The sequence below is a fragment of the Staurois parvus genome, unplaced genomic scaffold (assembly GCF_062004578.1).
Source record: "Staurois parvus isolate SC_StPar_1 unplaced genomic scaffold, SC_StPar_1.0 ptg000389l, whole genome shotgun sequence".
NCBI lineage: Eukaryota > Metazoa > Chordata > Amphibia > Anura > Ranidae > Staurois > Staurois parvus.
The window spans coordinates 9,685,843-9,757,931 of NW_028318185.1; positions in this window are offsets into that span (position 1 = coordinate 9,685,843).

Below are 72,089 nucleotides of genomic sequence, written 5' to 3' on the forward strand. Positions count from 1 at the left end.
TAGTGTAAGTAAACACGAAAGGTCTATAAAAATATATACACACATATATATACACATACACATACATATATATATATACACACATATATATATATATATATATATATATATATATATATATATATATACATACGTGTACAAATAAAACCATTGAAACTAGTGACAATCATAAAATCATATGAACCATAAGAAGTGTGCACAGTGAAAAATAAATAAATGGAAAGTTACACATATATATAAAAAATAAATAAAAATCCTTCCCTGGTGATGCACTGCACTGTTCGCCTTTAAATAAATGGATGGATGGATGAGCAACGCTACAAAGCTGTCTAGTGCTCTGCTTGCCATAGACAACCATGGGACATGGATTTAATATAGAGAGTAGATCTGAAACCCAGCAGAGACACTTATTAATTCATAGAGATGCAGCCTACAGGGTGTGTGCTTATCATTCTAGTATAGTCATATGATGTAACGTAGGCATGTGTGGCAATGTAGTGCACCATGGATGGATATGCATATGCAATACTATATACAAGGACAAAGGAGATAAATCACTAGTAAAACATAAATGTTGATATAAAACGTTACAAAAAACTTCTTAATATGGTTCACAAAGTTTAAATAAAATTAAATTAAAGAAGTATTGTTACAATATAGTATAATATCTGGTAAAATTGGTATAGTGTATGGTATACGTGTGTATGCACAGACATGGAAACATAAGAAATATAAATATATAGGAAATTAAAGAGAAAAAAAAAATTTATAAAAATTAATAATTATATAAAAAATGTATAAAAGATGTGTATGTGTGTTATATATAGGAATTATATAAAAATGTCAAAGGCGTAATGGAACAAGCACTTGCAGGATGAGAAAGCAGTGCTTGAGAGCTCACTGGACAACATGCGTGCACACATGTGTGTGTAACACGTCCACATGAGTAACTGATTTTTAGTAAAAAACATGTCTTTGGTTTAACTAGTAGTGAGCATATAAAAGAGGGAGCAGACATTTGGTCAGTTGGCTCTGAGGAAGAGGCAAGTCCTCGAAACGCGTCAGTTTGGATGTCTAAACTCCCTATTGCGGACTGTTACTTAGCGCGGTGTTGACCCAGCTGTTCTTTTATGATGTGCCTTGACTATATTGTCGTTTGTGAGTACAACACCTACTTTATTTTTATTTTTTATTAAACATATTTTATGGTAATGCACTAGGCCTGTGCGCCCTCTCTTTGTTCTTTCCCCATTCAGTATATTTGGATTCCCCCGGTCCATCTGAGGGCAGCAAGGTGTGCATGTTCCAGGACATTCTTAATGTGGTTGTAGCCTGCATCGAGTCCATCCCCAAGCGCAGGAGCATTTGTGTTTGCTGGTTATATGTGGAGGGACCAATGGTTGTGCCATTGATCTCAATGGTAAAGTCATGGGGAGGGGATCGGGGAGGAGGAAATATTACAAGCCTAATTTTAGAAAGACTGAGTTTGAGGAGTGGTGTCACATCCATACTGATATGTGACTCAGTAAATTTGTGACATGTGAGGAGATTAAGGGGGTGAGTTGAGGAGTCGAGGGATAGATCTGGGTGTCATCAGCATAGAGGTGGTATTCGAAGTCATGGAGGATTGTCAACTGGCCCAGGGATAAAGAGAGACTAGGAGGTGCCCAAGAACAGATCCTTGGGGTATCCCAACAGAAAAAGGAAGAGGAGTGGAGGAGATGGAGTTGCATGTGACACTGAAAGTGCGCTGTGTCAAAGGCAGCAGAAAGATCTAAGAGTATGAGTATGGAATACAGACCATTGTTTTTAGCAGTTAGTAGGTCATTGGTGAGTTTTATCAGGGCAGTTTCTGTGGAATGTTGAGGGTAGAAGCAGGACTGTAGGGGATTGAGAAGTGTCAGGGCTCTCGGGTATGACCAGAGGTGTGTGACTGACGCAGGGAAACGCAGACTTCAGATATGTGATAAACAATATAATTTATTAACACTAACAATACAAACATAAACGCAGTGCAATACTAAACATAATACAGTGCAAACAAACCAAACCAACCACCCACAGATAACAGTACATACAAGCAAGCGTCGTCAGGCAGGCCGGGTCAATATCAATAGGGCAGGTAGGTACAGGGGGAGCAAGCGGAGATTGGTCGGGGTCACAGGCCAGGTTCAGCAGGTAGCAAGCAGCGTAGTACAGAGGGTCAGGCAGAGGGATGGTCAGGGTCACAAGCCAGGGATCAGAACAGGTAGCAAGCAGCGTGGTACAGAGGGTCAGGCAGAGGGATGGTCAGGAGCGAGCCGGGATCAGAGCAGGAGAAGTCAGCAGCGGTTCAGATCAGGCAGGGTCAGCAAAGGAACAGAAACAGGATGCAGGACAGATACAGGGCCCAGGACAAACACAACACCAAGGCAGAGTCTGCAGATCTGGCCATCCCTTAAGTACACCAGTATAATCAGTTCCAGGTGTTAGCTGGCTGAAAGGTTGAGTCTCTGATTGCTGGGAGCACCCGCTGGCCAGCCCTGGTACTGCAGATCAAAAGGCAGGTGAGTCCCACCATTGCTGGCCAGTCCATTCCTGACAAGAAGTTTGTTGTCAGTGAGGTAGCAACTCATCCGATTGTGGACAAGGCATTCAAGAAGCTTGGAGGCAAATGGATGCAGGGAGATGGGTCTTACGTTATTCAAACAGATGGGGTCAGTGAGAATTTTTTAAGTATGGGGTTAACCAGTGCATGTTTGAGTGGGGAGGGAAAGGTGCCGGAGGAGAGGAAAAGGTTGAAGATGTGGGTTAGAAAGTTTAAGGTAGAGCAGGAAGGTGGTTGCAGCTATGAGGGGACAGGGCCCAGGGGACAGGTGGAGAGGAGGGCCGTGGAAAGGTGTTTGGCAACTTCCTCAGTGGTGACAGGGTTGAAGGAGGAAAGTGTTAAGTGTGTTGTTGAACCTGGTGTGTTGATTGGGGAAGAAAGCTGGATACTGGATATCTCATCACAAATTTAATCGATTTTGTTTTTTAAATGATTGGCCATATCCTGGGCAATAAGCAAGTTGGTGGGTGGAGGCAGTTGGGGTTGAAGTAAGGAATTAAGTAAGGAAGGTCGGTGTTAGGGCAGGAGCTGAGGAACGGACAGACAGGCCTAATAACAATGTAACGCACTGGCTGGCGACAACCACCACCCACAGACCGAAGTCCCCCAGGGCGCGGAGTCTAAGTCCCAGGCTTAGTGGGGTGGGGATGGACTTGACGCAGCCAGGAACCAGGTCGCGGCCCCCGAGACACCTCAGTTGTGGTAATGGCCGCCACCAAAGGCGTGTAGCTATTGGAAAAGACAATAGAGTAGTCGGGCAGGCCGGGTCGACAACAACGGGACAAAGCGGTACAGGACAGCAGACGAGAATCACGGGTCACGGGCGGAGTTCAGCAACGGAGGGTCAGATCAAAGGAGAACACAAAGAATGGTCAGGTCACAAGCCGAGTCAGATTCCAGGAGAGTCACGAGAGTCAGAACAGAGTTATAGCGACACAAAGACACAAGACACAAGTGCAAAGGGCATGTGCGGACCACTGGCTTATATGTAATCAGTCACACCCCTCTGGGGGATGGACCTCAGAGACCAGAAGGCATAAAAGATTCCCACCATGCTCTGCAGAAATCCAACATGGATGCCAGCACATAGAGAAACATAACCTCTGGGAAAAGGTAGGACCTTGACAGTCGGAAAGAGTTGACAAGGTTTGGATGAGAGGGTTTTGATGAGAGTTGTGTAGTTGGTTTGTTAAGCAGTGTGGAGGGAGGATTTGTATTTGAGAAGGGCAGATTTGTAGAGGGAGAAGTCTTGCAGAGATTTAGTTTTACGCCATGCTTGCTCAAGAGCGTGACTGCATCTCTTGAGGCTGCTGATGTTGTCTGTTTGCCAGGGTTGTAGCAGATGGGGCCTAGTTCTGCATGTAGAGAAAGGAGCAATTGTGTCCAGGGAGGAAGACTATATGCTGTTGTAGACAGAACTGGCCAAGTCTGGGCAGGGCATCGGTGTGATTTTATCATATAGGCAGTCAGTAGCAGGATGAAGAAGGGAAGGGTTGAGGAGGCGAAGGTTCATGTGGGTAACTGTTTGCAGATTGGAGGCATGGCAGGTCGGAGACAAGGAGAGTGTGAAACTGATAAAGTTGTGATTGGAGAGAGGAAAAGGGGTGTTAGAAAGGTTGCAAGACTTGCAGAGGTGGGAGAACACAAGGTCGAGGGTGTTAGGTTAAAGGAGGAGGTTAACTTGGGTAGTTGAGCAGTGGCTGAGGTGTTAACATTGATTGGAATGTTAATGTCAACGAGGAGGATGGCAGGTACTTCAAGCGATTCTAAAGGGTTTTTTTTTTGTTTGTTTGTTTGTTTTTTTAAATAACAAACATGTATATACTTACCTGGTGTGTGCAGTAGTTTTCCTCCTCTGCTCCAGTCCACTGCAGGCTCTCCTGGCCCCTCCCTCCTGTTGGGTGCCACCACAGTAAGCAGCTTGCTATGGGGGCACACGCTGCTCCGTGTGACTATTCACATCCGATCTGTGTCTTGGCCCCGCCCCCTTTCTCTCCTCATTGGCGGACTGGCTGTGAATGACAGCAGAAGGAGTCAATGGCTCCTGCTTGCTGTCTTAGCCAATGAGGAGGCAGAGACTCGGGACAGCCGAGGCTGTCATTCACATTGCTGGATTGCAATGAGGCTCAGGTATGTATTGAGGGGGCTGGGGGCGCTGCTGCACACAGAAGGTTTTGTACCTTCATGCATAGAATGCATGAAGGTAAAAAACCTTCAGCTTTTACAACCACTTTCAGAGTAGTAGGGTAGCCGTGCAGAGAAATCATTGAGAAAGTGTGACACAGGGTTCAGAGGGTGGTAAATTACTGCAATCCTCAGACAAACTGGAGAAAAAAAGATGAATGCAGTACACTTCAAAATAAACGAGGGAAAGAGAGGGAGGTGTACGAAGAACCTAGAAGGTGCTTTGTGGGGAGAGGAAAAGTCCAACGCCGCCTCCTTTTTGTCTGCTGGGTCTCGGTGAGTGAGCCCAGAGGGCGCCACCATGGAGGAGGGCAGTTGGAGAGGCAGTGTCAGATTCCTGGAGCCACTGACACGCGGGGGAACGGGAATTGAGATAAGAGAGTGAGGGTTATGTCTGCTGCCAGAGAAGATAAACTTCCAGTTATGGGGGGTGAAAGGTAGCTGGAGGAGAGCCAGGGTTTGGGGGGATATCCCCAGAAGTTAGGAGTAGTAGTAGGGTGAGGGTGGTGAGGTGGGAGCGGGATTTATACGAGGGCAGGTGCTGCAGTGAATTGGAAGTGGTGACATTGTGTGGGCTCAGAAAGAGCAGGAGGTAATAGGTGCAGTAATATTGAGAGGGCAGAAGTGAGGGAGACGTGTACAGGTTGTAGGATGGAGAGGGAAGATAAAGAAATCAGAGTTTGTGGAGGGAGTGTGTTATTGCATAGCAGAAGAAGATTATTATGAGCATGTTGGATGGTGGAGAGAGGGGAAAAAGAAGGCTGACAGAGAGTGAAAAGGTGAAAGGGAACTTCTAGACAAAATGGCATGGAACAATAATATTTGTACTTGCTTCTGTAGAGGTGCCTTAGTTACTGTAAAGTGCCATGTTAAAAGTGCCAGGTACTTAATCGCAGAAAGGACACTTCACGCAAGAAGGGTAAGTCTACCTTGGCAAGCCGCTCCAGTTGCAAACTGGCTTAATGTTGCAGAGAGCTCTGGAAATTCTACCAGTACCATTGGAAGTACTGGCTTGGAATAGACCCCTGATGCCTTAATAAAGATAAATTGCATCACATAGGGAAAGTTTTGTCCCATATGTGATGAAAAAAATTTGAGTAAAGAAAAAAAGTTTAAAAAAAATATAGTTACATCCTAGCACTTAAAGTCAACCCCTCCCCCCCAAAAAAAGTTTGAGCCGCCCCACCACCACATAGATGCATGTATGAATGTAAATGCTCTCATCGAGGTGCCTACGCATGTAATGTATCAGCACACACGCCGGAGTGAGAGCAATAATTCTAGACCCATTATTCAGCAGTTACTGTAGTTCTAAACTGATAACTTGTGGATGCTTTTAATGCATCACTTATGAAAAATATTGGGCACCGAAGTTTGTCAAAGTTTCACAGGTATACACAATTCCACAGCTTGACATGTTGAGTAGGGGCGGACTGACAACTCATGGGGCCCCCGGGCAATAGGGGATCATGGGGCCCCTGTGTCCTTGCCCAAACTCAAAAAAGCCTATGAAAAAGGTACCAGAGGCATCTCATGGGGCCCCCTACTGACCCCGGGCCCTCGGGCAACTCCCGAGTTTCCAAATGGTCAGTCCCCCCCTGATGTTGAGTAATTATTTACTCAGTGCAATTTTATCTTTTATATTTTCCAAAAAATGGGATATTACTTTGCGTTAAAGTGTCCTAAAATTAATTTTAGTGTATTTTTTAATTAAATTTTGCTTTTCATAAACCATTGCACTAATATCATGTGACACAAAAATGGAACTATGATTTTTTTTCATTCCCTAGCATGTCTGCTTTCAGAAAATATAATGTTTTGGGGGTTTTATGTAATCTTCAGATCGAACATTATATTTTAAAGATGTGTGCAAAAGCAGCACGGGTAGCGAGAGGGCTAGGCAAAGAAGATATTTCACTTGATTAGGGTATAAAAGATCATTTGTAATTCCAAACAGAGGTAGGGTGCTACAACCTGCTCATATATTTGCCTAAAACATATGACCTCAAAGTCCAGCTGCAATTTCTCCTGCGCTCTAGGGCCCAGACTGGTGGCAAATAGATGGAACCAACACCAGAGCAAGCGACCACCAGTATATTTCAAGGTTGTGCAGCTCCAAAACAGGGCTGAGCTCTGAGGAAGAAGGCATAGCCTTCGAAACGCTTCAGCTATACTGAGTGTCTACCCCAATGATGGGATTCGCGCTGGCTTCTTATATTTGAAGTCCCCTTGAGGACTACATGCCTGATTTTATTCGCTGTTTGTGAGTACCTATCTTCTATTAATAAATTCTGTTACTGAGGTAATGCGCAAGGTTGGTGCGCTTCTTGTTTTTTGTTTCACATTTCTATATGACCTCAAAATGCCTGACCATGCAGTCTCCATGTGCTCGCATATACTGTAAGTGTCCAATTCAAAAGAGCATCGGAAACAGGTAAATGCAGAAAAATCTTCCATGGCACAGTTAGTGCAAATGTGTTTCATTCCAAAAAAACAGACCTTATTCATAGCATAGCGTTAACTGTGCCATGGAACATTTTTACTTCTTTATGCAATAAAGAAGATTTTTCTACATTCACCTGTTGCTGACACTACTTTGAATTGGACTCTTAAAAGATCATTTGTCCCTATGACTACTGGACCAACACTCCCCATCCCCTACCCCCTTACCTTGCTCAAGTAGCACACATGACACCAAACTGGAGTTTAATGACCAGGGGCACTGACAGCTCATGGGGCCCCCAGGCAATAGGCGATCATGGGGCCCCTGTGTCCTTGCCCAAACTCAAAAAAGCCTATGAAAAAGGTACCAGGGGCATCTCGTTGGGCCCCCTATTGACCCCGGTCCCTCGGGCAGTGCCCGAGTTTCCAAATGGTCAGTCCGCCCCTGTTAATGACCAAAGCAGCCTTTTATTGACCACATTGTATAAATGTCATATACTAAAACATACACAGTCAGTACAGTCTGATAGCCTCAAGGTCCTTGTAGATATCACTACATCAGGTTCCTGCTTAGGCAAAAATTAGGCTTCCAACCGCAAAACACCGACTCAGAGACATCATCAATACTAACCCAAACAAACTAGTGGCAGCCGTACCCACTATACTAAAACATACACAGTCAGTACAGTCTGATAGCCCCAAGGTCCTTGTAGATATCACTACATCAGGTTCCTGCTTAACCAAAAATTAGGCTTCCAACCGCAAAACACCGACTCGGAGACATCATCAATACTAACCCAAACAAACTAGTGGCAGCCGTACCCAAGACAGGTCCCTACCAATAACGTACATACAAGGACTTTATACCCAGCCAGCTACCAAGACAAACCATGCCAATGGAACAGGCCTAAGAAATGCCCAAAAACTGAACACCAAAAAGGGGGAGGGAGGGTGAAAATTTGACCCAACACAGTTCTTCTCTTAAGTGAAGACCTCAGCAGGATCCTCCTACCGATCATCCCCTGCAGCCTCACCCATTCCCTCCAATCCACCAATTTGGTAAGTGCCCATTTACCATATTTATTTTAGCCTACCTAAAATTCCTCCCAATCCAAACCCCTTTTAACCCTGTCATGTTGGCCCTATGTCTAGGTTTCTCTTCCTTACTCTGGGCCAATTTCTTTTTTTTGTTAAATGATTTACAGATTATGCTTCCACTTTAGCATTATGTACAACTTTGTGAAGATCATTGGCATAAAATTCCAATTAAATCAATTCCAATTCCAGGATATAACACTACAAATTTAGAAAAGGTCCAAAGAGGTGAATACGTATATGGCAACGTATTTTCATTTGCAGTAACATTTTAAAATTGCAAGTACCATTTCTGTGTCAGAGGTTCTTTTTCATTTCCTTCTGTGGGGAATTATAATTTTTTTCACAATTTTTTACTCTTGATTCGGTTTTTCCATTTTATCAAATGAAAAAAATTTGTATCCAAATCCATTTTCATATGTGTTAGGTGTTGCCCTTGCCCGTCACCTTCTCACTTATTAACTATCACACCTAGCAATGTGCTATTCTTATTCTTGGCATTTTAACTGCAGACTCTGATTAAAAACAGCAGGCATTATAGTATATCATAACTCGGATTCTTCCACTGCTAGATACGTTAGGATATTTTTTTTTTCTCCTACCAAATCTACGGACTGGAAAAATAATATAACACAGAGTAACAAAAAAAAAAAAAATCAAGATATCATATTACCTTCAATGGGGGTCAAATGTCACCGAGATGCGATAATATAATTAATTTCTGTGACACGATTGTGGTTGGTTATCATGAGTCTAATGGAATGTTAACGATGCATGGGCTTTGTAATAAAAATCAAACACTTTAAACATCATGTTAATAATAAAAATTAAAGGTCAGTGTGAGAATAGAATAGAGCTGAAATATCACTGACGTTTCAATTTGATATATCTAGCATGCAGGGTAATTTAAATTGCGTATTAAAACGTGCATCACTTACAAAGCCTGTGCAATTGTAAGGCTTGCTTTATATTAGCTCTTTTTTCTAGGAACGTTGAGTCTCTTGTTGGGCTTCTGATCTGTAAGGGAAAAACGTCTTCACAATGAAGACAAGAGACACTTTGGGGGGAAAAAAAAACATTTGCTGTATTCAGAGAACAAAACAGGATGTTGTTACAGGATTTAAATGATAATGTTAATTTCAAATGCTTTTGGATATTTTTTTAAAGCAGTAAATGTGAATGTCACTAGGAATATGGGGATATGATCTCCATGTATAATACATAAGGGGGGGTATGATCTCCATGTATAATACATAAGGGGGATATGATCTCCATGTATAATACATAAGGGGGGATATGATCTCCATGTATAATACATAAGGGGGGGTATGATCTCCATGTATAATACATAAGGGGGATATGATCTCCATGTATAATACATAAGGGGGGATATGATCTCCATGTATAATACATAAGGGGGGATATGATCTCCATGTATAATACATAAGGGGGGATATGATCTCCATGTATAATACATAAGGGGGGATATGATCTCCATGTATAATACATAAGGGGGATATGATCTCCATGTATAATACATAAGGGGGGGTATGATCTCCATGTATAATACATAAAGGGGGAGATGATCAACATGTATAATACATAAGGGGGATATGATCTCCATGTATAATACATAAGGGGGGGTATGATCATCATGTATAATACATAAGGGGGGGGGTATGATCATCATGTATAATACATAAGGGGGGATATGATCTCCATGTATAATACATAAGGGGGATATGATCTCCATGTATAATACATAAGGGGGGATATGATCTCCATGTATAATACATAAGGGGGGATATGATCACCATGTATAATACATAAGGGGGATATGATCTCCATGTATAATACATAAGGGGGATATGATCACCATGTATAATACATAAGGGGGGATATGATCTCCATGTATAATACATAAGGGGGGGATATGATCTCCAAGTATAATACATAAGGGGGATATGATCACCATGTATAATACATAAGGGGGGATATGATCTCCATGTATAATACATAAGGGGGGATATGATCTCCATGTATAATACATAAGGGGGGATATGATCTCCATGTATAATACATAAGGGGGATATGATCTCCATATATAATACATAGGGGGGGATATGATCTCCATGTATAATACATAAGGGGGGATATGATCTCCATGTATAATACATAAGGGGGGATATGATCTTCATGTATAATACATAAGGGGGATATGATCTCCATATATAATACATAAGGGGGGATATGATCTCCATGTATAATACATAAGGGGGGATATGATCTTCATGTATAATACATAAGGGGGATATGATCTCCATATATAATACATAAGGGGGATATGATCTTCATGTATAATACATAAGGGGGATATGATCTCCATATATAATACATAAGGGGGGATATGATCTTCATGTATAATACATAAGGGGGGATATGATCTCCATGTACAATACATAAGGGGGTATGATCTCCATGTATAATACATAAGGGGGGATATGATCTCCATGTACAATACATAAGGGGGGATATGATCTCCATGTATAATACATAAGGGGGATATGATCTCCATGTATAATGCATAAGGGGGGATATGATCTCCATGTATAATACATAAGGGGGGACATGATATCCATGTATAATACATAAGGGGGATATGATCTCCATGTATAATACATAAGGGGGATATGATCTCCATATATAATACATAAGGGGGGATATGATCTCCATGTATAATACATAAGGGGGGATATGATCATCATGTATAATACATAAGGGGGGATATGATCTTTATGTATAATACATAAGGGGGGATATGATCTCCATGTATAATACATAAGGGGGGGTATGATCTCCATGTACAATACATAAGGGGGGATATGATCTCCATGTATAATACATAAGGGGGGATATGATCTCCATGTATAATACATAAGGGGGGTATGATCATCATGTATAATACATAAGGGGGGATATGATCTCCATGTATAATACATAAGGGGGATATGATCACCATGTATAATACATAAGGGGGATATGATCTCCATGTATAATACATAAGGGGGGATATGATCTCCATGTATAATGCATAAGGGGGGATATGATCTCCATGTATAATACATAAGGGGGGATATGATCACCATGTATAATACATAAGGGGGATATGATCTCCATATATAATACATAGGGGGGATATGATCTCCATGTATAATACATAAGGGGAGATATGATCTCCATGTATAATACATAAGGGGGAAATATGATCTCCATATATAATACATAAGGGGGGATATGATCTTCATGTATAATACATAAGGGGGATATGATCTCCATATATAATACATAAGGGGGGATATGATCTTCATGTATAATACATAAGGGGGGATATGATCTCCATGTATAATACATAAGGGGGGGTATGATCTCCATGTACAATACATAAGGGGGGGTATGATCTCCATGTATAATACATAAGGGGGATATGATCTCCATGTACAATACATAAGGGGGGATATGATCTCCCTGTATAATACATAAGGGGGGATATGATCTCCATGTATAATACATAAGGGGGGATATGATCTCCATGTATAATACATAAGGGGAGATATGATCTCCATGTATAATACATAAGGGGGATATGATCTCCATGTATAATACATAAGGGGGGATATGATCTCCATGTATATTACATAAGGAAGGATATGATCACCATGTATAATACATAAGGGGAATATGATCTCCATGTATAATACATAAGGGGGGTATGATCTCCATGTATAATACACAAGGGGGGATATGATCTCCATGTATAATACATAAGGGGGATATGATCTCCATGTATAATACATAAGGGGGATATGATCTCCATGTATATTACATAAGGGGGATATGACCTCCATGTATAATACATAAGGGGGGATATGATCTCCATGTATAATACACAAGGGGGGATATGATCTCCATGTATAATACATAAGGGGGGATATGATCTCCATGTATAATACATAAGGGGGATATGATCTCCATGTATATTACATAAGGGGGATATGACCTCCATGTATAATACATAAGGGGGGATATGATCCCCATGTATAATACATAAGGGGGGATATGATCTCCATGTATAATACATAAGGGGGGATATGATCTCCATGTATAATACATAAGTGGGGATATGATCTCCATGTATAATACATAAGGGGGGGTATGATGTCCATGTGTAATACATAAGGGGGGATATGATCTCCATGTATAATACATGAATGAGGTGAACGTACCTGGATTCAGTTCCAGGCAGGTTTGCAAAATATTACTAAATTTTGGGTGCTGAATCTAGATCACATTTCAGATGTTAAAAATTAGGCTCATAGGCAAAGGATTGTCAATAAAATGGCATAGAGGTGGGCACTGCTCTGTGGGATATGCACTAAAGCAAAAATAATTTTTAAAAATGAATTTTGGTGGGGAACGGTGTTTTTAATAATGCCCCAAGGATAACAATACAAATACAAAATTCATTTCTAAATAACATTTGGGGGATGCCCTTAGCCTGCCTGTGAGGTGGTACATCTGTATGTAGTACCCACCTATATTAAGATGCTAGGTACATTTATTTTTTTGACTCCTCTGTTATCATTGGAGCAGCTGTTGATTTATTTGGGTTAAAATGAATAACAGTATAGTGTAGCACAACAAACTAATATCTCATATAAAAATCAAGCAAAAACAATAATTAGAAACCCATGAAAAAATCTCTTATAACACCACTGTGCAATCTGTATAAAATAAATCTCTCTTCTACAGTGCCAACTGTGCAACCACCATTTGGTGAAAAACCTGCTCACCTCACTTTATGGCCTCATCAATAGGTCATTGTGCACTCAACATATGGACAGACTTGTTTATACCCTCTGTGGTCTTCCTCCAGATCTTCTCCCAGCACTGCCACAGTATACACTCCTCCAGCTGACGCTCTCATATAAAGTGTATTATGGAAAGCAAAAAAGTCGAAACATAGTGCTCTCTATTTATAAAACAATTTAGTAGCACCCAGAAAACACAAGATGTAAGAATCAAGCCAGCATATACTGTAATGTATATTTCGTTACATGGCTCCCCACTCCACTCTCCAGGATGGTCATCAATTCAAACCATCTAGGGCTCAGCTCCTTCCACCTATACGCATTACGCCTCAGATTCGAGCTTCCTCAGTAGGTATCCCTTCTCCCTACCCCCAGAAATGACATGACTTCCTGGCCATCTTGGGACACCTCCGGACCTGGAAGTGGGGAAAACCAGATCCCTCAAAACTGGGGACACACTAAAAAATGAAAGAAGGTGGAAAAGAATATATGTAATATATATGTCCCCAGCTTTGAGGGATCAGGTTTTCCCCACTTTCGGGTATGGGGGTGTCCCAAGATGGCCAACGACGTCACTTCTGGGTTCGGAGGTGATTCAAAATGGCCGATGACATCACTTCTGGGTTCGGAGATGATCCAAGATGGCCGATGGCATCACTTCCTAAGGTCAGGAAGTCATGTCATTTCTGGGGATAGGAGAAGGGATACAATGGTTATTTAAGGGCTCCACATTTGTTTGCTCCCTGTCTACCGAGGAAGCCTGAATCTGGGGAGTAATGCGTATAGGTGGAAGTTGAGCTCTAGACGGTTTGAATTGATGACCATCCAGGAGAGCAGGGTGGTGAACCATGTAACAAAATATACATTATATGCTGCTTGCTTCTTACAACTTGTAAGTGTTTTTAATCTGGGTGCTAATAAATCGTTTTATAAATAGAGAGCACTTTGGTTTGACTTTTCTGTTTTCCGTAATACATATTATATGAGAGCAGCAGCTAGAGCGGTGTATACTGTGGTGGTGCTGGGAGAGGAGCTGGAGGAAGACCACAGAGGGTGCACAGAAGTATATCCATATGTTGAGCGCATAATGACCTATTGATGAGGTCATAAAGCGAGGAGAGCAGGTTTTTCACCTAATGGTGGTGGCAAGGTTGGTACTGAAGAAGAGAGACGATGTATTTTATACACATTGCACAGTGGTGTTATAAGAGACTTATCTTTACTACTGACCAAAGCTCAAGACCAGGGGCGGACTGACAACTCATGGGGCCCCCGGGCAATAGGGGATCATGGGGCCCCTGTGTCCTTGCTTAACTTAAAAAAAAAGCCTATGAAAAAGGTACCAGGGGCATCTCATGGGGCCCCCTACTGACCCCGGGCCCTCGGGCAGTGCCCGAGTTTCCAAATGGTCAGTCCGCCCCTGCTCAAGACTTAGCCTGGGGTGCCAGCTGTAGCTCATTCTGAGAATGCTTCTATAGGGTCTCAGCTCTGATATTCCCCGTTATTGCTGGCTTAAAGACTGTTCAAAGAAGTCTCCCCTAGTGAAGTTTTTCCTCCTGTTACAAGTCAGCATTTTTGGAATATCCCATACCACCCCAATACCTCTTCCATTACCAGTTCTGCATGCAATAAATCTTAAAAAAACATCCCCTAGACTGTTTATGGAGCCAGAGTGAATGGACAGCTGCCTGTGTGTTTGGTAGCCTCTGCACTGGCTTGGAAAGAACCAATTAAATCAGCGGCCCCTTTTTTTGTAAAACAGAAAATTCCCATTTCGAAAATGTATCTAAATCCTAATAATTAAAGTTGAAGTCTGGTCTTAATAAATCAAAGTGTAGCACTACCCTTGTATGGGCCGCTGGATTTGATAAACAGTCCTTGCACACTGGAGTCAACAAACAGTCCATGAGCTTGGTTTTGTGGTTTTAACTGAGGGGTTAAACTTGGATGGAGTCTAGGGGTACATGTGATGACCGAGGAACTGTAGAATTTGAGGACAACTCCTGAGCAACTATGTACAGTGATCTGGATTAGCAACAGTCTTTTCTTGAAGGGCACCAAAGGCTCATAGGTGTACCTCCTCAGACCCTGGATGATTCCTCCTCTTCACCCAGATGCCTGAAGGTGTTCCTGAGCAAAGGGGACCATGAGCTGTTAGTTTAGAACAGATCCAGATGAGAAGCTTGGGGAGTTGATGGCTACTTTCAGGCCTACGCTGGGCTGGCTCCTTCCCTGATACACAGGCTTTCCTCCCCAGAAGATGTTGAGGCAGTGGAGATCCTCTTTTCCAGCAACCTGCCTGTAGGTGGGCTCCCCTCCCTAGGGTCCCCTCCCAGGCTCCACACTACAGAATTTCCTCAACCCATCTTCCATTTGACACTGCACACCTCACCCTAGGCTCTGCCACATAGAGGGTAACCATGTCCAGCCTCCTGCCAAAGGATTGGCCAAAGTCCCTCAAAAATGCAGATCTAGGCCTCCTCCCCTCCTTCACCCCTCTTCCAGAAAGCTTTCAGGTTTCTGGTAAGGTGGGAGAGCTCCAGAAGCCATGACCTGTTAGTGCATCCCAGCCAGTCCTGAGGTAATCTCATTACCTCCCTCCCCAGGCTGGCTTATCCCCAGGCTGCTACTCAGCCTCTATCCAACAAAAAGCAATTTTTTTTAACCTGGAGGGTGTTACATCAGCTTGCCTAATCTAAGGACAATTAATTCTGGTCACATGATCTTCACAGCAGCCAGCTTCAGTGTAGAGGAGAGAACAGCTGTAACGGCTGTGATGCCTGGGTGGTGATGTCACATATAGACTTACTATGGGACATCCATTTTCAGCTGTCCCTCCTGTCCTCTGAAGCTTGGAACTTGGACCCGATCCTGTATAGATATCTTTCTTTTACTGGGTAGTTGGCATTGAGCTTAGAATGGAGGTAGTAGTAGATTTAAGATTAAGCTAATAGGTTTGGACTGCACTTCCACTTTTACTTTTTTTCCCTTTTTGGATCTGGTATAGAAAGTGCTTTGTTGAATCTGCTCGATAAGTGCAAAAAAAGTTAAAAAAAAAATGCCTGTTAGTCCTGTCAGAAATAATGTGAACTGGTAACTTTCTGTATTTTCTGTAAAAAAGTAGTGCAGCGCTCAAAACAACTACAACTCAAGAATAATACAAATGACAAAAAAATCAACAGTGATATATATTAGTGCCAACCCTTAAAAAATAAAAAATTAAGTGCCAAACCATGACCATAAACATAATGTGCATACATTTAATAAATATTGCTTCAAAAAAATTGTCCAATAAGGAAAAAAACTTTAGCAGTGCTCACAAAGTGCCACACAAATAAAACCACATATGTGTATAAATAAAGAACAATGTCCTTTCGGTGAAAAGAAAAATATATATATTCATGCGGCGTGCAGCTGTGATAATGAATAAAACCGTGACTGTGCCAAACTCCTTCCGTAAATGGCTAAATTGCCCCCTCACCTCCTCCTACTGACCCCGAAGGGCCAACAGGCTTGCAGGATCACCTGGATCCTTATTTTGTCAAGGCCAGCAGCTTCCTTCCTTCCCTGGATCTCTTCAGCAGGGTTCCAAAGAGCCCCTATTCAGTCAGGGCAGTCCTGAAGAGTAATAGCTCACCAATCCAGTGAGCCAAAGAAATACTCTCTAAGTGTAGTATTAAATCCACTTGTTTTATTTTCAAAGAGTAAAAAAGGATAACACTCACATTGCAGACAATCTTCCCTCCTCACTGATGTGTGGGTGTACTGCATGCGAATGGGACCTCTTGGGTGTAGCAAGATGGCGTCTCACGCCGGAAATGCGTCACCACGCACCGGAACTATGGACTCGCGTACCTACGCGTTACGTCACCGTCTGCTCGTGACTTCATCTGGGTAACACCCTACGAGCGCAGTTCCTCCCTTTATACTGGACCCGATGTAACAACATCGCTGGAGGCCCGCCTCCCATGCACTCCACCGTACCCACGCCATTTTCCCGACTACCTCTCCCATTTACAACGGGGGGCTCTTTGGAACCCTGCTGAGGAGATCCAGGGAAGGAAGGAAGCTGCTGGCCTTGACAAAATAAGGATCCAGGTGATCCTGCAAGCCTGTTGGCCCTTCGGGGTCAGTAGGAGGAGGTGAGGGGGCAATTTAGCCATTTACGGAAGGAGTTTGGCACAGTCACGGTTTTATTCATTATCACAGCTGCACGCCGCATGAATATATATATTTTTCTTTTCACCGAAAGGACATTGTTCTTTATTTATACACATATGTGGTTTTATTTGTGTGGCACTTTGTGAGCACTGCTAAAGTTTTTTTCCTTATTGGACAATTTTTTTGAAGCAATATTTATTAAATGTATGCACATTATGTTTATGGTCATGGTTTGGCACTTAATTTTTTATTTTTTAAGGGTTGGCACTAATATATATCACTGTTGATTTTTTTGTCATTTGTATTATTCTTGAGTTGTAGTTGTTTTGAGCGCTGCACTACTTTTTTACAATTTATTCACACTGCTTTTGGTATCAGTTTTGAGTGCTGGCAGCTAGAGAAGAGGTTTAGTAGTTCCATTTGTATAGCGCAGGAGGATTTCGGATTACTTTCTGTATTTTCTGTCCTTGCTGCACTGTTCACAATCTTTTATAGTCCCATCCTAGCATGAGCTTTGTATTCGGGTTGACTCTGAGCTTGACCTGAACCCAACTGAAGTTCAATGAACTAAATTGACAGTGTTTGCTAGTTCATCAGCTCACCTGCCAGACCCTCTTGCTTCTATCATTTATGTCTTCGCATGGTAATCAAGCTGGTGGGGATTGTGGGTGACATCATTGAGTAAATATGGTCATGACCAGGGGCGGACTGACCATTTGGAAGCTCGGGCACTGCCCGAGGGCCCGGAGTCATAGGGGGGCCCCATGAGATGCCCCTGGTACCTTTTTCATAGGCTTTTTTGAGTTTGGGCAAGGACACAGGGGCCCCATGATCACCTATTGCCCGGGGGCCCCATGAGTTGTCAGTCCGCCCCTGGTCATGACCATTTGTGGTCAAGAGCATCAATCCAGTTCCTCAGTGCTGTGTTTGGAAGCTGTGAGTTGTGAAGGGAGTAGCACCTGGAAATGGTATCATGGCAGAGGTCTTCCTGTCAGCGAGTTGATGGGGTGTCATTATTATTGATGTTGGATCCCCTCATCCCCACATTGCTAGGGGAGAATGTGGGAGTCCATGAGGGAGCACTTATTAGAATCTGGAAGCCCACTTTAAAAAAGGGGCTCCTAAGATATTATCTCTTCCTCTAATGTGAAACACCTCCCCACAGCTTGGTATTCTCTCAGAGATGAGGACATGGAGCTTGTTATAGTTCATAAAGGGGGGGTTTGCATGCATGCTGCTCCTCCCCTTTCTTGCCAGGCAGGCTGCATGCCTGGGTAATGGTCTGGTTTGGATTGGGGAGGGGGGCTGAGCGGGCAATTTTATTTCTATAAACCCATACCAAACCTTTATTAAAAATAGCTGTCTGGTATGGATTTTGAAGAGGACCCCCACACCATTTTTTAACATGAAAGTATATGTTTTTTTGTGAAAAGTGTGCACTGTCCCTTTAAGAAAAATAAAGATGGGTCCCCCCACAAAACCCATAGCAGACCCTTATCCAGTGGATAGGGGTCTGGTATGTATTTTAGTGGGCTACATTGCCATTTTTTACAAACAGAACTAAGTCATTTAGCAGCAATAGCTTTTTCCTAAATGTCAGTTTTGTCGGTGTGTATCCTACTGGTGCACAACTTCATGGGCAGGTTTAGGCCAAGGATGTTATTTAAATGAATGTTTAATGCTGACCTTGCTGCTCCCTGCTTAATAGTATTTATTTACTTATTTTATTTTTATTATGTCCTCCATGGCAGTGTAATACTGGGTTCAGCAAACATCTAGTGAACCAAAATTTGCTTGATTCGCTCATCTCCAGTGACAATGCTGCTCCTTCTCCAAGGATAGAGTATGGTGAGAAAAAAGTTGTCACCCAACAAAAAAAGTGTTTTCCCTTAGTTCCGCTTTACATTTCTTTTTTTTTTTAATTGCTTTTTTGTTTTTTAAACTTGAAAACTTTCGGAACAGTTTGCTTATGTTTTGTCGACTCATAATCTTATATGAAATTGCTATTAGGACATGAAAGAGCTTCACTTATATCATATTTTTTCATGAGCTCAGCCTTTCCGAAAATCCACTAATAGCTTCTGCATGGATTTAATTACCAAACAACTGTGTTAACTATCGAAAATGTCATCACTGACCAATAATTTGAAACTATTAAACTCGTTATTCGTCATACAAATGTCTTATTACCTTGCTACAGTCTTTGTTCATAATTTGGAATGCTGATATCCAGTTTTACGCGGACGTCGATAAATTGTCCGAGGGAAAAAAAAAAATTCTCAATCACTGATGGAAAAACAGTCCATTAAAAATTACAAGCGCTCCCCGAGGACTAATTAATATTGGGAACAGTAGCCAAGTCTAAGCATTCGTTTGCTGTGGTTTACGGAGGAGCAAACGGTGCCGCATTAATATGTCTTATAAATATTGTAAAAATGTCAGTGTAAAATGAAGTGGTTCAATACCAGTTTTGAGCTGAACAGAGTTTCTAAAAAATGAATTAATGTGTTAGAGCAGCGCTGGAAAGTATCATTGTATTGACTGTGGAAGTGTTAACTTTAGTCCATTACAAAGAAGGCTTCTGAACTCAATGCCAGGTGGGCTTACAGACTCCATCTCCATTGTGTAAGTTGCTGCTGATTATTGTCAGGGCTCCCGGTAAGACCAGAGGTGTGTGGACCGACACAGGGAAACACAGACTTCAGGTATAGCGTGTAAATAAGATCATTTATTAAGGACAACACAAACAAAAACGCAGTGCAACAAACCAAACCCAAAACTAATACAAATACATACAACAAGGTGAAACAAACCCAAACCTAAACTGATATATATATGTATATATATATGGAGCACAACGTAGTCAGGCGGCCGGGTCGGTAGCTAACGTGCAAACAGGGTACCAGGAGCGAGCGGAAGAGTGGTCAGGAATAGCCGAGGTCAGGACAAGCGGAGTTCATTCAGAGTCAGGATCAAAGCAGGAAGCAGACAGGATGCAGGTACAGGGGCTCATGGGAAACATACACCAAGGCACTGATCACAGGCCTGGTCCTGCTTAAATACACCTCCTGCAATCAGCCTCGGGTGATGGCCTGATTGCAGGAGTAAGATTCTGGCTGCTGAGAGCACCCGCTGGCCAGCCTTGGTACTGCAGCTCACAAGGCAGGTGAGTCCCATCACCATTGGTGAGTCCATTCCCGACAGTTATGTTGGGACTTTGTGGCCTAAACCTAAAATAAAGACTTTTGTTTGTAAGAAATTGTCTGTTTGTTGCCCAATGTGACAAATAAAGGCCAGGTTATTTAACTTCAAGTACAATATCCCCAGCCCACACATTTCTGAAGTTGACTGTGTAAGACCTCATGCACACAGGGCATTTTTGCAGCCACTTTTAGGGGCATCAGGCGTTTTTTTATTACTGTTTCCAAACCCCCCCAACATATTATCCGATGTGTCCATGCACACATAGACTTTTAGACGCTTTTAGTGGCAGGGGTATTTACCAGCAGGAAGAAAAATCCAGGGCCAGTGTATCCAGAAGCAGTAGCTCTTTGGCAGAATAAATGCTTGACTTGCGTAAACACGTCTAAGTGCACCTCAACACACGTTAACGCTAGGCTCATTGAGTGTTAATTCATTGAAATGCCCAGAATAAATTATTATTCTGGCCAAATAAATTAATAAACGCCCAAGTGCTTGACGCCTGCAAACGGGCCTAAGTGATTGTAAAAGCGTTTTTTACAACCTTCAGGTGTTTTATTCTGCCAAAGTGCTGCTGACAAGAGGAGGAACATTTTTTTATAACATCCTGTGTGCATGAGGCCTAATGTGAATGGGTGCTGCAGCAACCACCTGGCTGGAAACCGAAGAGTTTCAAGACAAGCAGTATGTCACCAGCACACCAAAGATCTCCATAATGGGTCCAAAGCTTTATTCAGAGATCACAACATGTGATCAGCAATGTTTCTGAGCCACACAGGACCCCTTCATCAGGCATGTGTTGTATGCCTGATGAAGGTTATTCAGCTTAATACCTGGTTCCAACTGTCTTCTGCAGAATGAAATGAAAACGAGAAGAGCACCAACCTTGCGCATTACCTCAGTAACCAAAATTTATTAATTGTAAAAAATATACTCACAAACAGCGAATGAAATCAGGCATGTAAGTCCTCACAGGGACTTGAAGATAGCGTCAGTCCCATCAAGGGAATGGGTGTTCAGTATAGCTGACACGTTTCGAAGGGGGTCCCTTCTTCATCAGAGCTAACTGAACTGTGAGGGCTCTCTCCTATATATACTTCTGGACTGAACAAATACATTTTGGTTACTGAGGTAATGCGCAAGGTTGGTGCGCTTCTCGTTTTCATTTCATTCTGCAGTATTGATCGGGCTTCACCAGCCTTGTTTTGGAGCCGCACAGCCCTTTATGCATTGGTGGACGATTTCTCCAGGCCTGGTTCCATCTATTCGCCACCTGTCTGAGTCCTAGAGCGCAGGAAAATTTGTCTTTGTCCAACTGTCTTCTGGCTGGTCCAATGACATCATGGATCCTTCCTCTTCTTTTAGGGCAGTGATGGTGGGTGGTCTTTCTTGGAATGATCAGACCTCACGTAATGACATGTGAAAATTATTCAGAGTAGTAGTACTTGACTGGCATGATGGCATGTCCTTGACTACCTGGGCTCTGAGGAAGTGGGTAAAATGATGCTGGCCACTTATATGAACCTTTATTCATTAGGTTAAAGCTGATGGCAAAATAGGTATGGCAATTTTTTACATAGTTACATAGGTCCAACTTGGGCCAATGTAACTATGTATTGATGGGCAGCACAGTGGCTAAATGGTTAGCACTTCCGCCTGGCAGTACTAGGGTCGTTGGTTTGAATCCCAGCCATGGCACCACCTGCCTGGAGTTTGCATGTTCTCCCTGTGCCTGCATGGGTTTCCTCCCACACTCCAAAGACATGCTGGTAGGTTAATTGGATCCTGTCTAAATTGTCCCTAGTATGTGTATGTATGAATGTGAGTTAGGGACCTTAGATTGTGCACCCCTTGAGGGTTAGAGACTGATGTGAATGTACAATATATATATGTGTAAAGCACTGTGCAAATTGACAGTGCTATATAAGTACCTGAAATAAATAAATAAATCCACAATACGTCTACAATAATTTCTGCTAGCTTTGGGGTTCCGTGCCGAGCAGCTACTTACTAAGCATAAAAGGGTGCCCACTGGGCTTGGGCACCAATCAAAGGACACTTTTCATTTTCTCAATGAATGCATAGTGTGCTCTGACTGAAGTAGGTGGAGATTGTGACATTAATACCCCGTCTCTTCACCTCGTTCAATCAGACAACACTTTTCTTTGATTGAGGAAATGCAAAAATTTCCCTGAATGGTTCCCTTACCCAGCAAACAAACTTCTGTGTTCACAATGCTGCAGAACAGTCAATCAGCAGGGGATCCAAAATCTATTGGAGATGGCTGTAGTAGCAGTGTCTACTACAGTGGTTTCCAACTTCTACAGCAGCCATTCTCAACCAGCATCCCTGGGAACCCTAAGTTTCCACCAGAGGTTGCTAGGGGTTCTTTGATCTGGGACCGATTGGCTGACTGATCTAATGATACCTGCATAGTTCCAGGTCCAATGCCACCTGAAAGAGCCAGCAGTATCACATCAATGATTTGCTAGCTGTCTCTAAGGGTGGCATTATGATCAAATGTAGGGGACAAATTTTCCCACTGGCCACCAACAAGGATATTCTTCCTACTGACCCCAATTAAATAATTTTAGCTGGAGTTCCTCAAGACCTGAAATTTATTTGCGGTAAAAAAAAGTTGAAAAATGTGTTCTAGAGGGATCCCACAGGTATGGTACAGTACATTCATAGCTACGTTGGTCCAAACTGGTAAAAAAAAAGTTACCTGGAATCAGGGGTGGACTGACAACTCATGGGGCCCCCAGGCAATAGGGGATCATGGGGCCCCTGTGTCCTTGTCCGTGTCCTTGACCCCAAGCCCTCGGGCAGAGCCCAAGTTCCCAAATGGTCAGTCCGCCCCTGGTGAAAGGTGTTAACAGGGGAGGGGGGGGGGGTAATTCAATGAGAGGCATTCAAAATAAAGATATACATCTAGAGTCTTGAAGCCAGGGATTCCAAGTTTGGAGACATTTCGGTGTGGTTAGGTGATCTTCTGCACACAGGAATTCATACAGAAGATGGTCATTTAAGATTTGTATGACCTCAAGTAAAAATGGAGGAGTTCAGTTTTTCCAGCACCTGGTTAAAGCCAAACGTGCTGCAATGAAAACATGCGTCAGGAACGTTTGAAATTGGGGAAGGCCATTGGTCAGTTCCAATATTTAAAAAGGCTAATTTATGATCTGGTATGGAGGAAATATGGGTAACAAAATGTAACAATATGTAATAAAACAAAAAATGTGTCCCCAGAACCGCATAATTTGAGGACATTGCCACCAAATATGTAGTAAGGACCCTAATTGCCTATAATTATGCCAGAAAGTTGGTGAGGAGGTTGGGAAGATAGCTGCAAGCAGGGGCAGACTGACAACTCATGGGGCCCCCAGGCAATAGGGGATCATGGGGCCCCTGTGTCCTTGCTCAAACTCAAAAAAGCATATGAAAAAGGTACCAGGGGCATCTCATGGGCCCCCCTACTGACCCCGGGCCCTCGGGCAGTGCCCGAGTTTCCAAATGGTCAGTCCGCCCCTGCCTGGAATTCTTCTTTAACAGTTTTGAGTCACCAGCCAAAAAACTTCATGTGGTGGGTTTGCATTGCAAAGTATTTTGTATTAGTTTGTTTTTCGCTTTTCTAGAGAGATTCTAATAACTGACTTCAGGCACTGCTTTATGGGATGTCAATGAAAATAACCTATTTCTCTAATCTTCAGGTTCTGACTGGTTGGTACGCAGGAAACAAGATTTTAACAGAGAACCAGAAACTTCAAGCAAAACAGCTTTAATCTAAGAGCTGCACTTTTAGAAATCTCTAGGATTATATATATTACACTTTTTGCAACTTTCAATATAAAACTGTCAATAAAGTGGATTGGACAGTGGATCAAATCTACAAACCAGGTTTTGAGTATAAATCAAGCACATCACCGGTGAAGCTAATTTTTAAATGACAGCTTTTCTCTAATCCGGAACATAGTCGGAAAACACTCATCCCCCCTCCCCCGTCCCATTGTATGATGTTATTGCATTCTACTGACTCAAATCTAGTTTCTTCCCAGCCTGTTTTGCTATGTTTCATTTAAAATTATTTTACTCCCACCCACCCCCTTTTTTATTTTTCTGTACAGGCATTATTATTAGCAAAAATGATTTTAAAAAATTATAAAAAATGATCCAAACAGCAAAAAGGCCTTCCTCAGACTATTGCCATAAGGTTGAAAGTACCCAATTCTCTAAAAATTTTTTGTATGCATTAGAATTAGGGATGAGTTGAACTGCCTTGGGTTCATTTCAAGCAGGTTTCAGTTTTGATGCCGAAATCAAACCCCTTTGAAATCAATGGGAGCCAAATCTTTCAAGAGAAAACAGCCCATTTTCTTTACTAATAGTCAAGGGGGTGTCAAAAAATAGTCATAGTGGTAGGTGCTGCTCTGGGGAACATGAGCATGAAAAAAAAAACAAAAGTTGAAAAAATGCCCAATTTCTTAAAATAACATACCTTGGGGGTGCCCTAATTCTGCCTGTGTATGGGGTACATCTCTAGTAAAGTACATCAGAAAGTACATCAGCAGCACTAGAAAAGTAAGAAAGTGTTTAAACTTGCCAGCAAATGATATTTAATTCCCAGCTTCTTAAAAAGTACACACACCCCCAGGGGTGGACTGACCATTTGGAAACTCGGGCACTGCTCGAGGGCCCGGGGTAAGTAGGGGGCCCCATGGGATGCCCCTGGTACCTTTTTCATAGTCTTTTTTGAGTTTGGGCAAGGACACAGGGGCCCCATGATCCCCTATTGCCCGGGGGCCCCATGAGTTGTCAGTCCGCCCCTGCACACGCCTCCAAGGCTTGCTATGTATTTTGAGGGACGTATGATGGGGTCTGTGTGCTGTTTTTTTCCTGTAAATATCACTTTTACTATAGCAGATCTTACAGCAAGAATAAAAAAATGCTTAAAGTCCCCCCAAAATATATCATTTACATCTGGTATGGATTTTAGGATGGATCGCTGTGCAAATAAAAAATAAAAAGTACAAGAATCTCCTATAGATCCGTACCAGGCCTCAAATCTGAGCAGGCAGTCTGGTTGGTCAGGAAGGGGGGGGGGCAAGCATGTACCACGTGCCCTCAATATGGGGGGAGTGCCATGGTCCATCCTAGTAAAGTACCTTGTCCCAATATTGAGGGCCTCTTCCTCACAACATTGGTTGCTGTTAGTGGAAGTCTGAGATTGGGAGCTTGTTGGAAACTGGAAGCTCCCTTCAGTACTAAGGAAGCCCCCAGATATCACCCCCTCTCCCCATGTGAATGAGTATGGGGTACATTGTACCCCTACTCATTCATAAAAGAAAGATGGGACTAGAATAGACACCCAAACATTTGACAAGCCCTTAACCTCCCTAAAGGTCTGATTATGTCCATATTTCTGTGCTCAAATCGGTACATTTGTTTGCATGGAAATATGTATTTTTTTATTGTAGGCTGTAATTTTTAGGAATAACTCACTGAAATCTGTCCGAACAAGAGTCTAGTAAACATCCCGGGTAGGATAAAACTTGAAACACAAAATCATAAATTATAATTTAATAAATAATCATAAAAATAAAAATATAATAATAATAAATTGAATTCAATAATATAATCAAACTAAAAACACTGAAATTTAAAATATAGCGCCAAGTTCGCACATCACTGAGCAAAGTCACAAAATCGTTTTCAGTGTCTGATGACGAATTTCCCCCACGAATCATTATCACTCAATTCTGCAAGTGGTTCTGATTTACTATCGCTGTTCTCTAGCCGGTCTAAAACCAATTGGACTTTTCTAAGATTCCAGGCAGAAAGAACAGTAAAAATGCAAGCAGGGCGCTGGACAAATCACTGTGAAATGGTTTGATACAGTAATGTTATACTATGTCAAATTCATTTATTAGAAAATGACATTTTCTAAAAATGTTTAAATTTGCCGCTGTTCCAGCCCCCGTACGTCGCGATGCTCGCAGGGACCGGAACACAGAAGCCGGATGCCGGCATCGGCCGGAGGAGATGGCCGGGGACACTGCAGGGGACACATCGTGGGAGCGAAGGACAAGGTAAGTGCTGCAAGGAATCCCTGAGCAACGCCGCATGGTAAGCCTGAGTGTAGCTCGGGACTACCGCTTTTGGTACTGAAACTTTACCCCGAGCTACACTCGGGAATACCGCCAGGGAGGTTAAACAAAAATCCAAAAAGTTCCTTATTGTAAATCCTTCATCAGTCATGATGCTTATCTCCCACTGTAATGAAAAACCCAACAACTTGACCTGTCTACAGCTTTATTAGGGAAGGAGCAGGGATAGTGGTGACATCAATACCCATATACTGTATGATCAGGGGCGGACTGACCATTTGGAAACTCGGGCCCCATGATCCCCTAATGCCCGGGGGCCCCATGAGTTGTCAGTCCGCCCCTGTGTATGACCATGGCCATATTTAATGAATGGTGTAACCCCTCCAGTTCCTGCCCATTTGCTAACATGGCTAAGCATTCCTGGCCATGTAAATTAATGGGCTGGGCAATGTCAGTGGTTGGTAAGGAAACAAACACAGACTGATTCCTTAGCTACCATTAAACAGCCAGACACTGTCACATTCGTTGTTCAGATGAACACCAAGCCCATCCCTAATTAGGATTAACAGTGCCTTTTATTGGAAACACCTGAACTCATTCATTTGCTGGGGTGTCCAAATGTCTTTGGCCATATAATCATTTGCCCCCCCCCCCCATCCCCAGTCAGCCAGGCTCCCTCTCCCATCCTCAGCCAGCACCCTCCACTTCACTGTCCCTGGATCTCCACACAGACAAAGGGCAGAGCCAAGCTCCAACCACCCCCATGCAGCACCCACTGATCAGTGGAGGCTCCGTCCTCATCCGGCCGCTCGGCTCCTCCTCTATACAGTCTCTGGCCTGTGTGTGCCTAGCAGATCTGGCAGCCACTGCCCTCTTGCTGCAAGCAAGAATGCAAGCCTACAAACATAAAAGCTCCTGTGTGCCACTACCAGGGGGTAGTGCCGCCCCCCTGAAAAATGCCACCCAAGGCAAATGCCTTGTTTACCTTCCAGTAAATACACCCCCTGTGTATAGAAGGTATAATAGTCAGGTGTTTACAAACTTTTGGTCATATAATGTGCATCTGATGTGACATGCTATTGGGGTAATTATGATTATTATACAGTATTTATAAAGCGCCAATAGTTCTCTCAGCGGGTAATTGGGTTTATCTATAGAGAGATGAAAAAAAAAACAGCAGTTTTTGCTTTTGTAAACTATTCACTCATTTTTCATTTTTTGTTTTTATTTAAAGTTGTAAAATTAGTATGTATTGTTGTATTTAGAAGCATAATAATCAAATGGATACTTAAATAATAAAATAATTTGTTCCTTGGCCCCATGCAATTCTCCATGAGTATATGGAGGAAATGTAAAACTAGGTTTGCATTGGCCTCCGATTGCTCCCCACTGATTAATATCCTTTTTAACCCCAATCTTCCAGACAGTTTGGCAGTACCCCGATTGTCCCCTTGGGTCATGGCCAGGCTCTTCCAACTACGTCACCTAACACATCCTGTTACCCGGAAGCTGCAGCCATTCTCGTATCTCCAGAAAAAAGATCTGCCTTCTCACCATTTTTATATTTATCTCCAGATACGTCACTTTTTCTCCACTATATATCTCCCACGTTGACTCATGGGAAACCTACCCCCTTTGAGCGTCTCTGTATACAAGGTCCGCATCAAAAGGGTATAGTTTCTAATATATATAAACTTCTTATGGATGCTGCTCCCCTCGCTAACGACACTCATCATTACATGCACAAGTGGTCCCAGTTTCTGCAGTGTGACATTGACCTTACACAATGGAAGAAAATTTGGGACAACACATCTAAATCTTCTGTCTGTGTGGTTTATAAAGAAAACACATATAAAATTTTAATGTTATGGTATAAAACTCCCGAGGTTGTCCATGCCTTTAATTTGAATGTTTCTTCCGCTTGCTGGCGTTGTGGGAAAGATATTGGCTCCCTCTTCCATATTTTTTGGACTTGTGGATCCATTGTCCCTTTTTGGGAAGAGGTTTTGTCTTTTTTACAATTGTTATTGCAGACCTCTCTCCCATTTGAGCCTCTGTATTTTTTACTGAGCCTGCCATTCCCAGGTCTTCCCAGAATGGCCAGGAAACTCTCCACACATATTCTGACTGCGGCCAGAAGAAGCATTCCGATCTGTTGGCTATCTTCTCTACCTCCTTCGATGTCAACGCTGTTTAAAATTATTGCTGATGTATGACAGATGGAGTACCTGACGGCTGTGCAAGCCTGTTCGCTTGCTTTGTTTGAGGCAGTTTGGCACCCATGGGGCAATTTCTCTTCCTTCCGCCTTTCTGCAGATTTATAGTTCTGACGGCCACCCCATTGTAACTGTATGACATTCTTATGTTAGTAACTATGCAGATCTCACCATCGATGTGCTCCTTTATTCTCCTGTGATGTTTTTTGTATACATATATATATGTGAAAATCAATAAAATTTGTTAATATAAAAAAATAAATAAATAAAATAATCAAAGGGATACTTTTAAAGGTGACTGTGAAACGTTCAGTTTTCATTTTTGGAGTGCCTCCTTTAAAGTTTATATAGTGATTTTAGCTTCATTAAATAATGGAGAACATCCAATAAGGAGATAAAAAGAAACGTCTACAATTTTTACAGTACCAAAAACTATACAGTATTTGGATATGCATAAGTGACTTCTTAGTGTGATTAGCATTACCTTAGATTACGTTTGCTTTTTTTGACGAAAGTACAATTGTGGATCAATGAGACACGAAAAGGGACCGTACTAGAATTTGGAAAGGACATTTGTTTTCCCAAGTTCATCTATCTCTATTATCAATACAGAGTAAAGATATTTGGTGTAAACAACATAAAAGCATAGCATGGATCCATCCTGCCTTGTATCAACAGTTCTGGCTGGTGGTGGTGGTGGATATTTCTTGGCACACCTTTGGCCCTTTAGTACCAACTGAGCATCATTTAAACTCCATGGCCTACCTGAGTATTGTTGCTGACCATGTCCATCCCTTTATGACTCCAGTGTCCCCACCTTCTGATGGCTCCTTCCAGCAGGATAATGCACCATACCACAAAACTCAGGTCATCTTAAACTGGTTTCTTGAACATGACAATGAGTTCACTGTACTCCAATGGCCTCCACAGTCGCCAGATCTCCATCCAATAGAGCACCTTTGAGATGTGGTGGAACAAGAGATTCACATCATGGATGTGTAGCCGGCAAATCTGCAGCAACTGTGTGATGCTATCATGTCAATATGGACGAAAATCTCTGAGGAATGTTTCCAACACCTTGTTGGATCTATGCCATGAAGAATTAAGGCAGTTTTGAAAGCAAAATGGGTCCAACCTGGCACTAGCAAGGTGATTCGAATAAAGAGGCCGGTGAGTGTATATCTTCCTCTACATTACCTGTTCTCAACCACAAGATTTCTTCAGTGTTTTGGGTTGAATGATGCCCAACATCACTAAAGACCAAAGACAGACTGAGAGTGCAGATTGTAATAGACCCGCCCCTGAGGGGGCATCACCGTGACTCCCTGAACTTTAAGTATATTGTAGCACCGATGTCATCATGTGCATTATGCTATTCCTTGTATTATCAAGGATGACCCATTATCAGAAAAAGATAAAAGAGTAACCAGCCCATCACCTGACAAGTCAGAAGACATCAGAAGAAGGTAAGTAAAAAATAAAAAGAAGCTGGGAGGATGGCTCAAAGTTAGAGTGAAGCAAGTAGCCATTTCATTGGTCTTAAGCTCTATCCCTACAACTTTTGTATGTCATGCGTTGGCAACAGTGGCAGGCAGAATCCCCTGTGCACTCGACCACCCATGGTATAACACCTTCCCCCCTTCCTTACACACACACTGGCCTCTTGTCATGTTTGCAAGGCTCCACTGCCCACCTGCAGACCTGGGATCAGCATGGCAGGTACTGCTGAGAAGAGAGGGTGTAGATCAGCATGATATGCCCTCTATTAACCACTTCCATACCGGGCACTTTTACCCCCTTCCCGCACAGGCCAATTTTCAGGTTTCAGCTCTCTCACACTTTGAATGACAATTGCGCGGTCATACAACATTGTACCCAAACTAAAATTGTATAATTTTCTTCACCCAACTAGAGCTTTTGGTGGTATTTAATCACCGCCAGGGATTTTATTTTTTGCTAAATTAACAAAAAAAGACCAAAGATTTTGAAAACAAAACACGTGTTTCTTTGTTTCTGTTATAAAAGTTTACAAATAAATAATTGTTCTTCATAAATTTAGGCCGAGATGTATTCTGCTACATGTCTTTGGTGAAAATAACCCAAATTAGGATGTATTATTTAGTTTGTAGGAAAGTTATAGAGTTCACAAACTATGGGATATATCTGAAAATTGATCAATCCTGAAGTACTGATCTAATTTCTTGAGGTCCAAGAATGTCAGGACAGTACAGATATCCCCCAAATGTCAGAACAGTACAGATATCCCCCAAATGTCAGAACAGTACAGATATCCCCCAAATGTCAGAACAGTACAGATATCCCCCAAATTACCCCTTTTTGCAAAGTAGACAGTCCGACGTACTTCATAAGAGGCATGGCGAGTTTTTTGAAGTTGTAATTTTTTTGTCACAATTTTTCGGAAATTAAGAAATTAAAAAAATGATTTTCACTATTTTTTTTTTTTACATACTGTCACCAGTGCAGTACAGAGTCATCATATAACTGGCATGGCGGTGATCAGGGACACTAACTAGTGACAGTACCAAAAAAAAAAATGGATAATTTTTTTTTAATTATTACTTTACATTTTTATCACTTTTTTCTCTTTTTTTCAGATTTTTTTTTTTTTTATATTTCACTATGACCAAAGTAGTACAATGTTACCATAGTAAAATTGTACTACTTTGGGGAAGTGATCAGTATTTTGTTTTGTTTTGTTTTTTTTTACACAAGAATTACTTTGCTATAAGCAAGCATTTACCTGAATGAAATCGATTCATTCAGGGTTTTTTTTGTGCTGAGCTGTGATTGGCCCAGCTTGTGCATGTGATCGTTGTGACCAATCACAGCTAGACACACTAGTATACAATGGATGGCATGAAAGGAAGCCATCCATTGTATACAACTGTCATGTGACCTGCTGTGATTGGTCACAGCAGGTCACATGGTACTGGCAACGGGGCCGGTACACAGATCTATCATCAGCAATGTCTGAGGTACACGGCCGGTGACAGATCGTGCCGAAGCGTGGCCCTGCGGTCATGCGCAATGCGCATGCCTAAAAGGACGCCATATGGCATCCACCCAGAGGGACGAGCTGTTCGCCATCTGGCTATAGGCCGGGCGGCAACTGGTTAATGTCAATGGAGGGCAGGGGAGACATCGGGGGTTTAAAAAACTAAATAGAACTTGTCACAACAAAATAGTATCATATTGGGGACTTATAGTCCCCATGTGATAAAAAAATAAAGTTTAGTAAAAAAAAATATTTAAAAAATAAAGTTACATCCAAGCACTTAAAACTCCCCTCCAAAAAATGTTTACCCCTCACCTTGACATACATGCACATACGAATGTAGTAATCACATTACACTGGAATTTCACTGCCTCTTAGCACCACAAACCAAAAACACAATTTAGTTCATTTTCAATACTCACAGCAAACTCACCCATCCATCTATTTCTCCATTCTTTATTTTGCTGAGAAATCACCTTGAAAAACATCCCCTAGCATTGCTGGCTGTGGCCATCTTGAGTAAGGGCAGAAAATCAATGTAGCATTTACTTTCTGTAATCCATCTTACCTTAGCTCAGGCATGCAGGCAGGAGGGTGCAATTATCTGGGAAAGCCCCTCCTCCCCTTCTGAAGACTCCTGGGATGTATGGCATCATTTGCCTCGGCATAGAAACCAGGAACTAACAGAAGAAGTGTAAGACAAAAAGTTTAAAACAAGTAAATATGATATACTTTCCTATCTATTTATGAATGCTAGCTGCATAAGGATTAAGAATAGGCATTGTTGACTGAGAGGGTGAATTTCCACTTTAATGAGGCCTAGGTGCAAAAACATCAGTTGTACTACACGTTATATATCGCCGTGCACAGCAGTAATTCTATGTGCATTATTCAAGGTTTAAAGTGTTACTAAACCCCGGACCCCGCAGTCACTATATCTGGTCTCCCCGGACCCTGCATTCACTATATCTGGTCTCCCCGGACCCTGCATTCACTATATCTGGTCTCCCCGGACCCTGCATTCACTATATCCGCTCTCCCCGGACCCTGCATTCACTATATCTGGTCTCCCCGGACCCCAAATTCACTATATTAGCTCTCCACATACCCTGCAATCACTATATCTGCTCTCCCCAGACCCGACATTCACTATATCCGCTCTCCCCGGACCCTGCATTCACTATATCCGATCTCCCCGGACCCTGCATTCACTATATCCGCTCTCCCCGGACCCTGCATTCACTATATCTGCTCTCCCCGAACCCTGCATTCACTATATCCGCTCTCCCCGGACCCTGCATTCACTATATCTGCTCTCCCCGAACCCTGCATTCACTATATCCGCTCTCCCCGGACCCTGCATTCACTATATCTGCTCTCCCCGGACCCCAAATTCACTATATCCGCTCTCCCTGGACCCTGCAATCACTATATCTGGTCTCCCCAGACCCTGCATTCACTATATCTGGTCTCCCCGGACCCTGCATTCACTATGCCTGGTCTCCCTGGACCCTGCATTCACTATATCTGCTCTCCCCGGACCCTGCATTCACTATATCTGGTCTCCCCGGACCCTGCATTCACTATATCCGCTCTCCCCGGACCCTGCATTCACTATATCTGCTCTCCCCGGACCCTGCATTCACTATATCTGCTCTCCCACGGTACACAGAACATGGAAATACAATTATTTTAGTAAATATAAACTGCTAAATACCTTTTCTCATCAGCAGATAGAGCAGTCTTATGGCTTCTATCAGTGTCCAGCTGAGCACTGGTTAAAACTTGTAGGAGGACTTTTCATTCTCTTCTAAGAGGATGCAGGAGCCCTGACCTCTGTCTGGACAGTGCTAATTGGCCCTGTGCTGATCACATGCACTCTCCCAAGAAAAAAAAAAAACTCTAGCAATACACACCAAACTGAGCATGTGCAAAGTGACTCCACATGATATTTCTTATCAGGAGATAACAGGGGGACACTGGAAGAAGGCGAGGATCGGAGAAGTCAGGATCAAACAGTGTTTTTACACAATGTAGACGAATAACCCCTTAGGTTCCACAGTGAGTGCACATACAGACTGATTATACTGCTGTGGGCTTAGTAGCACTTTAAGTGTTATCTATGGAACATTTAGGTTGCCCAAAATTGTGGCCATTTCACAGGTGTACACAATTTAAAGGTTTGGCATGCTGGGCATGTATTTGCCTGGTGCAACCTCATCTTTTATGTTACAAAAAAAATGGGTATTACATTGTGTCTGTGTGCCCTAAAATTAGCTTTGGTGTATTTTTCCTGAAATGTTATGCTTGATAAAAAGTCACACTACTATCATGTGACAATAAATAGTTTTTTGGGATTTTAAGTAATCTTTAGGCCTAAAAATACTGCAGCATTTCTGTGACTACCAAGCATACAAATAAGGAAGAAGGGTGAGCCAAGCAACTTTGAACAAGGAATGATTGTTGGCCCCAGACAGTGGATTCCATTCACAAAGTGGTATCTATCGCTTTATCCCCTTGGTGCTGGCGCCTCCCAGCCCTTTAAGGGTTTCAGAAGCCGGGAGGGGGGCGGGGTTTAGGTTCATGTGACCGCCATGACACGCCGTCACAGCGGTCACATGATCGGGAAAGGTGAAAAGTGTGGCGTGCGTTTGTATTCAGCCTTCTTTACTCTGATACCCTTAACTAAAATCTAGTGGAACCAATTGCCTTCAGAAGTCACCTAATTAGTAAATAGAGTTCTCCTGAGAGTAATGTAATCTCAGTATAAATACAGCTGTTCTGTGAAGCCCTCAGAGAACATTAGTGAATAAACAGCATCATGAAGGCCAAGGAACACACCAGACAGGTCAGGGATAAAGTTGTGGAGAAGTTTAAAGCGCAGTTAGGTTATAAAAAAATATCCTAAGCTTTGAACATCTCACAGAGCACTGTTCAATCCGAAAATGGAAAGAGTATGGCACAACTGTGTTTTAAGTAAATACAAAATATCTTTATAAACATCTAATATTGAATGAAAATAGTGTAAAAGATAACACACATAAATAAATACTTCTTCTACATTAGGATGTTTTCTTCTGAATATCACCTTAAAGTGTAACTCTACACTAAAAGAGATTAGCTTTGGATAGAATAGGGAAGGGTTCGACTCTCTGTGAAGTTTTTTATGCTGCTGATGTTCACATTGGAGATGTTGACCCTGTCTTTTTGTACTTGTTGGGAGGTAGGGAGTTACACCTCACTCATCGCCCCTAGGGGCACCTACTTGCATTACAAACCATATACTGATGTACACCGAAATATCCAACTTCGTGTGGGCTTTAACACTTTACAAGTCAGAAAGTATTTTTTCACTGCAGTCCCACACACACTCACAGAAGGACCACGTTCCATCAATTCTTCTACCAGTGGCTTGGTCTGTTCCTACCTCCCCCTACACATGAACTCCATAGCATTTTGAGGAAGCAATCCTGAATGTGTACTTCACCCCACCAGCCTGCCATACATCTGCACCTTACATTGTATTCCACATATTGCACTGTAGGTGTACAGGGAGGCCACCACATTAGCAAGGCCTGGCATCTTGTGACTCCAGTCTCAGTCCTTAGGCAGGCACTATACCATGATACACTCCAATATTGAGAATCAACCATTAGGTGGAGAACATGAAGTGCAACTTCATTACCTCCTACTGTCTCCACCTCCACTGCCAACTGGCTGCAATTCCTGGTTACATTCCTTGTTACATCTTCACACACAATATTTCCCCAAACATAATGATAGATGTTCACTTGAAATGCATAACCACAAGATTTAACCTGTTATTACATGATTATTCCTTCTCCATAATCTAGAGGATTAAACATGGTGTCACTCTCAGTTCTTTGAATAAACCATGAATTCACCACTTTGAAAAAGACTTGGTTTCCCTTTAGTAATTCCGACCAAGCAAATTTTCCAAATTAACTTTACTGCATAATATTCTTCAGATTACACATTAAGGTAGCTATGTAACTCTACCCCCCAAAAGAACCACTGGATTTCTGGCCTTACCCCCACCCACCCACACAACTCCCACAACCAGGCAATGGGAAATTTTTGCACACTCCAAAAGACCCCAGAAAACAGTCTAGGGATTTTGGTTTAAATTGTTTATTTTGAGAACAATGAACTTATGTAGGTATTGAGGTACATGGGATACCCCAAACTTGAAGAACTATACATTCCAAACAGCAAATGAGGACCTGATGTTTCTGGCTGCTCTAAACCAAACTGTAGAACTGAGCTGCGACAGTGGAGGAGGTAATGCAGCAATAGCAAAGCAACAAAGTTCCTAAAACAAAGGTACATTAAAGAGACAGCACCTGGCTGTAGAGATATGGTGAGGTGCTCCTGGCTGACTTGCTCTGCACCTAAACGGTCTCCTAGGCTCCAGACATGTGAGATATTGTACTTAACTATCCTCTCTTGTCTTTGGGTGTAAGGCTGGATTGTTCTCACTCAGTCACCTTTTTAAAGGCATCCCAAGATCCAGTGGCTGTTGCCCTGTCCTTTCTGCTGAACAGGCTGTGCTGGCTTTGGGTTCTGCAGCTAAGCCTAGCTCTGGCTAAAACTGGGTGATGTGCTGAGTCTTCTACTCCTCCTCTCTCGCTCTCTCTCGCTTTCCCTCTACAGCTCCTCTTCCGTCTGCCCCAGGGGCAGAGCCCCCAGCACACTGGTCTTTTCCAGATGACTTAACCCTGGACTTTGCTCCCAAACTGCCAGACATCTGAGTGTTTATGGGTTGTTTTCACCCTTCCTTGGCCCTACCTCCCCAGGAACTGGTAAACATGTCATAAATATTCAGGCTGCAGCCTCTGTCCCTCCACCCACTAAGTTCTAGAACTACCCAGAGAGTTCCAGAAGACAGGAGAAGGCAACAGAGCCACCGCCTTTGAAGCACTGCATAACCTCCTAAACAAAATTAACCCCTGTTCTTCTGCCTACAGGGGGGAGCCAAACTATATGTACTTAATCTAGCAACAAATGAGGGTGCTACAGCTGCATGACATTCAGAACTTTCTTACAATGCAAGTTACCTGGCTGTATGATAGACCTAGCAGATCACAATAGTCTGTAAAGTAACTTTTTGCTTTCTTTCCCTTTGTGCTACCCATACCTGAACAAGTGCAAAGTTCTCTTAGCAGAAAGTTGATGGTTCCGGCACCCTGGATTGGGTTCCCATTGGCGGGTTTTGTGCAGACTAAATGGACTACATAGGCACAGCAGTGACCACAAGGCTGTTCTCATGTATTTATGTGCTTCAGAAAAGAAAGGCACAAGGACACAAGAGAAGAAGAAAGACTTACCTAGAAATTATTAACTCCCACATTATCAGTAATAATACTGTCAGGGCTCCCGGTATGACCAGAGATGTGTGAATTGACACAGGGAAACGCAGGCTCAAGTATGGTGTAACAATATAATTTATTAAAGGCTATACACAAATATAAAACGCACAATATACACAAAACCAAACCTCCAACTGATAACGGAATGTACACAGACAAGAGCAGTCAGCCATGGTGAGGTGGAGTGGTCAGGCAGGCCGGGTCAGGAACCATCGGGCAAACAAGACACAAAGGAGCAGGCAGAGCATAGTCAGACGGGCCGGGTTAGGAACAATCAGGCAGACAAGGTACCAAAGGGGCAGGCTGGAGAGTGGTCAGGAATAGCCAGGGTCAGTGCAGGCAGAGTTCTATCAAAGTCAGGAGTCAGGCAGAGTGATCAGGAAGGCAGACGACAGGATCAGGCACAGGGGCTCATGGGCACAATACACCAAGGCACTGATTGCAGGCCTGGCCATTGCTTAAATACACCTCCTGTAATCAGCCTCAGGTGATGGCTTGATTGCAGGAGTGAAATTCTGGCTGCTGAGAGCACCCGCTGGCCAGCCTTGGTACTGCAGCCCACAAGGCAGGTGAGTCCCACCACCATTGGCGAGTCCATTCCTGACAAATACAGTGCAAAACAAGACATGCAATTACAACAACAAAGAATAGCACCAAGTAGACACCTGTCTACATACTGATGACTATTGACCCCCATCCCCATTGAGGGGAAATTCAATATTTCAGCTGTCCCCAGAAAAAAGAGGTAAGGAGGAATCTTCCAATGGGGGCAATTGTCTAAAAAAAGATTTCACCTCTCACTTTGGGAAATTTCCTCAACTGCCTTTTTTTGTCACTGGGACAGGAGGCAAAAGGAAATTCCCCCATGGCCGAATTACAACATTTTTAAGCCCAACCCCAGCCACTGTTTTTTAAAATTCCTTTATAAATTATTTTTTCCTCCAGTCCAGTGGTTCAATTATGTGATGGGTCGATGTCAATGCGTCCAGTTGATGTTGGCATATTGTTGCAAGAAATGTTACCCTTAATATGAACTGAGCGTCATGTGAATGCCACAACATACTTAAACCCAACTACATTATTTGTTGGCCCATCAACCCTCTGCCCCTTCCCTGCCACTATTTTTATCAAAAACCCTGTTTGCATTTTATATATTTTATAAATGTCTTTGGCTGTTAGGAGTCCATACACAATGAGAGCCTTTGGTTAAATTGTTCCTATTACTGTAGAAAATACTTTATAAATATAACAAATCAAAAGCAACTTTCACGAGAAGAAAGGGCAGTGAAAATCTTTTATTATATCATCCAATCCTATTTAAACCATGACTAAATAGCTGTATAAATTGAAAATATTATTAGAAGTTAAAACGTATCAAGAATGTCATACTGCTTAAATGGAATTCTAAACTAGTTCTTGCCATTTTTTTCTGTAGCCTCATAAATGTGCACATATTGCTTTCCCGGAAAAAAATAGTAGTAATTTCATACAATGGTTTTATTAAAATTCCTAGACTCTCAATTGACTTGTATTTTTATCTTACTCTTTTATGTGCTGCTGTGCATGTATCTTTTTTTAAGCCCAGCAGAGCCTAAAGAGGAACTAAAGTCATTCAATAATTTCTAGTGAAGATGAGCAAATTCGTCAGGGTGGACGCCATTATGTGCTCCAACAGGTCAGTATTTGATTTGCCAATTGTGTTAGTGACCTGGGGAAAATGTGGTGCAGAGGAGCACTTGTCAGTTCATTCTTTCAGAGCGGCTGCTCCCCTCCTCCGGAGAGAGAAGATTGGCTTCCTAGCACTTGGTGACCTCTATTAACCCAGAAGGATCCAAAAGGATCCCACTTTTTACGTTGCCCCTGTGTGACATCACTGCCCCAGGGTCCTTAAAGTGTATTTAAACCCTAACAGTGAATCCTTATTTGTTCCCTTTTAGTCTGGTAAATTGACTTCAAAGATAGCGCCACATCCCTGGGTAATAGAAATGGACAGCTATTTTTTGGATGGGATTTTTTTAGGCACTCAATAGCACTATAAAGTATAAAAATATATATTTTTTTATTACAATCACATTAAAATTCATCAGACAATAAAAAAATGGTTTGGAGAATATTAACCAATTTTTGTTTGGAGAATATTAAACAATACCTGGCGGTATTCCCGAGTGTAGCTCGGGGTAAGGTTTCAGTACCACAAGCGGTAACCCCGAGCTACACTCGGGAATACCATGCGGCGCTGCTCCACGATCCCTGTATCACTTACCTTGTCCTGCGCTCCCACGATGTCCCTCCTGCAGTGTCCCCGACAATGTAATTCGGCGGATGCCGGCAACTGTCATCTGGGTTCCGTCCCCTGTGAGCGTCGGGACGTACGGGGGACGGAACGGCGGGAAATTCAAAAATGACAAAAAGTGACATTCACTAAAATTACTAAAATCACATAGTATTCCATTACTGTATCAAACCATTTCACATACATTTTGTCCCGAGTGCTTTGTCCTGTGTTCTGCCTGCATTTTTACTGTTCTTATTGCCTGGAAACTGAGAAACGTCCATGGCGTCCAAAAAGCGTCACTTTAGGTCAAAAGCAGTTTTAGACCGGCTAGAGAACAGCGATAGTAAATCAGAACCACTTGCAGAATTGAGTGATAATGATTTGTGGGGGAAATTCGTCATCAGACACTGAAAACGATTCTGCGACTTTGCTCAGTGATGTGCGAACTTGGCGCTATATTTCAAATTTCAGTGTTTTTGGTTTGATTATATTATTAAATTACATTTATTATTATTATATTATTATTTTTATGATTATTTATTAAATTATAATTTATGATTTCGTGTTTCAAATTTTATCCTACCCGGGATGTTTACTAGACTCTTGTTCGGACAGATTTCAGTGAGTTATTCCTAAAAATTACAGCCTACAATAAAAAAAAAAACATATTTCCATGCAAAATAATGGTACCGCTTTCAGAACCGAAAATCTGAAATAATCATACCGCCAGGGAGGTTAAGCCATCATTAAAGCTAGTATGGGCAGACTAGTCTGCCTTCATATAACATAATGTACCTCCAACACGTTTTGATTCACCATTTCGAATTGATACCAATAAAAGCATTTTGTTACATCCTTTCCATATGTGCAAAAAATACCTGTTGACGCTGTTTTGCCGGTTTTCCTACCCACACTTATTTACTTAGTTCTATACAGATTATAAATGTAATAAGTGATTATAACCTTTTGTCTATACCTGAATTTAGCCAATAGTGTTAATATTAAAAGATAACCACTGTGCAAAAAATAAAGATCTAATTTATTTACACAGCAAGGAAGCTTTCTATTAATCAAATACAACAAAAATACAGGGTGCAGCAACATAACTTCCTTTTTTCAAAACGCAATAAAACCCATTTTATGAATCAGAATTGTTTTTATTGTCTTTAATAGTGTAGGTACATATCTAAAGTTTTGTTTTACACAGTTTTGAAAATCATATCAGGTAGGTGACGCCCCCCATTGTCCATAGACTGATTAAGCCGATTTCTGGCGTTTTTCATGACCCTTACCAGCATAGCAGCGGGTATGTTGGCAATTTCTGCGTGGATGTTGGCCTTCGGGTCTTGTAGGGTCCTTGGACGGTTTACATAAACGCAGGATTTCAAAAAACCCCACAAAAAAAAGTCGCAAGGGGCCAAATCAGGGGAGCGGGCTGGCCACTCCAAATCGCCCCTTATTGAGATGAGGCGCTCCGGGAAGTGTTCCCTTAAAACAGCCATTGATGCTCTTGAAGTGTGAGCCGTTGCTCCGTCCTCTTGGAACCAAATGTCCCCTAAGTCCAATTCATCAAGTCGTGGAAAAACAAATTCCTCCAACATGTTCACATACCGGTATGAATTCACTTATTCAGTGTATGGACAATGGGGGCGTCACCCACCTGATATGATTTTCAAAACTGTGTAAAACAGAACTTTAGATATGTACCTACATTATTAAAGACAATAAAAACAATTCTGATTCATAAAATGGGTTTTATTGCATTTTGAAAAAAGGAAGTTATGTTGCTGCACCCTGTATAATACAGAATGTTACCAATACAAAGACTACAAGAAAGAGATAGTTACAAGAAAAAGACAGAGCACTGGTGATACATTACAGCCATCCTGATGCTCTGAGGTCTGTGCTCTGGAAGGCACATGGCACAAAAGGGAGGGTTTCTCCTTTGTAAAAGCTGTTTTATGCACTTTCCAAAAGACCATCCCAAGAACCACCCACCCAAGTAAATCACACCTTTATCTTCCAATGGGTGGAGCTCCAGAGCAAAGCATCAGTTTAGTCAAAGAAAAACAGGAAATTCTAGTTGCCTTCCCCCTCACCTCCATTGACTCTTTTGTGTAACCCCCCCCCCCACACACACAGTCACAGTAACATACATGGAGGTGTGTTGAGGTGATACAACAGATGGTAAATATGTTGCATAAATTGAGACCCCGAACAGAAGTACTAAATAATATTAAAATTATTATAGGCCCAAAATAGCCACCACAGACACTTCCTGTGGTATATTAAGAAGTCTAATTAGTCCTTCTAGATGTTATCTTAGGAGTACAAAGTATTTAGTATTGATGTTGTGCACAATAGGGTGGGGCTGAGTAGTTTAGTAAAGTAAAACACCAGTGCTGTCACCACTCACAAAAATGTTGTGTGTTCTCTATACCGGTGGTACTACACACCATAGAGACTTGCAGCCAGGGACGGACTGACTATTAAGAAACTCGGTCACTGCCCGAGGGCCTGGGGTCAGTAGGGGGCCCCATGAGATGCCCCTGGTACCTTTTTCATAGGCTCTTTTGAGTTTGGGCAAGGACACAGAGCCCCCATGATCCCCTTTTGCCTGGGGGCCCCATGAGTTGTCAGTCCGCCCCTGCTTGCAGCTATCTTCCCAACCTCCTCACCAACTTTCTGGCATAATTATAGGCAATTAGGGTCCTTACTACATATTTGGTGGCAATGTCCTCAAATTATGCAGTTCTGGGAACACATTTTTTGTTTTATTACATGTTGTTACATTTTGTTACCCATATTTCCTCCATACCAGATCATAAATTAGCCGTATTAAATATTGGAACTGACCAATGGCCTCCCCAATTTCAAACGTTCCTGACGCATGTTTTCATTGCAGCACGTTTGGCTTTAGCTAGGTGCTGGAAAAACTGAACTCCTCCATTTTTACTTGAGGTCATACAAATCTTAAATGACCATCTTCTGTATGAATTTCTGTGTGCAGAAGATCACCTAACCACACCGAAATGTCTCCAAACTTGGAATCCCTGGCTTTAAGACTCTAGATGTATATCTTTATTTTGAATGCCTCTCATTGAATTACCCCCCCTCCCCTGTTAACACCTTTCACCAGGGGCGAACTGACCATTTGGGAACTTGGGCACTGCCCGAGGGCCCGGGGTCAGTAGGGGGCCCCATGAGATGCCCCTGGTACCTTTCATAGGCTTTTTTGGGTGTGGTTTGAGTGTGGGTGAGGACACAGGGGCCCCATAATCCCCTATTGCCCAGGGGCCCCATGAGTTGTCAGTCCGTCCCTGCCTTTCACACAATACCCATTCTCATAATGTCCACTCATGATATCCTCTTTGTTCTCAAACTTTACTTACTCTTGCTGATATTTATATCTGGAAATATGGGGACAGCTTCTGTTTTTGCTATTTATACATACCATACCTTACTTAACCTCCCCTGGCGGTATTCCTGAGTGTAGCTCGGGGTTAACTTTCAGGACCAGAAGCGGTAACCCCGAGCTACACTCGGGAATACAATGCAGCGCTTCTCCAGCGATCCCTGCAGCACTTACCTACTTACGATGTCCCCCCTGCAGCATCCCCGGCCATCTCCTCTGGCCGATGCCGGCATCCATCTTCCAGATTCTGTTCCCTGCAAGCGTCGGGACGTAAGGGGGACGGAACCAGCGGGAAATTAAAAAAATGTAAAAATTTGACATTCACTTAATACACTAAAACCTGATTGTGTATCATTACTGTATCAACCCATTTCACATACATTTTGTCCCGAGTGCTTTGTCCTGCGCCCTGCCTGCATTTTTACTGTTCTTTCTGCCTGGAAACTGAGAAACGTCCATGGCGTCCAAAAAGCGTCCCTTTAGGTCAAAAGCAGTTTTAGACCGGCTAGAGAACAGCGATAGTAAATTAGAATCACTTGCAGAATTGAGTGATAATGATTCGTGGGGGAAATTCATCATCAGACACTGAAAACGATTCTGCGACTGAACTCAGCGATGTGCGAACTTGGCGCTATATTTCAAATTTCAGTGTTTTTGGTTTGATTATATTATTGAATTAAATGTATTATTATATTATTATTTTTGATGATTATTTATTATATTATAATTTATGATTTAGTCTTTAAAATTTTATCACACCCGGGATGTTTACTAGACTCTTGTTCGGACAGATTTCAGTGAGTTATTCCTAAAAATTACAGCCTACAATAAAAAAAAACAACATATTTCCATTGAAAACAATGTACCACTTTGGGCACAGCAATACTGACATAATCAGACCGCTAGGGAGGTTAAATGTATGCATGCAGCTAAAAGTTGCACCTATTTTGAAGTTTTGTGCTCCAAAATTCGAATTCAGTTTTGACAAAAAACTTGGCGCTCTGTTTCAAATTTCAGTGTTTTTTGTTTGGTTACATTATTGAATTAAATGTATTATTATTATTATATTATTATTTTTTATGATTATTTATAATATTATAATTTATGATTTAGTCTTTAAAATTTTATCATACCCGGGATGTTTACTAGACTCTTGTTCGGACAGATTTCAGTGAGTTATTCCTAAAAATTACAGCCTACAATAAAAAAAAACAACATATTTCCATTGAAAACAATGTACCACTTTGGGCACAGCAATACTGACATAATCAGACCGCTAGGGAGGTTAAATGTATGCATGCAGCTAAAAGTTGCACCTATTTTGAAGTTTTGTGCTCCAAAATTCGAATTCAGTTTTGACAAAAAACTTGGCGCTCTGTTTCAAATTTCAGTGTTTTTTGTTTGGTTACATTATTGAATTAAATGTATTATTATTATTATATTATTATTTTTTATGATTATTTATAATATTATAATTTATGATTTAGTCTTTAAAATTTTATCATACCCGGGATGTTTACTAGACTCTTGTTCGGACAGATTTCAGTGAGTTATTCCTAAGAATTACAGGCCTACAATAAAAAACAACATATTTCCATTGAACATAATGTAGCACTTTGAGCACAGAAATACTGACATAATCAGTCCACTCTGGGCACCTATATTTCTATAGTTTGCAACTTTTAAGATATTACTTATCTATTAGTATGGTCGATGGAGCCTTGGTGAGGCCTGTGCTGGGTTTATTATTATTATTATTATACAGTATTTATAAAGCGCCAACAGTTTGCTCACGCTGTACAATACAATGGGAGACAATACATGAGACAGTACAATACAATACAATACGATACACGAGGGGATCGAGGGCCCTGCTCCTTGGAGTTTACAATCTAGGAGGGAGGGGATAATGGTACAGGAGGAAAAGCTGTGGGGGAAGGAGTGGTAGGAGGAGTGGAGGAGATCGGCAATTAGCAGAGGGCGGGGTAGGCTTCCCTGAAGAGGTTTAGTGCTCACCATGGCTCCACATATTCCCGTACCTTGTTGATGCATTCCTTAATGGTAAACGCTGTATTATTGTACCTCACCAATCCCTTTTCATTGGATTGTACTGACTTATTTCTTATTTATTTCTTAACTTTATCTCTTTTATTAGGTTTTTTTTAACAGAAACATGACGTTTCTGTTAAAAAAAAAACCTAATAAAAGAGATAAAGTTACAAAAATGCTGTGTGTCCTCATCCCATAACAGGACTTACAAGAAGATTGAATTTCCAGCAGATGAACACTTATTCTGTACTCTATTTGTTATCTTGTTATTCTTGTTCTCTACTTGCAGGAATAAAACATAGGTAAATGAGCATGATTTGCAGAGGTGTACTGCAGAGGATTTATTTTCCTTTACCCTGACTTACACTTTAATATTGTATCATTCTATAAAAGAAGTACACTGCTTTTTATAGCTGATGTAACAAAAGGGGTGGTGGATCTGGCCCCATACTGGCCCCATAACCCCATTGGTATTAAAAGCAGAGTTCCCATCAGGCGCTTTTTTTGGTTCTGATTTTTCCCACAAATTGGTCTACTGATCCCTAACCATGGTAATTTACTTCTTTAACATAAGGTATTATTATTATTATTACAGGTACTTATATAGCGCCGTCAATTTACATATATATTGTACATTCACATCAGTCCCTAACCCTCAAGGAGCGTACAATCTAAGATTCCTAACTCACATTCATACATACATGTACTAGGGCAGGGGCGGACTGACAACTCATGGGGCCCCTGGGCAATAGGAAATCATGGGGCCCCTGTGTCCTTGCCCACACTCAAACAAGCCTATGAAAGGTACCTGGGGCTTCTCATGGGGCCCCCTACTGACCCCAGGCCCTCAGGCAGTGCCCAAGTGGCTGAATGTTCAGTCCACCACTGTACTAGGGCCAATTTACAAATACAGGAGCCAATTCACCTACCAGCATGTCTTTGGAGTGTGGGAGGAAACCCACGCAGGCACAGGGAGAACATGCAAACTCCAGGCAGGTGGTGCCGTGGTTGTGATTCAAACCAACGACATTAGTACTGCCAGGCAGAAGTGCTAACCATTTAGCCACCGTGCTGCCACTGTTGGAGGTTACCACAAGTCCACTGGCAAGATGCGCTTGGGTGCCATTCAGTTGAATGGCACTGCATCTTACCAGTGCATGTAATGTGAGTTCCCACAGTGATGGACAGTGTTTTTATTCAAATGTCAGTTTTGATGCAATTTCATTGGTCATTACTAAATGTCAAGTGCTGCATTGCATGGAGGGAAGGATGATAGGCTGATAACATCTTCCTCTTAAAATACCTCCTTTAGATTTCCTTTAAAGTATATGTAAACCCAATTCTATTTGTTTAAGCTTTTATGTTTGGTGTCATTGTTCATTTGTTAACCCCTCGCCCTCCAGAGGATTTCCCCCCCTTCCTGACCAGGCCATTTTTTGCTTTACGGTGCTGCATTACTTTAACTGACAATTACGCAGTCATGCAATGTCGCACCCAGAGGAAATGCATGTCCTTTTTTCCCATGAATTGAGCTTTCTTATGATGGTATTTGATCACCTGTGTGTTTTTTATTTTTTGCGGTATAAGTAAAAACAGACTGACAATTTTGAAAAAAAAATATTTTGGACTTTTTACTAGTAAACATGTCCAGTAAAAAATTAAAAAAATCACATTTCGTCATAAATTTAAGCCAAAATATATTCTGCGACATGTCTTTGCTAAAAGAAAATCCCAATACGTGTAAATTAATTGGTTTATGTGAAAGTTATAGTGTTTACAAATGGCAGTATAGATACTGGAATTTGTTTTTTTTTACTAGTAATGGCGACTTATAGCAGGACTGCGGCGGACATTCTGACACTGGGGGGAACTGACTTGGTGTCACTGACATCCCCAGTGACTCCAATACAGTGATCAGTGCTAAAAAAAAAGCACTGACACAGTACTAATGGCACTGGGTAGGAAGAGGTTAACATGTGGGTGATCAAAGGGTTAACCGTGTACAATGAGTGTTTTACTAGGGGGCCGTGTCAGTGTGCTTCACTGTAAGCACACTGCTTTGGGCAGCTGTGTGTGCCTGAGCTGACAGGGAGGAGAACTGTTAGTAAACAAAACAGTCCTCCTCCCCATCAGAGATGCTTGTTAATCACCGGGCGCAGGTGGGTACTCACCGGCCGGGACACAGTGAGTGAGAGCCGCTGCTGTGAATGGCAGCGTGGGTAGGGTGCACGTCCCCTACATGGAAATGCAAAATCACGTATATATACGTGATTTTGCACACCCCTGTTGCCCTGTAGCAGTATATCTGCTATAGGGTGGCGGGAAAGCGGTTAATATATTGCAAAGGTTCTTATCAGAAGAAAGTGCCGTTAATAGCACTTTGTTTTCTAGGCTGACAACACTAAACCACTGTCTCACAACTGTCAGCTCATGGTCACCCTATTGTGGAAGCTCCTTCTATTGTCAATTGGGTTGTCAGTCAGATAGGCCCAGGAGCGGACTGACAACTCATAGGGCCCCCGAGCAATGGAGGATCATGGGGCCCCTGTGTCCTTGCCCAAACTCAAAAAAGCCTATGAAAAAGGTACCAGGGGCATCTCATGGGCCCCCCTACTGACCCGGGCCCTCGGGCAGTGCCCGAGTTTTCAAATGGTCAGTCCACCCCTGGATAGGTCTAATAAGTAGCCTGTGATGGACCGACTGGGTGCCTCCACTAAATATTGCCTCCTGTCCTCCAAACCATTCCAGCAGACTGAAAGCTAATACCAGCCTTTTACCCCAAGCCTATACAAGATGTTCAGGTAAAACAAAAAAAATAACTGTTTATTAAAACCTAGACATATACTTTATACCCCCAGTAGGACATTCCCCTCTTTGGGACATTAACATAGATAACATAAGATGTACAACCAGTAAAAATGTGACAATGCAACCTTTAAACAATAATTTAATTAAGAGCTAGGCACCTGGACAAATCTTATCAGTCTTTCTAGTAGTTACAGAAATTCCATCCTCACCCTGCCTCCTTTGTCTATGTGCTGGAAAACATGTCCACAACAAGTTTTGATTGGCCAGGGCATGCCCACCAGGATGCCCAGAAACAGTTCCACAGCTCTGGATACATACAGTACATTACACCACTCATTTCTAAATGTCCAAGCCCAGATCCAGCTCGGATCTAGGTTACCAAGTGGCACATTGTCGGCAGAATTAAAATAAAAAGTTAATAATATAAAGTTGGTAGTAGCCAGGGCATAATGGGCAAATGCTCCATTTTGCAGCTCTCAAGGATCAGCTGGGACAAGATAAGAAATATGTCCAAGAAGAGTTCCTTATCCCTGGCTGGTGAATGTGTGTCGGCACGCTCTGTCTGACACAATGTTCACCACAGAAGCACCACTGCTCTGGGGTCTTCCTGGCCACGTAATCTCAGTAGATACTCCTGGCTAGTCAAATGTTTTCAGGACCTTACTTTTCTCCATGCTCTGACTGGGAGAAGCAGAGAAGCTCCCTGGTCTCCTACATGGGCCATTTTCAGTGGGCAGAAGGCTAGCCCATAGTCCCCTCCAAAAGCCCTTGTCCTATTTTGGTCACATAGCCCAATGAACAAATGAAGAAGCTTGCACAAAAGCCCAACAACTCTGCTTCCAACTGTGATGTAGCTTTGTCAACCTGCAACAAAAGTTCTGTTACTGGCAGGTTTTCCAGGTAAGAAATTTTGCAATCGATTCACAAAAAAAAATTTTTTTTTTATACAGCAAGGCATGGTGCCTAATGTACTGAAAAATAGATTTTGGGTTTGCATAGCATCACTGATTGCTTTGAAGTACAAACACACTCTACCAAAGTATTAAAAAAAATTGAGGGGAAGACTTTTGGTCTACTTAAAAAAGATACACAATCAAGTCCAAACATTTTAACAGAGGACGAACTGATGTTTACCCCAAATACAGTATTAAAGAGGAGCTTCAGTCCCCCCCCCAAACAAACAAAAGTCACCAGCTAGAAATACTATAGCTACTGGCTTTTAATAAAAGGCCAGTTATCTGTCCAGGGATCCAGCACTGTCCTCACTCAAGCCAGTTCTTCACCTGTCTTCGGGTCTCTGCCAAAGGCATGTTTACTAAGGGAAACTGGCTTTGCGGCTTCACAGCCAGCTTCCCACTGTGCATATGCGAGCCACACTGTGCTTTGTGATTGGTCCCACAGTCTTCTCGGCCCTATGAAGCATCCCAGAAGGTATTGGGAAGGAAGGGGGAAAAGAAAACTTCTGGTGGATCCACTGCTGTGATCCAACCATAAGTGGGAGCAGGTACCTGTCATACCAAATACCTGCTACCCTCCAAAACAGTAAAGTTTCCAAAATGGGGAGAGGAGGAGGAAGAAAGGCAGAACGTTCCCTTTTGGTTGAAGTTCTGCTTTAAAGCCAATGGGGTAGATTTACTAAAACTGGTGCACTCAGAATCTGGTGCTGCTGTGCCCTAATATCAGTTTGTTCAATTAAGCTTTGGCAATAAAACTTGGAAGCTGATTGGGTTCTCTGCAGAGCTGCACCAGATTTTGCACTCTCTAGTTTTAGTAATTAACTCCCCCATATTCTTTGTGGTAAAGGAGAACCAGACAAAAAGGAATAGGTTAACTCCCCTGGCGGTATTCCCGAGTGTAGATCGGGGTAAAGTTTCAGTACCAGAAGCGTTAACCCCGAGCTACACTTTGGTCCTGACGAAGCTGAGTGAGATACGCCCATCGGCGAAACGCGTTGATGTCATACGTCAGATACGTCACTTCCGGTTATGCGCATTGGCGATGTGCACGCCGACCTACAAGGAGGCAGCCATTTTCACATGCCATGAGTCATGCAAAGGCTGTACAGGCGCCATGGAGAGGTTGGAACCCGCGAAATGTTGGCTGATGTAAGCGGTAGTTCCCTGGATCAACACGGCAGTACCTATGAAGGATATCTTTATTTTCTACTACCCATTGCACATGTGGATGGGGACATTAAGATGCTTTATCTAGATGCAAGGCATACTACATATATTGCAACAGGCGGAAGACCTATTGGGCCTCATCTTATTTCAAATATTAAAGTGGTTTGTAGTCCACATGTTGTGGTGAAGAAACCATATAAAGCAGGCCTCTGCTATTTTCATCCATTTCTCCATCAAGACATCAACAATCTTTGCAATTATTTACGTATATTACAGATAGATGGGCCCCAACCACATGTGCCTTTACAGGGTTGTACTGCATGAATCCATCATCATATCATTGGGGTTAATCCCCCCCTTTTTTCATTCAATTTTTTACCCACATTGCCTTATATAGGCCTAGGGTTATGCTTCTCTCCAGGTGGTAACTGTATTTGCCTTTATGTTTGCATGTGATATTATATACCTATGGTACAAGTTTTGAAAACACCTCCTTTAGGGAGTGTAATCTATGTGGTAACTATATGTGCTTATTTGCATAGTATGTGATATTATATACCCATGGTATAATTTTTTGAAAATACCTCCTACAGGGAGTGTAACCAATGATGGTCATAGCTTTTGCAGCACATATATCCAGACTGGTCTTGGTGTGATTTTAATGGTTTTAGGTCTGTGTGTATTGTCTCATACTGAGGTGATGGTAAACCAGGGCGATTGCCCGAGTGTCAATCATTATTGTGTAATAAAGCATAATTTTTGGAAATTTTTCTGAGTATCGCATTCTGTCCATAATGTAGCCGCTTTCTTGTGAATCTCTTTTCACAAATCTCTTCTTTGGTCTGCATATTTTTTGGCTACTGGATGGAAGCCATATATTGGGTGATACAGTAATTTATATGTGAACCTCTAAATCTATCTTTTACTACACTCGGGAATACCCTGCAACATTACTCCAGGATCCCTCTTGCATTTACCTCGTCCTGCGCTCCCGCGATGTCCCCCCTGCAGAGTTCCTGGCCATCTCCTCCGGCCGTTGCCGGCATCTGTCTTCCGGGTTCCGTTCCTTACGAGCGTCGGGACGTACGGGGGACGAAACCGGCGGGAAATTCAAAAATTTTAAAAGTGACATTCACTAAATGCACTAAAATCACATAGTATTCCATTACTGTATCAAACCATTTCACATACATTTTGTCCCGAGTGCTTTGTCTGGCGCCCTGCCTGCATTTTTACTGTTCTTTCTGCCTGGAAACTGAGAAACGTCCATGGCGTCCACAAAGCGTCCCTTTAGGTCAAAAGTGGTTTTAGACCGGCTAGAGAACAGCGATAGTAAATCAGAACCACTTGCAGAACTGAGTGATAATGATTCGTGGGGGAAATTCCTCATCAGACACTGAAAACGATTTTGCGACTTTGCTCAGCAATGTGCGAACTTGGCGCTATATTTCAAATTACAGTGTTTTCGGTTTGATTATATTATTGAATTAAATTTGTTATTATTATATTATTTTTTATGATTATTTATTATATTTTAATTTATGGTTTCGTGTTTAAAATTTTATCATACCCGGAATGTTTAATAGACTCTTGTTTGGACAGATTTCAGTGAGTTATTCCTAAGAATTACAGGCCTACAATAAAAAAAACAACATATTTCCATTGAAAATAATGTATCGCGTTGGGCACAGAAATACTGACACAATCAGACCGCTAGGGAGGTTCAATGCATGCATGCAGCTAAAAGTTGCACCTATTTTGAAGTTTTGTGCTCCAAAATTCGAATTCAGTTTTGACAAAAAAAAATCTACATATATTTATTTGTTCTTAACAACTGTTAAAACAACAGATCTTTTAATATATGCATCTGTTTTTCTAACCCCAGATCAATTTACAAAAGTATACAACACATTCATTGGAAAGGCTCCTTGCTACATAGGGGAATACGAAACAGAATTCTAATATAATTACCTTAGTCTAAAAGAAACTGATTTATATGCTAACAACTTGTACCTAGTAAATTTTCTGAACAATGCCCCGGTGTATTTCTTTGAATGATGATTCAGATTATAGAAATGAAAGGACTTTGTGTTATTCAATCTACAATGGAAAAAAAAAAGTTATATATTCTCTTAAGCAAGTCTAAAAATCATCCTTGCCTCTTTGTGAAGTCTAATTTCATTATTATTTGTAGGATTAGAAATATCAAGCCGCGTTTGAGTTCCAAAGGGCCACTTTGTCTTACTTCTACATATTTTTATATTTAAAAAGTTCACCTCCTACAATCAGACATCTTCATGTTTTCTGAAACAAATGAAATATTCAAGGTTGTTTCTGCTTTAGGTTGATGCTCATGTTCCATAAAATAATACCGTAGATGAGGACGCTGAAAGAGCTTTATACTATTCAATGACACTAAGCACTATTCTGCCTAAGCTGCCGTCGAAAATGGTAAACAATGCAAGAATAAAACTTTTTGTTTAAAAATACTGATGGTTCAATGCCTTTTAAAGCCTAACTCCAGCAAGTTTTTTTTTTTCCTATAAAGTGCGAAAGATGCAAAGCCGACATATAATCTGCTTACTTTTTTACCTTATTTTGCCTTAAAGCAGAACTAAGCTTTCTTAACCACTTCCCATCCACCTTATAGCAGAAATACTGCTACAGGGCAGCACGGGTGCGCAAAATCAAGTATATATACTTGATTTTGCAGTTCTGGGTAGGGGGTGTGTAAGGGAATTCCTGTATGGCAACTGGCTAATAGAAAAGAGCATAGGCTCGCGCATGCATGCAAAAATGTGCGCACATGAGTGCACACATGTGGGAGCATGCCCACCTTTTCTGGCGCCAGACAGACTATTTAACCTCCCTGGCGGTATTCCCGAGTGTAGTTCGGGGTAAAGTTTCAGTATCACAAGCGGTAACCCCTAGCTACACTCGGGAATACCATGCAGCGCTGCTCTGCGATCCTTCGATCACTTACCTTGTCCTGCGCTCCCATGATGTCCCTCCTGCAGTGTACCCAGCAATTTCATCCGGCGGATGCCGGCATCTGTCATCTGGGTTCCGTCCCCTGCAAGCATCGGGATGGAACGGCGAGAAATTTGAAAATGACAAAAAGTGACATTCACTAAAATCACTAAAATCACATAATAAAACATTCCTGTATCAAACCATTTCACATACATTTTGTCCCGAGTGCTTTGTCCGGCGCCCTGCCTGCATTTTTACTGTTCTTTCTGCCTGGAAACTGAGAAACGTCCATGGCGTCCAAAAAGCGTCCCTTTAGGTCAAAAGTGGTTTTAGACCGGCTAGAGAACAGCGATAGTAAATCAGAACTACTTGCAGAATTGAGTGATAATGATTCATGGGGGAAATTTGTCATCAGACACTGAAAACGATTCTGGGGCTGAGCTCAGTGATGTGCGAACTTGGCTCTCTATTTCAAATTTCAGTGTTTTTGGTTTGATTATATTATTGAATTAAATGTATTATTATTATATTATTTTTTATGATTATTTATTAAATTATAATTTATGATTTCGTGTTTCAAGTTTTATCATATCCGGAATGTTTACTAGACTCTTGTTCGGACAGATTTCAGTGAGTTATTCCTAAAAATTACAGGCCTACAATAAAAAAATACATATTTCCATGCAAAAAATGTACCGCTTTGAGCACAGAAATATGGACATAATCAGATCGCTAGGGAGGTTAAAGGAGGCTCTTACTCTCTGCCAGTGCTGACTGGTCTTCAGCTAATTCCGTGTGTCCTGCTGTATCCTGTGTTATCCGTTACTGACCCGGCTTGCCATTGACCTGCTCTTGGATTCTGTTTATGCTTCTGCTCATCGGTTTCTGATCCTGGCTTCCTCCTGATCTCGTCCCTGTCTGATGTTCTGGTACCTCATCGCCTGCTCGTTGCTGACCCTGGCTATTACTCTGACTATGCTTCTGGCTCCAGTTTGGCTCTACAGTCCTGCCGAGTGCTTGTCCTGGCTATCTATTATATCTGCTCCGGTTGTCATGGTGTGTTCCAGTCTCACGCTTATCAGAAGTTCTGGCAAGCCACGTACCTGGATCTTGCAGTTCCAGTGGGTGCTTCCTTAACCTCAGCTGGCCATTCCGGCATCTCCTCTGTTCCTGGCTGGATGACCTGTCTGATTAACCGAGGTTACAATACCAGCCACAAGTTCCACAATCAATATCCACAGGCACTCGTGTTTCTCCTGTCCCTCAGCACCATCTGTTCCACCTTCAGTGGGGCCTGGGTTGGAGATACAAGAGAGGCTGACCTCATCAATTTAGACTTCTATCAGGTATGTGACAAGGCGTGCGTGAACCGCATGTGTGCCCTACCTGCACCTCCATTCGTGGCCTCAACTTTTAATCACCGGGTCCCAGCCGGTGATTACTCGCTGGTGCCCAGTGATTCCCGAGGATCTCCAACAGGGTTTTGTTTACTAACAGTTCTCCTCCCTGTCAGCTTGGGCACACTGCTTTGGATCATGTTGGTAGTGGCCTTGAAACGCGTTAGCCATTTGGAGGTCTATAGTCCCCGACCAGACAACCAGACACCTTCCAGGGAGATTGGACCATGCTGTATTTCTTATGATGTGCCTTTGAATTTTATTCTATTGTGAGTATATCATATTTTACACAATAAACTAATGTTTAAAGGTAATGTACTAGGCCCGTGTGTGGGGTATCCTTATGTTCCTAACACATTACCCAGCAGGGGTGGACTGACAATTCATGGGGCCTCCGGGCAATAGGGGTTCATGGGGCCCCTGTGTACTTGCCCACACTCAAACCACACACAAAAAAGCCTATGAACGGTACCAGGGACAGCTCATGGGGCCCCCTACTGACCCCGGGCCTTCGGGCAGTGCTCGAGTACCCGAATGGTCAGTCCGCCCCTGTTACCCAGTCCATATCAGTAAAGATATCCAGCATGATATTTTCCCCATTGAGATCTGATATGTTTTCAAAGTGTTTCTTTAATTTTTTGTAGCAGTGTATATTTACTTATTTAAACTTTTTTTGTATATTTCTTCAGTTGCTTCCTGGTTTCTGGTCCAGGCCAAAATGATCTTTGGTGCTGAGTCTTTTGGAGATATTTTATAACATGATAGGTGGTTTTATTTTTTTTTACAAAAGCTACCCTACCCTACCCTACCCTACCCTTAAAGTTACCCTTTAACAGTCAGAAGGTGAGCTATTCTGCAAGTGTTCCCCATTCAACTCATCCTTAGCCACCATTTACCCCTGAAGAGGTTATCTAGTGGTGGGAAATAAGTACTTCCAGGTCAGGGTCGGACTGACAACTCATGGGACCCCCAGGCAATAGGGGATAGTGGGGCCCCTGTGTCCTTGCCCAAACTCAAAAAAGCCTATGAAAAAGGTACCAGGGGCATCTCATAGGGCCCCCTACTGACCCCAGGCCCTCGGGCAGTCCCCGAGTTTCCAAATGGTCAGTCCGCCTCTGTTCCAGGTACAGCTCTGGCCAGGGGCGGACTGACAACTCATGGGGCCCCCGGGCAATAGGGGATCATGGGGCCCCTGTGTCCTTGCCCAAACTAAAAAAAGCCTATGAAAAAGGTACCAGGGGCATCTCATTGGGCCCCCTACTGACCCCAGGCCCTCGGCAGTGCCCGAGTTTCCAAATGGTCAGTCCGACCCTGTTCCAGGTACAGCTCTGGCCAGGGGCAGACTGACAACTCATGGGGCCCCCGGACAATCGGGGATCATGAGGCCCCTGTGTCCTTGCCCAAACTCAAAAAAGCCTATGAAAAAGGTACCAGGGGCATCTCATGGGGCCCCCTACTGACCCCAGACTCTCGGGCAGTGCCCGAGTTTCCAAATGGTCAGTCCGCCTCTGTTCCAGGTACAGCTCTGGCTCATAGGTGAGTATTGCAGTAGAAGCTCTTTTTTATTATATATTTCATGAAGCTACTAGTTTTTATTGTTTTCCATTTTACTGGAGTTCTGCTTTATGCTCTGTATTTAGTTTTATTTTCATGACCTTGACTGTGAAGGTGCGTACACAGTTTTCTAGTCAACCGTTACAATGCAGCGCAGATGACACTTCGGAAAGATGGACAGATCTATTGGCCTTAGAGTAGGCCTGCCAAATCAGAACTGATGAAGGTCAGGCAAAGGTGAGCACGAGCCAAAGTAATATTTGCAGACAAGAAACAGAAAAAATCCTCTCACTTATCTGGCCAACCAAATTGCACTGGATAGCAAAATACAAACGAGATAAACACGGGCATTGGGAAGGAAAATCAATAGATTCTGGCAGCTGCCAGGGATCTGATGCAGCAGAGTGATCCATCTCCAAACTAAATTGAAACTACATTACAGAAATGTCTTGTTAACATTTCTCTGGACAGGCTCCAAGTGCCGGAATAAAACTGCCACGTACAGACAAGCGGATACTTACAGCGCCCAGAATGACATGGACAGCCTGATGATTATGCATTTCGTTTGCACTGTCATTTAACAGTGGGGGGGGGGGGGGAGGGTGGAGAAAATAAAGCATGCTTCTTCTATTAAAGAAACTCTTCTAAAAAAAATACTTGTTAAAATGTTTGTTGCAATTTAAAGGGAGCATAATGTCTTTTTAATTGTGTTTGTAAAAAATATAATTTCAATGCATGTGAGTGTTTTACAGAAAAATGTTTCTGTGCACAAATTGTAATTATATACAATACTGTGCAAAGGTTTTAGGCAAGTTGGAAAGAAAAATGTAAATAAAGAATGTTTTCATAGAGGTTTTAATGGTTTATTTTTATCAATTAACAAAATGGAAAGTAAATGAACAGAAGAGAAATCCAAATCAACATTTGGTGTGACCACCAGGGGCGGACTGACAACTCATGGGGCCCCCGGACAATAGGGGATCATGGGGCCCCTGTGTCCTTGCCCAAACTCAAAAAAACATATGACAAAGGTACCAGGGGCATTTCATGGGGCCCCCTACTGACCCCAGGCCCTCGGGCAGTGACCGAGTTTCCAAATGGTCAGTCCACCCCTGGTGACCACCCTTTCCCTTCAAACCAGCCTCATTTCTTCTAGGTACACTTGCACACAGTTTTTGAAGGCACTCAGCAGGTAGGTAACCACAGATCTCTTGTGGATGTAGGCTGCCTCAAATCCTTCTGTCTCTTCAAACAAACTCCATGATGTTGAGATCAGGGCTCTGTGGGGGCTAAACCATCACTTCCAGGACTCCTTGTTCTTCTTTATGCTGAAGATAGCTCTCAGTGACATTGGCAGTATGTTTGGGGTCGTTATCAATCAGCAGAATAAATGTGGGGCCAATCACATGCCTCCCTGATGGTATGGCATGACGGAAAGTATCTGCCTGTATATCTCAGTGTCATGTTTCACATGACTGTCATGTTGACTGTCATATGCCTTTAAATGTTTTCAATGTTTTGTCTCTGCTCTTCCCTTTCCTTTAGTTTAGCTAATGTTGCATAGATAGCCCTCCCCCCTTCCCAGAGATGCATTGCAGTAAGCCTCATGGCATGGAGCAGGAAACAGCATGTTCTTTTGACCTATGGAATTTCATTGTTGTAAGATTCTCTTAGTTTATGGATTAAACGTCACAAGATTTACAAGATGTCATTCTCATTGAGTCACTGACTGTGGTGTCCATCAGAGGTTGAAGTTGTCACTATCTCATCACAACTGTAAGTTACAGAGATCCAGGGGCGGACTGACCATTTGTAAACTCGGGCACCGAGTCAGTAGGGGACCCCATGAGATGCCTCGGTACCTTTTTCATAGGCTTTTTTGAGTTTGAGCAAGGACACAGGGGCCCCATGTTCCCCTATTGCCCGGGGGCCCCATGAGTTGCAGAGATCACACAATCAATGCTTAGATTGGAGCCAACAGAACAATCTCCAACTTTGCAGAAATGCAGTCTCAAAGTTGCAAGGAACCTCCATCATCCTTCACATTGCCTGCAGACACTCATTATTGTACCACTCTCCAGCCCTTTGATGAACAAAATGCCTCCTGCTACAGCCAAATATTTAAAATTTTGACTCATCAGTCCAGAGCACCTGCTGCCTTTTTTCTGAACCCCAGTTCCTACTGTATGTTTTTGTACATAGTTGAGACCCTTAACCTTGTTTCCACATCGTAGGTATGGCTTTTTGATTGCAATTCTTCTATGACCACTTCTGGCCACACTTCTCCAGACAGTAGATGGGTGTACTTGGGTCCCACTGGTCTCTGCCAGTTCTGTGCTGATGGCACTTTGGAATATCTTCCAATGTTGAAGGGAAGTAAGCATGATGGGTCTTTCATCTGCTGCATTGAGTTTCCTTGACCAACCACTGCGCCTACAGTCCTCAGCATTGCCTTTTTCTTTGTGCTTCCTCAAAAGCTTCTGGAACAGTACATCTTGAAACCCCAGTCTGCCTTGAAATCTAGACCTGAGAGAGACTTTGCTGATGTAGATTAACTACCTTGTGTCTTGGTGCTGTGCTCCATTTTGCCATGGTGTATGACCCCCATTAAGCCTCCTACAAAGCTGTTTCAGTTAACCTCCTCGGCGGTATGATTCTTTCCGATTTTTTGTGCTGAAAGCGGTACCATTTTTTTGCATGGAAATATGTAGTTTTTTTATTGTAGGCTGTAATTTTTAGGAATAACTCCCTGAAATCTGTCCGAACAAGAGTCTAGTAAACATCCCGGGTATGATAAAACTTGAAACACAAAATCATAAATTATAATTTAATAAATAATCATAAAAAATAATAATATAATAATAATAAAGTTAATTCAATAATATAATCAAACAAAAAACACTGAAATTTGAAATACAGAGGCAAATTCGCATATCGCTGAGCAAGTCACAAAATCGTTTTCAGTGTCTGATGAGGAATTTCCCCCACGAATCATTATCACTCAATTCTGCAAGTGGTTCTGATTTACTATCGCTGTTCTCTAGCTGGTCTAAAACTGCTTTTGACGTAAAGGGACGCTTTTTGGACGCCATGGACTTTTCTCAGTTTCTAGGCAGAAAGAACATTCAAAATGCAGGCAGGGCGCCGGACAAAGCAGTAGGGACAAAATGTATGTGAAGTGCATTGAAACAGCAATGACAGCAAAAATGACATTTTTAAAAAATTTCAAGTTTCCCGCCGGTTCCGGCGCCCGTACGTCCCGACGTCACAGGGACCGGAACACAGAAGGCGGATGCCGGTATCGGCCGGAGGAGATGGCCGGGGACGCTGCAGGGGACACATCGTGGGAGCGAAGGACAAGGTAAGCTCTGCAGGGACCCCCAGAGCAGCGCCGCATGGTAAGCCCGAGTATATCTCGGGGTTACCGCTTTTGGTATAGAAATTTTACCTCGAGCTACACTCGGGAATACCGCTAAGGAGGTTAATGACTGTGTTTCAGCCTACATATGAAATTGATGATCATTAGCACCTGCTTGGTATAATTGATTCATCCCCCTTACTCTAAAACTACAAAATCCTGACTTTGTGCAAGTGTCCAAAGTGTACAAGTATGAGAACCGATGCCAGTTTGAAGCCAAAAGGATGTCACACCAACTATTGATTTGATTTAGTTGTTCGCTCAGTTTGCATTTTATAATATGATAAAAATAAACAATTAAAATATATTTTTGAGAGCATTTCTTCACACCTGTCTAAAACGTTTGCACAATACTATATGTACATGGGGGCAGCCATATCTACTTGTTACATAATCAAGTTCTGCTTCCTGTTTTACAGAGCTCCAAAATGGTTGTGGTTTATTGTTCCTATTCACAAGGAGCCTGGCTTACAAACATGCACTTATTACCACATATCGAGGCTGCAAGGATGCATGGAATTTATTAAATTGGAACTGAACTATATCTGAGCCCCCCAAACTGAAAACACTTTTTAACTCATATTTAATGTTCACAGCAAACCCCCCATCCATCCAGATCTCCGTGCTTTATTTTGTTGAGAAATCGCTTTGAAAAACACCCGCTTAGCGTTTCTAGCCATGGCCATCTTGAGTAAGGGCAGATGATTCATATAGAATTTGCTTCCTTGGTATCTATCTGCTCATAGCTCAGACATGCAGGCAGGAGGGTGTGCTTAACTGAGAAAGCTTCTCCTCCCATGAAGACTCCTGTGATGTATGACATCATTTGCCTAGGGTTGGAAACCAGGAATAAACTAAAGAAATGTACAAAAAAAAGGTGAAAACAAGTAAACATAATATATCTTCCTATTTATTTGATTAGTAGTAATGCCGGTCTAGTATCTGAATGTACCCTGGCCAAGCTGGCCACCCACAATTCGAGTATAGAAATGGTAAGCAGACTAGTTATCAGTGAATATAAAAATCCACCACAAAGCAACATTAGGGGTTAATTTACAAGTCTCTCCTAAAAACAATATATGGTTGGTCACTGCTGCCTCCTCAATACTTTTTCCTAAGTGGTAGGCGAATGGGGATGTTGAGTGGGAACATCACACCTTAACCACTTCCCATCCAGCCCATGTACATAAACGGCTGGACGGGAGCAGTGCAGGAGCGGGTGGCCGTTCATAAACGTCCTCCCGCTTCCCTGCCTGTGCGCGCTCCCAATTGCTATACGTCCCGATAGCGATTGCAGAATGGACACGTTGAAGCTCAGTGTGACAACAGTAGCTGTCAGAGAAGCCCATTGGTTGTTAGCCACTGATCTGGAGCTTGTGCATGCTGAGGGTCTGCCCCCCCTCCCATCACTGTGCCCTGAGTGGATGCCTCTCCTGCCCATTGCTTGTCCTGACCCTAGAAGAATGCACACCCTTTGGGGTCTTGGTGGCGGTCTTCATGATTTAGTTTGGTTGATTAAGTTGATCCTTATTGGTTTTCCACCTTTTTTTTTCGCCTATGGATTTTTTTTTGCATACAAATGTGGTTTTAGCAATCATGGGACTGATTTATTGTGTTTATACTCACACTTTACACAAGATTCTTATGTCTGGTATGAAAAATCACTTACTTTATGAGTGTTATACATTTCTCTTCAAGGTCTAGTATCCACACTGTTGTGCGTGCAGCTTTGTTCGTATATTTCTATATTTGTGGTTTGTATTTTTGTTGTGCAAACATATTTATTTTATTTCTTTTTACCTTTTTTTGAATGAGTGTAGGTACTACAAAACTGGGAGTAGTACCTAAGGGCCCCCTTGTTTCTAAAGGGGGTCAAATATGCTAAAAGCTCCTGTGCATGGGTGTAGAGCACTGAAGACAGAGAAGTGAGATGGAACCCAAATGTATGTGAAATAAGTGGATAGCCCAAGCCTTGCTGCTCCCATGCACAACAGGAGAAGTCAGATATAACTGCAGAAAAAAATGTAAACAAGAGTGCACTGGCCTAGCGCGTTACCTAGCACACTGGGTGGCACAGTGGCTGAATGGTTAGCATGTCTGCCTTGCAGTAAATGGGTCCTGGGTTTGATTGCCAACCATAGCATCTCCTGCATGGAGTTTGTATGTTATCCCCATGCTTGTGTGGGTTTCCTCTGGGTACTCCGGTTTCCTTCCACACACCAAAGACATGCTAGGAGGTGAATTGGCTCCTGTCTAAATTGTCCCTAGTACAGTATGTGTATGTATGTCTGAATGTGAGTTAGGGACCTTAGATTGTACACCCCTTGAGGGTTAAGGACTGATGTGAATGTACAATATATATATATAAATATATGTGTGTTAGGGTTCCGGGTATGACCAGAAATGTGTGGACTGACACAGGGAAACGCAGACTTCAGGTATAGTGTGAATAAGGCAATTTATTAAGACTAAACAAAGCATAAACGCAGTGCAAGACTAAACAAAACACAGTGCAAACAAACCAACCCAAACCTCCAACAGATAACAATAGAAACAATACTAAGTGTAGTCGGGCAGGCCGGGTCGGTAGCAAACGGGCAGGCAAGGTACAAGGAGCAGGTGGAAGAGTAGTCAGGAATAGCCGAGGTCAGGACAGGCAGAGTTCATGCAGAGTCAGGGATCGAAGCAGAATCTGGATCAGGCAGAAAGCAGACAGGGTTCAGGGGCCCATGGGAAACATACACCAAGGCCCTGATCACAGGCCTGGCCATTCCTTAAATACACCTGTTGTAATCAGCCTCAGGTGATGGCTCATTGCAGGAGTGAGCCTCAGGTTGCTGAGAGCACCCGCTGGCCAGCCCTGGTACTGCAGCCCACAAGGCAGGTGAGTCCCACCACCACTGGCAAGTCCATTCCTGACAATATGTAAAGCGCTGTGTAAATTGATGGCACTATATAAGTACCTGAAATTAATAATAAATTACCCCAAATTGAATAATAATTAAAATGTACTCACAAACAAAAGGTGGCAAATTGTATAACATATGACAGTCACTTGAAATATGCTCCTTATGACACCAAGAGTGCCATCCAACAGATACCGAAAGGCTGCTGCGCTTTGAGGGAAACCCCCTTCCTCAGAGCCAAGTAAACCAAAGCCCTCTCTCACACTAAATACTCTAGAGTCATGAATAGCAAACCTGTAGCTCCACCCTCCCAAATTGGGCGGGGCCAGTGGTGCATATATTAAACAATATTAGTTAAAAATGATGAATGAATAGACCAGCAAAGCAATATCAATACATGAAAACGCCAATATGCATGTATACATAGCAATTGTAAGGGATATAAAAAATGTAACATGATCAACAAAGAAGTCGATGATAATGGATGTGAGAATAATTTTTTTTAAAATGAAACACTAAAACATATTCCTGGCCAGGGTTGTGGGGAGAATGCCCTTGCCCTCATCAACAGTGGGACAAGGTGCTTTGCCAAGTGCTCCCCCTATGTTGATGGTACTTGGCCTGGTATAGTTTAGGAGAGGAAGAAGCACTCTTACCCCTCCAAAAAGTGAACAGTTCAGTGCCTCATTGACGATTCATCGGCACCTCTCCTATCACAGTGCACACTATATGCTGTTGCTTCTGGGGTGAACGAGGCACTGAAGTCTCTACACCCATAGGGATGTTAGTGAGGAGTAAACATGCAATCTGTGAGATTCAGGGAGTCATTTATCATGTGAATGTAACATACGTTAGGTTGGAAAAAAAAATGAAAAATAAACTATAGAATTTGGAACCATCTTTACGATGAGAGGTTCTGGAATTTAATGTCTCCTGCAGAATTCCATATTTTGCTAAAGCACAATGGCAGGATTGATAAGATCCATTTCATCCCCTTGGACAGGCTCCATAGGAGTAAACAGGAAGAAGATTGAAATAAAATCCTTCGGCAACAAGAATGCAGATGAATTCATCAATTTTGATCATTTGAAGAACCAAGGATTAACGGGATGATAAATGTCAGCTGTTATTTGTAAATGATTTCAGAAAGTGTACTAAGAAAATGGGATTCATTTGTGTGTGACATCGAGGATCCACATACAGCAAGATTAATTTATGTAAAAGATAATCACAAAAAACATTTTGAAAATACAACACATATGCAATGTTTGTTTTAAAAGAATTTCAGGAATATATTGAAATTTATGTGAGCATTAGACCACCATCTTGGACACGTGTCACAGACATGCTTAACAGCTCTTGTCAACACGTTTCGTGTCCAGGATTTGCTTCTTCAGGAAGGGTCTATCATACATATATCAAACATTGGCTTGTTCATTGGTCTAATATTCTGTATCTAGAAATAAATATGTAAATACCAATACATATAGAAACTTGTCCATGCACCCATATACAGTCTGTGGGGTACATAAGTAACTTTATGGCTAAGTTCCTCATTAAGAGCTCATGTACACTGCAGCTGATAAACTGACGGTCAGGACAGGGGCGGACTGATCATTTGGAAACTCGGGCACTGTCCGAGGGTCCGGGGTCAGTAGGGGGCCCAATGAGATGCCCCTGGTACCTTTTTTATATGATTTTTTGAGTTTGGGCAAGGACACAGGGGCCCCATGATCCCCTATTGCCCAGGGGCCCCATGAGTTGTCAGTCCGCCCCTGGGTCAGGAGCTGTTGAGCATTTTTTTTCAGCAGCCCCTGAACTCTCCCTAATGTTTTCCTATGTGTCCATGTACACATCGTCGTTTACAGTTGTTTACAGGCAGTTGAGTTTACAGTTGTTTTTTTTAACGCACCAAACTTGTGTTCAGGAGTAGATTTTATCAGCGTTTCAAATGCCAAACACATGTAAACGCTTGTAAATACGGTTAACCGTGTTTAACCACCTCCCGCCCGCCATATAGTCCAATGATGGGCGCAAGGTGGTTCTCTCGTTCTGGGAGGACATCATATGACGTCTTTCCATTCTTCCTGCGCATGCGCGGCTCAGGGAGCGCGCAGCGTGGCAATTGGCGGTGCGCTGTGTCCTTCGGACACAGCGGATCACCGATCTACGGAAAGAGCCGAAGATGACGGCTCGGTCATGTGATCAGCTGTGTCCAATCACAGCTGATCACATGTACACAGGGCATTTCTGTCCTCACGAGCTGTCATGCTGACAGAGGAGAGGAGAGCTGGTAATCGACATTCCTCGGAGGGGACATCTACACTGATCATCAGAGCACTGATGATCGGTATGCCCTGATGATCTGTGTAGCCCCAGCAGTGCCATCTGTCAGTGTCCATCAGTGCCAGCTGCCAGTGCTGAACAGTGCCATGTGCCAGTGCCACACCAATGCCACATATCAGTGCCTACCAGTGCACATCAATGCCACATATCAGTGCCCATCTAAGCTGCCTTTCAGTGTCACCCATCAGTGCCAGTCAGTGCCACCTATCAATGCCAATTAGTGCCACCTATCAGTGCTGCCAATCAGTGCCACCTATCAGTGCCAGTCAGTGCTGACTATCAGTGCCAGTCAGTGCCGCCTATCAGTGTGCATCAGTGCCGCCTATCAGTGCCTCCTATCAGTGCCAGTCAGTGCCACCTAACAGTGCCAGTCAGTGCTGCCTATCAGTGCCAGTCAGTGCCACCTATCAGTGCCACCTATCAGTGCCATATATCAGTGCTGCCTTTCAGTGCCCATCAGTGATGCCTGTCAATGCCTATCAGTGCCACATACCAGTGCCTCCTCATCAGTGCCCATCAGTGCCACCTATCAGTGCCCATCAATGCAGCCTATCAGTGCCCACAACTGCGGCCTCATTAGCGCACATCAGTGAAGGAGAAAAATCACTTATTTACAAAATTTTACAACAAAAACTAAGAAAAAACATTTTTTTTACATAATTTTCAGTGGTTTTTGGTTTGTTTAAGAAAAAATAAAAAACCCAGAGGTGATTAAATACCACCAAAATAAAGCTCTATCTGTCACAAAAAAATTATAAAAATTTCTTATGGGTACAGTGTTGCATGACCGCGCAATTGTCATTCAAAGTGTGACAGCGCTGAGAGCTGGAAATTGGCCTGGGCAGGAAGGGGGTATAAGTGCCCTGTAGGCAAGGGGTTAAAGGCATTTCCGGTTTTTAACTGTTCCATGTCCAGATGCTGTCCGGAGCCTTTTTTCATCATCAGAAATGCATGCAAAGCGTTTTCCATGTATTCAAATGGACCCGGTACACCAGCGCAGTCAGTTTCAGGTTTCACGTGAAGGAAAAAATGGTAGAAGGCGCCGCATTATGCTTATACTGCATAATGCACATACTGCTCTCTCTGCTTCTGCTCTCTCTATTCCTCTCAAAATGTCTGAAATAGTTAATTTTTTACTATTTTTCACTGTATTCTGGGAATTTCGGAAGGTCTCCTGAGGTTATCTTTTAAAAACGCTTCTATTTCAATATTTTTATTAAAGAAGTTTTTTTTGTTATAATACAACAAGCTCATGATACGCTCACGCAGGGGCAGAGCGGGACAATAGCATACATAAGCAGATACAAGTCAGCAGGGTGTAATAGCCAAATAATGGAACGTCCAATGACACCAAGGAGGGACAACAAAAAGCCGAACCAAATAGTAGCAGCAGCAATCCATCATATTACCGGAAATTAAAAAACAAAGAGGAAAAACCCCTACTGATAAGTATCAGCTCAGAACCAGGGGCGGACTGACAACTCATGGGGCCCCCGGGCAATAGGGGATCATGGGGCCCCTGTGTCCTTGCCCAAACTCAAAAAAGCCTATGAAAAAGGTACCAGGGGCATCTCATGGGGCCCCCTACTGACCCCGGGCCCTCGGGCAGTGCCCGAGTTTCCAAATGGTCAGTCCGCCCTGCTCAGAACATATGGGGAAAAAAAAACAAACAAAACTGATATAAAAAAAGAAAATATAAGAACATAGAACGAAATAAGGACAAAAGGAAGATTCAGGGAGAGAACATGGAAGAAAGGAAGACTAGAAGAGTCACGGATCCAGGGCTAGCATGGGCAATAAGAGGCCATAAACCAAAAATTATAATTTTTCAAAACATTTTTTTACATTTTTATTTTATTTTTTTATAGTATTTATTTATTTATTTTTACATACTGTCACCCTAGCAGTACAGTGTCAAAATAGTGACACTGTACTACTTGTGGGGGTTATGAATTCTTGCAGCCATTGAGAAATATTGTGTGAGCTTGTCACATGGTACAAGGCTGTTGTGAATAGCCTTGTACCATGTGACCTCTGTGATCATTCACAGATTTCACATGTAGTAAGCAATGATGTCAGGAAGAGACATCTTGCTTACTACTCTTCATGTGATCACTGATTGGCCAATCAGTGATCACATGATCAGGACCTCACACAGAGGTCCCGTACAGCGATCGGTGTTCCACTGTATCTGGAGGACACAGCGGGCACCAGATCACGGTGCTGTGCGCTTTTATAAAAGGCCACCCGCCCCTGCACTGCTCCTGTCTGGCCGTTTATATACATGGGTCGGAATCTCAGATGAGAATCTTGAAGAACGCTAGTCATCTGTTCATTAATCAGCATAGCATTCATCCGGGCCTTCACCCCCTGGAAGACAACCAAAGGGGTTCTCCAAGCTTGAGCTATAGCACGTTTGGCCAAAATGAATAGGTAGGATGCCAATTTCTGCTGAGACCTAGACAGACCTAAAATTGGGCAATGCAGGAGGTCCACTCTTGCATCCCTACAGACCGTAATATGAAATAAAGTTTGCAGCAAACCAAAAATCCTAGACCAGAAGCCTATTAATCGCGGGCACGACCACCAGATGTGCTAGACGTCCCCACGTAGACCACAGTTCCGGAAACACCTATCTCCACCTTAAAAGTGCTTCTAAATGCAAAAACTGATGTTTTTTTAACCCACGTTTTCCAGCAGTCAGTTTCCATTGTTCAGAAGAGTTTTACAAATGCCCCGCGTACACGATTAATTAATTATTCTTAATATATGTGTATCCTCAGAAAAAAAAACTTTTCTTGGTACACTTTCTATATATAAGGTCTGATTGTAGCATTGTAGGAAATAAGACAGTGTAAAACAATTCTTCCATTTATTTAAATGATTGAAATACCTGACAACTTTAAGATTTGTATTCCCTCCCTATCTATATGCAAAAAAAAAAGTAAAAAAGATTTCGGTCAATTTTGAAATCCAGATTTAGCAGTTGTGACAGTGGGGTGATCTGTCACAATGTAAAAAGGATATTTCGCCCAGGATTCTCAACAAGGCAGGTTAAGGGGCTCCAGAGGGTTTCCTTAATGCAGAAGAAAATGGCTTTTCAGTTTCCTCATTTGTTTGTAAAGTCCATTTTGAGACCTGGAGCCTGGAGATTTCAAAGTGATTTGGGAGGGATGAAATCTACAATCCTGGGACCAGGTTTTAGGAATGGTCAGGAGATGGATTGTACAGGTGTGTGTGGGTCTCTTCTAGAGTCAGGACCATGGTTCTGGGCTCCACCCTTCCGAGGAGTCCATGTGGGTGCAAGGAAGCAACTACAAGTGTGCATGGTGGCACAGAGTAGTCTGACAGAGCAGGCAGAGGGCCCAAGCCTGTGGGCTGAAGAAGCAGGAATGCTGTGAAAGGGCGCTAACCAAGGTACAGAGGTTTGTATGTGAATGGTCAAAAGGACCAAGGCATAAAGCCTGAGCAGCGGTGCTGCTAAAGAGAGTCAGGAGGCTGAATCTTTTTTTTTTTGCATTTGCATTGATGGTGGATGCCCCTGTGTGGGAAGCCTATATTGTATGGAACTTTCTTTTAAATAAAATTGGGCAAAAACGGCCCTTAAAAAGAAGAAAGCGAGCAGCTGTGTGCTTTAAAAGCTCTACCCTTGATGCTAGTTCTCGCACAGTTTATACAGGTGTCCATTTTGCAGATTACTGTAGATAAGATGGAGAATGTTTGATTAATATTAACGGATACTATTCCACAAAGGAATATATATATATACACTATATTGCCAAAATTAGTGGGACATCGCTCCAAATTATTGGCTTCAGGTGTTCCAATCCCCTCCATGGCCACAGGTGTATACAATCAAGCCCCTAGGCATGCAGACTGCTTCTACAAACATTGGTGAAAGAATGGGTCGCTCTCAGGAGCTCAGTGACTCCAAGCGTGGTCCCGTGATAGGTTGTCACCTGTGCAATAAGTCCATCCGTGACATTTCCTGGCTACTAAATATTCCATTATCAACTCTTAGTGGGATTATAACAAAGTGGAAGAAACTGGGAACAACAGCAACTCAGCCATGAAATGGTAGGCCACGTAAAGTGAAAGAGCGGGGTCAGTGCATGCTGAAGCGCACAGTGCGCAGAAGTAGCCAACTGTCTGCAGAGTCAATAGCTAAAGACCTCCAAACTTCATGTGACCTTCAGATTAGCACAACAGTACATAGAGAGCTTCAAGGAATGGGTTTCCATGGCCGAGCAGCTGCATCCAAGCCTGACATCACCAAGTGCAATGCAAAGCGTCAGATACAGTGGTGTACAGCACGCCACCACTGGACTCTAGAACAGTGGAGATGTTCTAGAGGAGAGGAGGATTGGGGCTGCTCTGTGCAAAACCACTGCACAGAGCCGGTAAGTATAACATGTTTGTTATTTTTAAAAAATAAAAATGTTCCCTTTCGAATCACTTTAAGTATACTTGTAGTTAGTGTTTGACTGAAATTCTGCTTTAAGGATTGATAAGGTGCAATACATTTTTTTATTTTTCGTTTAGATATTCTTTAAGGTGATTCTAAAGGCTTATTTTTCACAGTGAAGCAAAGACAAAAAAGAAGCGCACCAACCTTGCGCATTACCTCAGTAAACCAATTTTATTGAATACAAAAAATATATACTCACAAACAAAGAAGCATTTCAAGCATGTCAGTTCTCAAAGGAACTCAAGCTCTGATGAAGAAGGAACATCCTTCGAAACGCGTCAGCTGATTCCTGAGTGTCCACCCCTATGATGGGACTCGCGCAGGTCTTTCCATTTCTTAGTTCCTTTGAGAACTGACATGCTTGAAATACTTCTTTGTTTGTGAGTATATATTTTTTGTATTCAATAAAATTGGTTTAAAATCGGGCTTCCCCAGCCTTGTTTGGAGCTGCACAACTCCATATGCAAAGGTGGTCGAATTTTTTCAAGTTCTGGTTCCATCTATCCACCTCCTCGGGTCTTAGAGCGCAGGAGAGTTGGTTTCAATTATTTTTCACAGAGCAGCCTGGATCCTCCTCTTCTTGAGACCCCCACTGGCACTCCTAGCCCCTCCGTCTTGCCAGGTGCCCCCACAGCAAGAAGCTTGCTATGGGGGCACCTGCTACTTTGTGTGTCCATTCTCACACGGATCTGTGGCTCATCCCCACTCCCTCCCTCTTCTCATTGGCTCACTGGCTGTGATTCACAGCAGTGGGAGCCGACGGCTCCCACTTCTGTCTCAGCCAGTGCACATCGCTGGATTGAGAGGGGGCTTAGGTGAGTATTAGGGGGAGGGGGCTGGGGAGGGTGCCGCACAGAGAAGGTAAAAAACCTTGAGCCTTTAAAGCCACTTTAAGCTTACAGTATAACTTTTTGTTGCTGTGTCTATACATCACATTACACAAATTGGTAAAAGTACAACAGAAGAATGCATAACATTTTGACAATATAAGTGTACTGTAAAAAAAAAAAAAAAAGAAACCAGCAACTTTCACCAGCATATTGCAGGGGAATTCAAAGTATAAGAGTTCTTCTTGTAAAATATATATGCCCAAATGCTTAAACCCACTAAAGCATGCACAGATTGCTCTTTAAGCCATGCCAAGTGATAAAAGATCTTTTCATAACAAAGAGGTTGAACAGACCTATTAGATAAATAACTTCCAGCGGAGGTGGCGATGTGGAGCCATTTAAAACTTCACCAACTATCATTCTCCGTGATCGTCAAAGCATTTCGGGGAGAGAGATATACTATCACCTTGTTCAACCTCCACGATAAAATTAATTTGCTTTGGATAGACTCCATTAATTGTTCATAAAAAAGATCTGACTCGTTGCTTTTATAGAGACCAGCGTGTCATCAAGAATACACAATGCCTTTAGCAAATTGGCCTACCATTAACTGCGGCAATGAAATCCTTGGGAAAAAAAGGGTTGTGTAGGCATTTCAATATCTCAGGCATTACTTAAGTCTCCTCTTGGCTTACTGTCCAATATCATTTTTTTTTTTCAGCTACTGCGGCATTTCTCCAGTAAGGATGAAGGATGATAGAGATATTTGATATGATAAATTATTTTAGTTCTCTTCGAGAAGAAAATACTTCGGTCTTTGTCTTTCCTACTTCAAGTAATTAAAGATGGTCATGTCTGACCATTTGACTTAAAGCTGATCCTCAGGCAGATATTAACCTCCTCGGCGGTATGATTTTTTCCGATTTTTTGTGCTGGAAGCGGTACCATTTTTTTGCATGGAAATATGTAGTTTTTTATTGTAGGCTGTAATTTTTAGGAATAACTCACTGAAATCTGTCCGAACAAGAGTCTATTAAACATCCCGGGTTTGATAAAACTTGAAACACAAAATCATACATTATAATTTAATAAATAATCATAAAAAATAATAATATAATAATAATACGTTTAATTCAATAATATAATCAAACCAAAAACACTGAAATTTGAAATACAGAGGCAAATTCGCACATCGCTGAGCAAAGTCGCAGAATCGTTTTCAGTGTCTGATGACAAATTTCCCCACAAATCATTATCACTCAATTCTGCAAGTGGTTCTGATTTGCTATCGCTGTTCTAAAACCGCTTTTGACGTAAAGGGACGCTTTTTGGACTCCATGGGCTTTTCTAAGTTTCCAGGCAGAAAGAACAGTCAAAATGCAGGCAGGACACAGGACAAAGCAGTAGGGACAAAATATACGTGAAATGCATTGAAACAGCAATGACAGCAAAAATGAAATTTTTCAAAAATTTCAAATTTCCCGCCGGTTCCAGCGCCCGTACGTCCCGACATCACAGGGACCGAAACACGGAAGCCGGGTGCCGGCATCGGTCGGAGGAGATGGCCGGGGACGCTGCAGGGGACACATCGCGGGAGTGAAAGACAAGGTAAGTGCTGCAGGGACCCTCTGAGCAACGCCGCATGGTAGGCCGGAGTGTAGCTCGGGGTTACCGCTCTTGAAATTTTACCCCGAGCTACACTCGGGAAAACCGCTAAGGAGGTTAAACACACAAAATACCATAGTTCTGTATTCATTAATACAAGGGCTTTACTGAAAGTAATATATTTAATAAATTGTTTTGAAGTTTACAAATATAATGCACACATGGATGTAGTTATACAAGTCAGTGCCAGTACACATGGCAGTACAGAAGGCACGGGCAAAAATACCATATGAATGAAAGAAAACAAACAAATTGAATATAATACTATGAATTAGGATCTAAAATTATTACTATGGCTACAATTTTATAATTATTACTTCATGGCTACAATTTCATACTCCTCTCTCTGATTTTGAGAGTTTGGCTATCCATCTCACAACTGACCAAAGAAAACTTTGTTTTACTTTCCACTCCTCAACTTGGAACTCATATTTCCAGATTTACAGTATCTCTACAGTACTGGGTGTCAGTTGGCATCCTTAATCTTCAAGACCTCTACTCACCCCGAGACTTTTCTACTGTCCAGCACCTCTCTATTGCCTTTAATATTAACAACAAAGACTTCTACAGTGCCTTGAAAAAGTATTCACACCCTTTG